The sequence below is a fragment of the Triticum aestivum genome, chromosome 2A (genome assembly GCF_018294505.1).
Source record: "Triticum aestivum cultivar Chinese Spring chromosome 2A, IWGSC CS RefSeq v2.1, whole genome shotgun sequence".
NCBI lineage: Eukaryota > Viridiplantae > Streptophyta > Magnoliopsida > Poales > Poaceae > Triticum > Triticum aestivum.
In genome coordinates this window covers 714,362,564-714,423,511 of record NC_057797.1, presented here as the reverse complement: position 1 = coordinate 714,423,511, position 60,948 = coordinate 714,362,564, and the positions used below count along the sequence as shown (strand labels likewise).

General features: G+C 46.9%; 2 pseudogenes; both read right to left on the bottom strand.

Moving 5' to 3' along the window:
- Positions 1-12,719: 12,719 nt before the first annotated feature.
- LOC123191896 (putative disease resistance protein RGA4) lies at positions 12,720-20,065 on the bottom strand (annotated as a pseudogene).
- Positions 20,066-52,852: 32,787 nt separating this feature from the next.
- On the bottom strand, positions 52,853-59,167 carry LOC123191895 (transmembrane protein 45A-like; annotated as a pseudogene).
- Positions 59,168-60,948: the final 1,781 nt, after the last annotated feature.

Here is a 60,948-nt window from a genome sequence, read left to right as displayed (position 1 = left end):
GGAGGATGTGCGGGTAGTCAGAAGGCACCGTCTGAGAGCATGGTGTTTTTTGACATCCTGCAATGGCCCCAATTTTGCATCACCAATTCAAGGCATGATCCCAGGTTGTTTGGGTTCTCGGCGTATCTTGCATTATCTGGAGTTTTCCCGGTGAGAAAACACCGATAAATGGCCTGACATGTCGCAACGTGTAAACTGTGCCCGAATAAACCTGACATGTACGCCTACCATGGGCATGTCCACCTACTTGAAAAGGTTGAGGTCATTTTAAGGATGTCGAAAATATACCATGTTGAACGGATGGTGTTCGGATAGGCAAAAAGGCTCCGTGTGAGAACACATTTTTTCTCAACATCCTTGAAATCACCTCAATTTTTGTACATGGCCTTCTATGACCAATTCAAGGCACCATACCCAGATATTTGGGTTTTCAAGAAGTTTTGTCTTTTCTGAAGTTTTCCCGGTGAAAAAAGGCTGATACATGGTCGAACGTGTCGCCACGTGCATAAGGTCTCGAAAGTCATTCAAATCAGGCATGTATGCCTAACATGTGCTGGCCCACCTACTTGCAAATATTGTGGTCAGTTATGAGATTTCCGAAAAAATTCATGTTCAACGAGAGGAGGAAGGCTTCGCCCTAGCCGCCTTGCGAGAAGGGAAAGAAAGAGTCGGTCTCACTGGTGAGTTGTTGCTTGTTCTTTTTTGTGATTTGTTGTGCCTTCTCAGAGAAGAAAAGATGAAAAATTATGAATTCTATATTTATATGTTTTTGCTAGTGCTCTTGTTCTTTTCATTTTCCCTGATTCTTTTCTGCATAATATATGCCATTGTAATACACACATGATTTTATTTGCATATTACTGGTACAATCATTGTGTCGGGAAATTAGAAAAAAAAATAATGGGTGGTTTTCTTGCCCGTGTGCCATGGAAGTCATGTTTTTATAAAGTAGGTTGCACTACAAAATGGAGGTTTTTGGTGACAGCCCACTTGCGTCACATAAAATCAATGTTCTCGATTTCTGGATGTCAGCCCACCAAAGCGCGGTCACAAAAAAAAATCTTGATAGTGCCATTTTTTCCGTCACATAAGATATAGTTAACGAACCCAATATCACTATTGTACCCTATGATAGATCTGGCCTGTCCATTTTCCAAAAGCTGGATCAGATTTTTTTTAATCAAATTTTGGTGATTTCAGTTGGTGCAAGTTCAACCCAGATTTACAGTTAAATGGACCAGTGCGAGCAGGGACCTCCTATCTGACGACAACTGGTACGCCAAATAGGGAAGAAACGCACACACGCTCCCATGCACACGTTTTAGACTGGCCCATGTGCGGGGTGGGACGCCTCTGTTTTTTTCATTTGTTTTTATTGGATTTTTTATGTTTTATAATAATTCTATATTTCAAACAAGTTACCAGTTTAAGAAAAATACAGAAAATAGTTTTAAGAAATCATAATATTCGTAAATTTAAAAAATAGTCCCTAAAATGAAAAAAATGTACGTCTACTCAAATTTTTTTGCCGATTAAAAAAATGTTCATGATTTTTAGAAAAATTAATTTGTTTCTAAATAATGTTCGTAATTTCGAAGAAAGTTAACGAATTTATAAAATATGTTGAATATTTATGAAAATATTCGTGAATTTCTAGAAAATGTTCGCAAACTAAAAGATGTTCACAATTTCATAAATTTTCAGGATTTAAATAAAGTATGAATTTAAAAAATATTCATGATCTCACAATTTTTTTTCATGAATTTGAATCATGTTCGCAAAATTCAGAAGAGAAAAACATGAAGAAATAAATATAAAGAATATGAAGAAGAAGAAGAAGAAGAAGAAGAAGAAAAGAAAAGAAAAAAGACCATTAAAAATAAAAATTCGAAAATAATGAATTCTTTAAAAAAGAATAGAAATAGAAAAAAAATAAACAACAAAAGAAAGAATAACCAGGAGAAAAAACAGAGAATAAGGAAAAACTGGAGTGAGAAAAACCAGACTGGGCCAGCCCATATGCTGGACAAGCGCGTGAGGATGAAGGCATGTTCTTCTGTTCTTGACTGCTTCGTTCCTTCCTCTGCTTCCTACCAAAAAACGGATGCACTTTCGTTCGTACTGAAAAACCTGATGACAAACCCATCGATTAAAAGGCACAAGAAAATCTGAACCTCCGTTATCAGCCCTTAAGTAATCACAGTGTAATTGCCCAAATTCCACTCACATGAACATATACCAAACACAAGCAGATTACAAGCGGAAGCAAAAGAAACATCAAATTCGCAGATACAGACACAACTGACGACACAAAGCAAACGCCCCAGCCCTTGCTGCAACAGTAATAACTAGTATAATATGACGACAGCAAACGAAACGAGCGAGAAACACGTCGAGAAATGGGATCAGCTATTTCACGTTCAGGATGACCAACCATCCGAGCGCAGCCACGGTGACCAGGGGCACGATCGACACCCACATGATCGTCTTCCCGACGGCACGCCGTCCGACCACGTCGCCGGACACCCAGAAGCCGGCCGACGCCTCGAAGAGCCCGAAGATGACCACGGCGACGAGGATGCCGTAGTACAGGTAGTGGGGCGCCTTGCCATGGTGGAGAAACAGACCTCTGGGCGGGCTGGAGATGATCAGGCAGAGTGCAGCCGCCGCTTCGACGACGCCGCACGAGATGAGAGCACCCGGCAGCTTCTCCGCCTCCTGGCACGCGTCGGAGATCATGGCACCGAGCTCGGTGACGCTGGCCATGGAATCCACCATTGTGTTGGTTCGTCGTCTGCACTGAGGTTTAAGCATCGAAATGTCTTGGAGGATTTATAGGGGATCCGTGCGGCCGTGCGGTGCGGCCGTCCCGCCGTGCGGCTACACACGACAAAGTGGAGTGACCGAGAGAAGCAAAATCATTTGTGAAACCCAATGTGGTACTAGTATACTAGTAGTACGAGGAGGCAGGTCCAGTGTAGAAACAGGGCTCGGTGCCACTCGAGCTTTTGTAGCATTCCTAGGGCTGCAGGTCCACTATGACGTGAAGGAGAAAAGGAAGGCGAAGTGGTTCAACATCTTGATGGCAGCAACCGACGGGAAGATGAACCTAGCTCGAAGAGAAGAAAACCAAGGTCGACGAGAGGAAGGTTCAGCTCGCGACCGCTTCGAAGGATACCAAGATGTTTCCCATGAGGATGGACGAGCTGGATGCCGATGCGCCGATGATCGTCCTCATGGTCCATGTTAGGATGTTAAAGCGCTTGGCGATCGTGTTAGGATTTTGACCATGCGCGCTCCAGAAGTTTTTTAAAAAAGATGGGTGTTCTACCATTTTTATTTTCAGCATTTATTTTATGTTCCTAGTCTCCTTCGTTCGCAGTGCAACGACGAGGGAGTTCCGTGCTTTTTGCATCAGATTAGCACAATCGCGCCTTCCACGTAAGTTGTACCAAAAAAGTGTTTGCGCGTTAACGTTCAACTCTTGCGTTCACGGCACATGCTTAGGGCATGTACAATGGTTGATAAAATAGTTTTATCTTAGGGCATGTACAATGGTTCTATCTTAGCAATGACACGTAGGATAAACGATGAGGTGGAGGAGAGAGAAATCATAAGAAAAGGCTTGTCTTCTCTTATTTAAGAGAAGACAAGAGATGATCTCTTAGCACAATTTGTCTCACCATGTTTCTAGGAATAGCTAGTTATTGAAGATAAGGCTTAGAGATGACCCATTGTACACACAATTTTTTGTCATTTCTAAATTACATGCAAGACTTAAGATAAGATTATCTTATCAACCATTGTACATGCCCTTAAGTTTTGCATGTAAATTAGATATGACAAAAAAACATGTCTACAATGGATCATCTCTTAGCCTTATCTTCAATAATTAGTTGTTCCTAAAAATATGGTGAGACAAATTGTGCTAAGAGATCATCCCTTGTCTCCTCTTAAATAAGATAAGACAAGCCTTCTCTTATGATTTCTCTCTCCTCCACCTCATCATTTATCTTATATGGCACTCTTAAGATAAAACCATTGTACATGCCCTTATATCCTTTATTCTGTCCGAACGAAACGCGTGTTTTGCCCTATATAAACGACGTGAAGAACGTCTGTCCTGCTATCTTGGGAAACAAATCCGGTCGATCGTCGGAGAACCAAAAACAGACGGGGAAATCTGACCCAAAACCTAGATACACTAGAAGAACGCCCGTGCGTTGCAACGGGGCCACATTAACTTTAAGAGTTCAATATTAATCATGTTAACAATACGTTTAATATTCTCATACATATCAAGTGACACTGGCGATCTTTTTTGTCAATTTAGCAACGGGCTCAGTTGCAACGGGCTCTTTATACATATCAGACAACTCGCTACTACTTAAACTACAACTATGACTACCAATATTTTTTTTTCAATTTAGCTCAGAAGACAGAAAGAACCAACTCAACATGTCAGAAGATTAACAGAAATTTTATTTGTATGGCATGAACATATAGCAGGAGCACCAACACATAGATCAGCAGAGAGCAGAGCACAGCATGCACACACTCGGGCCATCTATATCATACACACACAGCAACGCACACACACATCACGCTGGCATACACATACAAAAAAGTAGGCACACACGCATCATGCGCATTGGCCGGTGCGACGCACGCAGAGCAAGTACGTACGCACGGAGAGCAAGCTAGCAAGCACGCACGCGTCCAACCCCGCTGCTGCATGCGCTGGCAGAAGGTGAGACAGCAAGGGAGACTGCACATTGAAGCTGTCCATGCAAGGCTGGAGGTGCTGGGCCGGCGACGGCGGTGTCAGGACGGCGCTTGATTCGTTCCCGGTGGCGTGGAGCTTGGGACGGCAACGCGGCGATAGCTAGTGCTCGGGGATGGGGGTTTGGGGCGGGGGCAGTCGACCCGATGGCTGGCGAAGTTAACGGGCTCGGGCGGCTGGAAATTCGGCGGGTGGCGGCGGCACAGCGCGAGGATGGGACAGGCGGAAAACCTAGCGGGCGTTCAACTACCAATACCCACGCCTTTTTTTAGGGGAATTGTTTGTGAAAATAACGTGCAACGACGACTTAGCGAGTGGATCCCCTTAAAAAAGACATAGCGAGCAGATTCCCTTGAAACTGGTAGGAATGGATACGATTGATGACGTTGATAAATAGTGGTGAATGTTGGCCTAATTTACTATCATCATGCATGGAAACGAATCATTAAGAAAAAGAATACTTCATATTACTACACTCATAGAAAGCTTCCTAATCTCTGCTACCAAACAGTTTCTGTCCAAACAAGGAAGGAAAGTTATGGACGTGATTCGGAAGGAAACAAACGTTATGAAGATTAATTAATTTAGATTTGATCTTTAGAGATTGATTGTGATTGATTCTTTTACATAAAGACATTACTAAATAATTTGCGTCAGTATGAAAAGTTTTGATCCGTTCAGTTTTTTTCGTTGTGTGAGAGGGTGAAGTGAAAATAAACCGATAAAGTGGGGGAGGCAACGAAAAAAATCTACGACGGTTAACCTACGAAAAAAACCGAACAAAAGTGGTAGGCGAAAAAAAATCTGAAAGCGAGACTACCAACTGCTCTATTAGAAATAGAGATGTGATAGTAGTAGTGGTATCTTTTTAATGGAGCCGGATCCCCTGACGTACGGCCACCTGACGTTGGGCCACTGACGTGTGTGTCCGGATCCACACGTCAGCGAGTGCGTCGTACGTCAGAGGGGCTGCGTCCCTTTTTAATCGTTCCCGAAACCGTAACCGTGACCGGAGTACCGAACCCAAACACATTGGTTTCCCGACGAGATTAACAGTTCTCCCCGTCGTCATCATCCTTCGTTAGCATACGCATTCTTTGGCGGGCGAAAAACTGAGCGGCAACGACAACGACAAAGTGCAGTCAAGTTTCTTAGTAGAACTAAAGTCTTTTTCTTTTGGATTCACTATTTTTCGGTCGCTTGATTTCTCAGTCCATGCCAGGTGTACAGTTATTATAAAAGTAAGCTGGTGCAACCTCATCTTGAAAACTAACGTTGCACATTTCTTTTATTCATTCTTTTGGATTTAATTTCAGTTTTTTAAATGTGCTACAAGCTAACTAATATTTAGATATAAAAATCAATTCTGATCTCCAATGTAACAATAAATATTAGAGTAAATTGTAATTTAGGCCAGGTAAAGTGGCAGTTTTACAGTTTGATCCAGTTATTGTCATTCACTACAACATCGTGACCGGCTGGTTGATAGTTTCAAAATTCATCCATTTTACCCCATGTAACCAAACATGTGACATGTTTTACACCATTCTTATTTTTGGTCGTTCCTGAATGCAACCAGATCCTAAAACACATTCTTTTCTCCAACGTGATTGTGCAAAAACTCAACTCGCTGCGCCGTCATCATCCTTCGTCAACACATGCACCCATTGGCAGAAGAAAAACACTGTGACAACAACAACAACAACAACAACGATAAACTGCAGTCAATTTCTTTAGATTTCCTTTTTGGCTTCACTATTTTTGAGTTGGTTGGTTTCTGAGTTGGACATGTTGTACAACATCAAGCCTACAATTATGAAAAAGGGCTTTGCTGCAACCTCATCTCGAAATGTGTATTGTTGCACACCGTTTTCAAAATTTGCTACAAGCTAACTAATAGTTAGATATAAAAATCAACCTTGATCTCCAATTTAGTAATAAATATTATAAACTGCAATTTAGACCTGGTAAAGTGGCAGTTGTTGCACTTTGCACCAGTTATTGTCATTTGTTGCACATTGCGACTAGCCGGTCCACAACCATTTCGCTTTTTTGACATGGTTCTGAACGGTTTGAAAGAAAGCTATCTTGTTTAGAAGAAAAATCCTAACCGAATCATCCCCATAGTTCATGTGAAGTGGTCATGCAGCGACCTATATGAGCGGACACCCCACATGTTGCACGCAAGAGGTCATGGAGGTTGTCTATTCACACTACTCGGGGGCTTCGTCCTTCTTAGGAAGAGCCATAATAGACTGCTCAGCACGGTTTGGGAGCCAAGCCATTCCACACGGGCTTAGGTCAACACTTATATATTTGCAAGTTGATAATAGGAAGCGGATAATATGATGATAAAATGTGGATGCTCCACGTGTTGCGCACATGAGGCTGTCGAAGTTGTCAATTCACACAACTCACAACGCTGGACTACCTCTTACACCTATGCATCGACTTCACCTCCCTCACCTTGACACTACTCTCTCACCTATCAGCGGAATAAGCCATCATCATGTAGCTGCTCATCGTCTCGCCTCTCTGCTTTGGAGGTGGGCTTTCAGACCAGAGGATGTTCAGGTCAGAGAGCATCTTCAAGGACATAATCGACAACACCGTAACGGGGTCGAAAATCCCAACCCTATTGCTAGAATAGAGGACTACAATATCCGACAAAAGGTTATCTACACCCATGTAGGGTGTTGCGTGTGTATGTATTAGACTATTAATCAAATTGAAGTAATTTAGTAAACCCACCAGCCAATTGATCCTAGGACGGAATGAATTGAATGTCTAATTTACAGTGAGCTACCCTTTCCTCGTTAAGTTAAAATTCACCTCAATATGGTGTCCTTGTCTCACAACCAACCAAATACATGACAGTGCCTAAATTAGGAAGAAGGATCAAAGATGTCAACCAGAGGGAGGGGCAGGGGTTGAATAGGCGACTGAAAATTTAACCTTTTCTTAGTTGATTTTAGGGATATTGGAATTAAGTTTCTCCATGTTGCTAAGTGGAACAACATATATGATAAAATAGATAGCAACTTGTTTATCCCGAAGTTCATACCCTTGGGGTGGGAGGTGTAGGGTTGCTAAACCCCATGGACAGGAGGAAGCCAACCTATGCACTCAATGACAACAAACGTCTCGCCTTGTTCTTTGAGTCTCGACCAACAAATGCCCTTGCTCCCTTCACTAAAGAGGATGCCTTGCTTGAAGCTTAGATTAATCTCTTATTTTTTTCCTTTTCTTTGATATTTAGTTAGTTTTCTTTCCTCATTTCCGTTATTTCTATTATGTTTTCATATATTTTTTTTGCCTCTTCAATTTAAAATTTCACATTATATTTTTATTTTCTATTTTTAGTGTTATGGGACATGAGATTTTTTCTATTAATTGGCTTATTTTATTATTTATTTCCTTTTTTAACTATTATTTCATCATAAATGTGTCGACTTTAATTTTCACACATATGGACATTTTGATCTGAAATATTTAAGCAACTTTTTAAGATATTTACATATTTGAAATGCATGAATATTTACAAATCAGAAGGAAAACGTTATTTCACTTACAATATGGGTTTTCGAACACGTTTTTTTACAATTCTAAGATTTATTTCTAATAATGTGAATATTTAATTTAATATACATGAATAAGTTTCACAAAGCCGTATGAACAAAATTAAATACGAGATGAAGCATTTTATTAACCTGTTAAATTATTCACTAATATGTTGTTTATTAAAGTGACTACTGAATATATTTTACTATGCATACTTTTTTGGAAAATATAAAAATATATGTGCTAATGGCCTGTGCCAATGTCCGGCCCATTTAGTTAGTTTGTCTTCTTCAGGCTTGCCCTCCCACGCCACGCGCCGACAGTTGCAAGACGCCGCCGCCCGGGATGCCCGACGTTCCTGCCAGCGGGGGCTGGCCCGCCGTGATGGCAGTGCGCTCAGGGAATGCCTCCCCCCGCCGATGCGGAGGCGGTGTGGCCAGATCCAACCGCATCCTACCAATCTCTGGTGGGCAGTGGCTCCTCATCATCCAGCGGTACTGACGAGCTCCCGGTTTATTCTCCATGAACTGAAGTTCTTGCATTGCAAAGGAGCTTGTTTTAACAGTATGATTTGAGTTAAGAGAGCATCTTACTTGAACAGTGTGATTTGAATGAGTACTTTGAGTTGTTTCTGAGATGTGCAGGTTGCCTTGGATTCAGTTAACTTGTCCTGTCATTTACTTGTGCATATCATTGATAAGAAAATTTGTTCTCTTAGCACATTCACAGGCCAGCCAGCTCAGGAAGTCTGAAAACGATGAGCATAGTGGACAACAACTTGAGCACAACAGAAAAGATTTACTACGCCATCAGGTATAATGTACATTTTCTAATCTTTTATTAATGCACACATGAAAGCAAGCTACCACTTGATGTAAGCGCTCCAGATCAGGAGCAAAATTATTCATGCACAATTCGAAGCACAACATGACTTGTCCAGCATCACAAACAGACTAAAAAGAGTTTTCTTCTGATCAAGAAAATTCAGATACATACAAATATCCGAAGCAAAGACATGAATAGTTTTCTTATTGATAACGAAAAAATATATCACGCAAAAGAGGAGAGCTCCTCCGATACAGCGCTACACATGCGAGGATGGCAATGATGAAACTGGAGCAGGCCGTACCAGCTCTTTTTTCTTATAGGAGGCCATATCAGCTACGTTTCCCCGACGTTACTGTTGGGCTTTGGCCTTATGACCAAACCCTCAGCATTCTCGTTCCATTTTCAGTTCAATTTTGGAACTATACTCCACACTGGAGAAAGGAGCTCGTGCAGTCAACAAGAAATAAGGAGCTTTATTGTGCCTCACTTTGATGAGAATTTTTTTCGTGCCTCACAGGCTCCAGCAAGCTTGCGGACAGGAGCGTAGCTACGTACAGCTAGCCGGTGTCATTGGCACCGGGTCCAATTTGCACTTGCTTAATATAATCCGTTGATTTAGTGTGTAGGTCATTGATTGTTTGACATGTAGGCATGTGTTCTTCTATATGAACACCGGGTAATTTTCAGTCTGGGTCCGCCCCTGCTTGCAGATCAGCTTGAAAAAACAGAGACCAACAACCACAAGTCCACAAAGCAAACAACCACCGACAGAATGACTCCAGAACAGTAGCAAAATTCTGTGAAGATCCAACAACGGTACCGAGATAGAATAGTACAGGCACACTGCATCGCAAAGATAGTTTGAAGCATCACAAAGATAAAAGAAAATGGGAAGAGATGAGCTCATTAGGATGTACCAAGATAGCATAGTAGTTTAGTTATACACACAATACCTCGCTGATATCACAACAGGAAACTAGTAATCAGCGACGGCACACCAGGTTGCAGGCTTGCAGACTTCCGAGTCTGGCTGATCAACACATGAATTTAATCAAGAGTAACCGCACATATCCTTCCTGTGTCAGACACTCAGACCAGGTCTCCGAAGTGCATTGCTGTAGCATTTTGTTTCTTTTGAAAAGGTGCACTGTTGAATGGAAATTCGGACAACTCGTGTGTAACAAACAACATAACGCATCTTCAGGTTTATCTCGTGTGTTCTCTCTGTAGAAATTATAGGATGGATAATATTTGTATTGTTGTATTGATCTGATCTTCGTAGGGGTATATATAGTTGTACAATATGAGGGAGAGAGACTTGGAATAGAGGGCAAGTTGTACACAATTTAACCCTATTCTATCTCTAACTCCTAATCTCTAACTTAAACATAATTATACTTCTAACATTCCCCCTCAGTCGTAGCGGGAGTGAAGCGGACGATTACGACTGAATTTGGAGTCTTGCGCTTCCGTCGTCTTCTCCGCTGCATCATCATCAACTACGTCTCTGATGCGTTGGCACCTAGGGCGGTGACTACGTCCCCTTCTGGTGCCTCCTTTGACTCTCCTCTATTCCCTTCGGCAGTCACAGCGGGAGTGACGTGGACGCTGGTGACGACGTGGACGCCGTTGACTGGAGTTGTTGCTGATGTGTTGTTGTAGACCAAGCCATTAATGTCGATGTCGAGGTAGCCGATCATGGTGATGTAGCCGTGGTCGATGTAGTCGTGGTCGATGGTGTAGTCGTCGTCGATGATGAAGCCGCACAAAGCCGGAGGCGCAAAAAAAATGCGCAATGACGGAGCTGCAGACGTGGACAATGCACCTTGCGTATGTCAGAGGGTGCCATCGTCGATGAGTCCACCGGTTTTGCCAAGACCGGAGGAAACCCATCGTGCACACATCGGTTTTGCCAGAACCATGTGGCCGTGTAGGGTTGTCACTGTAGTGACAACGTGTCGATGCAGTCGTGCCGTCGTGGATGACGCGAACGATGCCATCGTCGTGGTCGCGTCTTGCAGAAAAGTCTGTCAGAGGACGCTAGGTGTCCATTTTGTGGACAAGACAGCGGCGGTGTGTTGACGAAGATGTTGTTGAAGACCACGTTGAAGAAAACCTTGGTGATGAAGTATCGGCGATGGCGTCGCAGCGGCGTGTCGACGGTAATGTGTCGCTTGAAGGCGTCCCTCGCGGCGACGAAGTATCGATGCCGTGTCGTGCCGAAGAAGTCGATGAAGATTGCATCTCGTTCCACACCGGCCTGGCGTGTGAATGATGCGGATGTCGCTTCTTGTGTATCTCGACGATGATCTTGACTCGTAGTCAGCTTGGTGTCGTGGTTCGGCCTGGTGCATTGCAGATCGTTGTTGGTGTAGTCTCAAAACAGAAGAAGTCGATGTAGAGTAGAGACCATCCATGTACGATGGGCCGGAGGCACGGCCGAGATCGGAGATCCGATCAATCGAAGCCGCCGGTGCTCCCAAATTCGTGGCTTCGTGCGTCTGTAGACGGTACCAAAGTTTCATCTGAGTGCATGCACATACCAGGGCTGCTGGTTGCTTCGAGTTTCGCCGCATGGATGCTGATGGAGCCGGGAGTTGTGGTTGGTTCGGTGCGTATCAGCCGGGCAGAGATCGGGTTGGATCCGGCCACCGCTCTGAACGTGCCGTGCAGCCACGTGTTTGCTCTCGACGTACATCCGATCGCAGGGAGCCGAGTATCACCCTCCCGTGATCAGGGCGCACGCGTCTTTGTTGGAGAAGATGGCTATGGCTGATCGGAGTGCCGCCGGCCGGCCGTGTGTCGATGTAGATCCGCTAGAGGCGCACGACGATGGATCTCGCATTGATTATCACCGGATTTGAAGATCGTTGGGTTTATTTGGTGGCTAAGAAAAATCAATCTACTACGAAATTTGGAAATTAAAAAATATCGAATCTATGGAACCGATTCAATCTTTGATCGATCAGGTGCCGCGCCTCCGGGGAAAGGAGATTAATCTCCCCGGGGGCGGCGTGCTGCGGAAGTGGTGGAAGGTCCTAGGATCGGTATCGTTGGACAAACCGCTCTAATACCATGTAGAAATTATAGGATGGATAATATTTGTGTTGTTGTATTGATCTGATCTTCGTAGGGGTATATATAGTTGTACAATATGAGGGAGAGAGACTTGGAGTAGAGGGCAAGTCGTACACAATTTAACCCTATTCTATCTCTAACTCCTAATTTCTAACTTAAACATAATTATACTTCTAACACTCTGCAGTCAAGGAAATGAAAATTAATTATGTTGTTCAGTTGACAAGACAAGATGAATAACAAACAGCGAAACATGCTGCTTTACCTGTTGCATGATAGTATATGTTGAGCAGCCTAATTGAATGCCTGTAGAGACAGCTCGTCCTGGAATGAGCACACTGCACATTTATGAGGGTATGTCAACTTTGAGGGTATATGGCAGCAGATTTCCTCAAAAGCAGCCAGTGATATTTGTTTTATGCGTACAAACATGTGCTTAACATGGTGGTCAGTAATCAATTGGAGGACATCAAGTAATTTTGACTTTTCGCTTGCTTGTTTCAAGCAGACTGCATTGATCAGCTAGTTCCTTGCTGCAATGATTGATTTCCAGTTCTTCCAGCGAAAATGGGAGGCCTGCTTCCGGCAGCCTTGAGATGCCCGGACAATCCCATATGTGTAACCTCTTGAGGGAAGGAATGGTGTGCAGCCCAGCAGGAAGATCTATGAGATCAAAACAATAATAAATCTCGAGCTTTTGCAGTGACTTGAGGAGCACAAGCTCTCGCTCTTGCTCATCTGTTAGTCTCATCACTTTCTCCAAACTATAAAATTGTAGGTGTTCCAGGGAGGTGAGGTGCTTGCAGAATGACATGGTAAGGACAGATGGGTCATCGATCTTGAGCGTTTCCAGCCGAGGGCACAGCGTTGAAAAGCTCTCCAAACATGGTGGCGAGCCAGGACAGTCTGATACATTAAAACGCCTGAGGCTGCCAAGGGGTTGCATGCCCTCTAGTGCAGTGATGGTCAGCGATCCACAGCCAGAAATTACCAATTCTTCCAGTGCCGTGCATGAGTGCAGCTGTAGAGATTGAAAACCTGGGCTGTCATTAACATTTAACTTTTTAAGGCTGGTGATATCTCTAGGGAAGCAGAGCTGCAGGTTTTCTTGGGAATATTCAACGATCTCAAGTTCCTGAAGTGAATTCGGGAGGAGCCATCTTCCGCTCGCCTGGTCATCTGTTCCGTTTTTATGTACCAATGACGAGAACAGGTCGGGGCAGTCCGAAATGATTAGCTTCTCAAGGGAGGTAAATCCAGAGAAGCATTCTTTGGCCCCGTTAAATGTTAGCCGAGGGCAGTGCTGAATAGTTATCTTCTTCAGAGAGGAGACAACATTTGATGGAATGTGCAAGAGTCCATCTCGAGCTAACCCTGTCAAGGCGACATCTTGATTTCCTGATTGTAAGTCCTCCCTTGCTGAAATAAGATTTGATCGACTGTTTGCTTCCTCTTCCGTCGGTAGCAGTACTGTTGTTATATGTTCGCAATATCTTAAATTCAATTTGTCTAGGCATGGTGCATGTTGCAGCATCAGGGATAGCCACTTCCCAGCTATTCCACATTCGTGAATACAGAGACTTTCAAGAGAGGGGAATGCGTAGCACTTTTCATCTGGCACGTCATCATGGGTATGCTCTGGCATCTCATATGAGGAGAAAAGATTTCCACATTTTCTTATTTCCAAGCTTGTTAAAGAGACGAGATAACTAAAACCTTTGAATGAAATAGAACTTAAATTACGGCAAGCACATATCATCATCGATTTGAGATTGCTCAGATTATGGAACATCAAAATTTTGTCATCGAGTATCCTCAACCCATCGGCAGATTCATCAAAACCATTGTATACAACCTCATCAAGATACCCAATACATAACTTTTCACTAGATGATCCCTCCATATATGGAAGTGTTGGAACTCCACTAATGCGTAACTTAGAAAAGATGGTTGAGGGTGGAAGAGGCTTCAACACTTTAAAATGAGGGAAATAATGCAGAATTAAATTCCTAATACCTGGCAGCCATGACCCCTGCATGATTTCAAAATTATCATCATTCTCAAACAGATCAAACGCCTTCAATGCTTGACACTTCTCGATCTGCAGTACCCTTAAGCTAGAGCTCAGACCATCCACAGAAGTGCTTGAGCACTTCACTAACTTCGGCATCTTAATTAAAACTAGCTCCTCCAGTGAAGGAACCAATATTTCTATTACTTCCCACATGCTGCTCAACTTCAACTTTGCAAGAAATGGAAGACTTCCCAGAGATGGAAGTATTCTCCATCCCCCACAATCATCAAGATGAAGTGTCTGCAAGGAGGTAATGGAGATATTGTTGCCAAGCCAACTTGGTGAAGTAGTACCATTATACCCAGATATATGTAGATGCTTTAAGTTCATATGAGGTTCAAGCCCCTCAAGCACCTTTCTTGCTGTATCCACAGAAGGGTCAGAACTTAGGCCACCATCATCCATTGGAGAGAAGTCCTTTTCTCTTTCTACCATGTCCACAGAAGGCTCAGAACATGAGCGAATATCATCCATTGGTGAGAGCTCCTCACTTTTGTCTGCAGAAGATTCAGAACTAGTGTCGTATTCCTCATCTGATAAGGTATCCTTCCAGGACAAGTGCAGAGTTTTCAAGTATTCTTTGTTTCTCAGTCCTGCTCCATAAGCCTCCGCCTGAGTTTTAACAGTATCAAGTCGAGACACCCCAAGTTGTACAAGCTCGTTCATGGATTGGAGCTGTGATATGTCAAAGTCGCTAGAACAAAATTGAACTTTAAAATCATGTAGCTCTTGAAGTGATGTCATGCTACCAATGCCAGCAATGGAGTATACTCCATTTTCTGGAACAAGATGCCGCAGGCTAACTAGATTATTATTACCATCAAGTATAGGACCAGTGTATAAGCCAACATCTAATATTTGAAGATGGTACAACTTGCTCAAAATTTGAGGGAAAACCTCATCCACCTCATCAGGCTGACATTTTAGATAGCGAAGATGTGCAGGATTTACCAAACGGCACACAAGGGAATTAAAATCAGCACATGTTGTAGAAATTTGCAGAAGACGCAAGTTCTGTCCCTTTTGGAATATATCAAGGAACAATTTAAAGAAGAAAGAGTCATAGTGCCCAAGTAAAACTAATGTCCTTAGTTTCCTCACTGATGCAATTGTATTTCTCAGATTTTCTTCAAACTTGATATTGCGAGGTATGGTTCCATGTTGATCTTTGCTATATGCAGAATTGGTCACAATTGACAAATGACGTATAGTTGGTAGCATATTATTACACTGTAGACCATCCATGGTTGCACACTCGGTCCTTGAAACCATCCTTGCAAAATCGTGCATGATACCAGACATAGAATACCAAATTTTATTGCCTAAAAAAGTTTCTTCTTCCTCTTCCTCTTCCTCATCCTCATCCTCGTCCTCGTCCTTTTCCTCTTCAACATGCTGAAAGAATCCCAGGTTCACCAAATCATTTAGACATTCCCATCCTATCTCTTCTAATCTCTGACTTGAATGGGTGTGATTCAAAAATCCCTGAGAAATCCAAATATAGACCACATCCTTCCCAAGAAACCTATATTTTTTTTTTCAGGAAATATAGAACAATATGAGACACATTGTTGTAAATGGTACGGCAGCTCATCATAGCTAAGCTTCAAAGCAGACATGATGCCCCCACTGAGTCCCAGCGATTTCCACTTCTCATTCTTGAGAATGTTACTCCAATGATCAATGCTAAGATTAACTCTTAACAGTGCCCCTGCAGTTACTGCTGCTAACGGGTTGCCCTTTAACTTCTCTGCTATTTGTCTTCCAATAATGCTTAGATTTTCCGTACCTTCATAGTTCCCAAAACCAAATGCACATGACTTGAGTAATAACCACATATCATCGTTTTCTAAAGCACCTAACTTGATCGGTTCAAGTGTGCTTAACCTTTGTGCAACAGACAAATTTCTGGTCGTGACTAAAATTATATTCTTCGCTTGACTTGATAGAAAAGGGTTCAACAATTTGTTCCATTTATGATAATCCATACTGTCCGAGACATCATCTAAAACAAGCAGAAAACTCTTTGATTGGTACTCAACATGTTCTTTCAAGATCTCTTGAAGCTTCGCGAAGTTGCTAATTCCTTCATGCCTTTCTCGAGGAAAAAAGTCTAACAGCTCCTTTGTGAGCTTCACTTCATCAAAGTTGTGGGACACACAAACCCATATTCTGTGGTGAAATTGACATTTCACGTCTGGATCATTATACACAAATTGAGCGAGAGTTGTCTTTCCAACACCTGCAATGCCTACAATAGGCAGAACATTTACACCACCAGACTGGTTTTCAGTTATTGACTTTTCGATCTTGTTCTTTTCTGCAACTCTGCCATAAACTTCCTTTGGAACAAGACTTGATGATGTTGGGTGCTGATCCGTTGCTGTACTCAGGTGGTGATGATTTGAATTTGAAGCTGAGCTAGATTCATGTGGCTCCAGAACTTTACGCAAAGCCCCTAGGATGCCCTGTTGTAACAGTAACTGGTCAGTAATTTTATTTATTCTATTAGATAACTCAGCCTTGTCCCATCGGGTGTGTTCCATGGTTTGTGCTGGCTCCTCATTCGTTCTCTTTCCTTTTCTGTTGGACGAACTGCCAACTTCAACCGGCATCTCATTTCCAGTAGCATCACCGGTGCTGCAGTAAGAAAATGGAAAAGGATGGTGGGTTGGTTATAAGAAGAAATTTAGAATACGGGTCAAAAAAAAAAGAAATTTAGAATAATAATGGGCCATCAATGGCTAGCTGGACCACATATATTTGACGAACTTTTTAATGAATGGGATGGAAGGGTCGAGCCCATGGAAGTCTACTCGCGTGGGCAAATTTTAACATGCTCCCTCTGACCCTTGCCCATGGCCTAGGGAGGGCGCCGTGCAGAACCGCGCCCACCATTGCAAAATGGCACGGAAGTTCAACCTCTTCACCAATGGAGATGCAGTCCACATGGCAAAAGATTATGCACATCCACGCAAACACCCTCCAAATCGAGCAGAGGAAGCCGCCCGAGAGGGAAGAAGGAACAGGGAGCGTGCCAATATGCGTGTACTTCGGTACACCGTCTAGTACGTGACCAATGCTGCTCGATCTTGGCCATCTCCTCATCCATCTTCCGCTGAGCCGCCTTCTCCGAGGAGGGCGGACTTCCGCCCCCAGCGACGCCCGCCCACGCCTGCTTATCCTCATCCTGTGGCGAATGACCGCCATCCTTGCGAAGACTACCCGCGTCATGCAGGAGTACCCGCCACGTCTCAGGGCTAAGGCACAAGAAGCTTTCCCGCTCCGGCTTCCCATGATCAAGCGCGGGCGCGGTGGAGAAACGTGCCGCCCACACCCATGCCGGCGGTGGTGCTCTAGATCGAACGCTATCCCGATCCTATCAAGCTATTTTGTCTCAGCTTCATGTTTTTGGCGTCGATGCGAGTATCACAAATGGGAAATACACTTTGGTTCCTGTTGTATATACACCCTATATAGGGATTTTTTTAATAATTAAACAAAAAGTCAAAATAGTTCAAAAGTCTTTTTAAGATTAAATTTAACTTCATTTTGCACTAGGATATAAATTTTCATGAAAAAGAACTAACATTGACATCAGGGCAAAAAAGACAAAATTTATTTGCTATTATAGGTCATTATTCACACTATTTTGTCCGAAATTTGTCTTTTTTGAAAAGAAGTCAAAGGCTGATTTTATTTTTGTGAAATTTTTCTCACAAGTACAATAAAAGGCCAAGTTTATTTCAAAAATATTTTCATATTTTTTTGACGTTTTATTGAATTGCTAATTTATTTCTCCATATAGGATGTATATACACCCAGAAACCAAACGTTCCCGTCCTATCACAAATGCGCTGATGCAAGGTATAAATTCGTTTATATAGATAGTAGTAGTAGTACCGTGAAGGGTTTGGAGCAAGCGCTCCAGGAGGTTTCATCTTATCGGGATGCTCCATCCTCAAATGTTTTTTCATAGATGATGGAGAGAATTCCTTATTTAACACCGTGCTTAAATATTATGCCTTATTTGACATCGACAAATGATTTCTTCCCTATCTAGCAAGAAGTCTAAATTTTATGCCTTTTATAACACTTCTATCCATTTTTAGCCTAAATGGCGTCTAAAAAGACCATTTTGCCCCTCATGTAATATGTTTGCGCGTGAGCGGGTGCGTGCTGCCGTGCGCGTGCGCACATCTGTGCTACTGATGATGCGCGTGTGCGTGCATGTGTTGCTGCGTGTTTGTGGGTGCATGCGTGTGTGCACGCGCGTGCGTACGTGTGTGCTGCTGTGTGCGCGCGCGCGTGTGCGCTGTTGCGTGTGTTGCTCGGTGTGTGCTGCCACGTACATGTGTGCTGCTGTGTGTGCTGCGTGCGTGCATCTGCCTGCGGTGGTCACTCAGCGGCTCGCCGGACGGCCGGAGGTGGTCGTGCCTCACATCTCACGGCCAGATCAGAGGCCAGATTGGAGATCGCCAGCGCTGGCCAAAGGATGGGAATACGCTGCGGTGCGGCGGTTGTACCCGGCCATTGGAGAGGCATGTAGGAGATCACGTGATTTAGGCCTTCTTCTTACTGTATGGCCCTGTGGCCCAACTAATTGCAAGCAGAATAGCAGATGATGCATGAGCATGTGTAGTCAAATTCCAATTTTCGTTTGTTCACTAGCGTGGTATGCGGGAACGACGTACCAAAATCCTGTGTAGTCAAGCCACTACACGTATAACGTGGCTTCTCCACTGTGTGCTGTTGTGTGTGCGCGCATGCGTGTGTGTTGTTGTGCGTGTATGTGCTGCTACGTGTGTGTGCGCAATACTGCCCCGTATTGATGTTGTGTTTGCTACTGTCCTGCACACGCACATATTACATGAGGGGCAAAAGGGTCTTTTCAAGTGTCTTTTATGCTCAAAATAGACGAAAGTGTTATAAAGGGCATTAAATTTAGACTCGTTGTTATATAGGGAAGAAAAATGTTTTCAGTGTCAAATAAGGAAATGAAATTTAAAGTAGTGTTAAATAAGGAATTCTTTCTAGATGATGTGCCGTTGGTCTTCGTATCGCACTTGAACTCATTGCCACAGTGTCTACATGCTGCTTTGACGGGCTTTCCGTCAACCTTTTGTGTGATCGTAAAGTTTCCCCAGACCACGGACCGTAATTTGCCAACACTGCTCTGCGGTGTATCAGCATCGCCCCTTGATATCTCATCGACTCGTTCAGCTACACGCACACCTTCATGCTCGCTCCTTGTAACTGTGCCTGAAGAAAACGTGGACCAGAAAAGGATGGCCATCCTCGATCAGATAATATCAAACCCTGTTTTCAAGCAAGATAAAATCAAACTACTGTATTAATTAGTACACATAGATTGGATATACAGTAGTGGGATTGTGCTTACCTCCTTCGACTTGCTGTTGGAGCCTGTAGTAGTCCAGTTCGTCCACCACGTCGTCGGCGTCGTAGAGAAGTTCCTTGAGACGAGCGAGAGCCCTGTTCCCGGCCGCCCTACCCTTCACAGCGGCCACCACCATCTCGACTCTCTCCACCTCGCGCTGGAGCCTCTCGACGTCATCGGCAAGCCCGACTTGTTGAATCCAGGCTTCCATCTTGTCCATCAGGAGAGTCGCAAAGATGGTCTGCACCAGCCATGCAATCGCGGCCTCCAGGGAAGAGTCTCCGGCCGGCTCCATCATCAGATCCGGCAGGAGCAGGTCTCGAGATCGAGTCAACGAAGGAAGGAAGGGGAGTTCGGCGTGTGGAAAGGGGAGCAGCCCAACGGGGAAGAGCACCAGCCGCATTTAACTCCATGGACGAGTACTAGCATTATGGGAGAGTCAAGCACTAGCATGAAGGAATTAGCAACTAGCATGCACGCAAAGTGGAATAATAGTAAACGATGTTAGACTTTTTTCCTCAAAGTGGAATAAGGAAAGACATACCAGGCTACGGGAGAGTCAAGCACTAGCATGCACGCAAAGTGGAATAATAGTAAACGATGGACACACAAAACTTTCATCATCTTTTTTCGCTCTCTATCACAAAACCGAAAACCGAAGCCGAAGCAGACCCGGACCTAAGCGACAGCCGGAGCCGAATGCATCGCTTTCACGACGTGGTTGTGCTAGAAAGACTCTGCTCGATCCAGTTGTAGACCCCTTTCGTGGTCGTGCCACCACCTGGACCAATCAAGGTTGAGAGGCATAACGGAGTGCAGATTAGTACTAGCGTTCTTGACAGATAAAGGAGAAGTCTGAAGTTATTAGGCTCGTTTGGATCCACGGCAAAAGCTAAACTAGCCTTGCTAGGTAAGGCTTTTTTTTTGGAGGTGTAGCTAGGTAAGGCTAGGCATTTGGTTTGGACAAGTAAATCTGGCTTTTGATGGCAATTTAGCCCATAACTGCCGCTAAATCCTTGCCCACAAAGGAGAGCCAATTTCTGATTTTTTTTATTAATAATAATTAGTAATGACGTAATTATGATAGTGGTAAAGGATTAGCTGAAATCTGAAAAATAGGAAGGACGCGAGGGAAAACAGCGTCCACGGCTGGACGCTATTGTGCAGAACGTCCAGGTTTGGACACCAATACAAACAACGTCCAGCAAATGGTTTGGCCTGCACTCTAAATAGATTAAACCGAGTCGCTTTCCTCTAATAGACAGAACGGGGCTGTTTGGTTCTAGGACTAGCATTGCCACACTTTGCCATACATTTTTGCCAAGCTTGCCTAAGGTTAGTTCATCAAAATGAAAGCCACAAGTTGGCAAGCCTATGGGAATCTTGCCACACTTTTTGTGAGTATGCCTGTGGGGTCTAAGTGTGGTTTGCCAAAGGTGTGGCTTGAACCAAACACTCACCTAAGTTGGTCAAACTTGCCTAAGCTTAGGTGTGACAATCTTTGGCAAAGTTAGTCTCAAACCAAACAGCCCCGTTATGTCGTCGGTAAACCCTAGTACGCATGGATTCGTCGCTCCTCAACCTCACCATGTGCTAACCAGCCTCCAACACTCGACATCTCTAATCATCACGGCATCCCTATCTCTCTTGTTCCCCGCTCACGGTTAAGACCCTCCAATCTATCTCGTGGTTGGCGCATGTGATTTGGGGTAAGGTCGTCTTGCATCTCTGTTGGTTTCAATCTTTGTCCAATTGATTCAATGACTTGTAAGTAAACAATGTGTAGACGACTTGGTTTCTATTCATGTGGTGGTACGGTTGCAAATTCGTGTATTCTAACTTGTATCAGGAAGGTACAAGGGAAGGATGCCGATGGCTTGTGGATATGATGCTAATAACCAGCTAATACCTCTTGCATTTGGCATTGTGGAGAAAGAGGATGCAACAAACTAGGGTTGGTTCATGAGATGGCTTCGGAGGGAGGTAATTGGTGTTGGAAAGTTCATGTGTGTCATTTCAGATCGCCACAAATCAATCAAATGGGTGTTTAAGCAGCCACACATTGGTTGGAATGAGAATGCTGGTGAGTGTGTTCATCGATTTTGCTCTCAACATGTCGCAGAGAACCTAAACAAATCTTATCGGGATGATAACATTTTGAAAATATTCAAGTGGACAGTGAAGAAAAAGAAACCTCGTAAGTTTGAGGGGGGCATGTCATCTATTGTGCATACTTGTCCTGACGCAATAGCATATCTTTGAAAGGTCGGTAAGTATTTGCAGGAAGACAAAAACGAGCAAGAAAAATCTGAAAAAGTATTTCAGTGCATGGATGGTGGGTACCGTTGGGGGATCATGACAAGCAATGGGCCTGAGTCCTTAAATAATGTGTTTAGGCTTTCCCGAAGGTTTCCGGTGGTAGCGATTGTGGAGGAAACATTTTCAAAGTGTCTAGAGTGGTTTGTAGAAAGAAGGCGAAGTGCTCTTTAGTTGGTTGATGGAGGAAAGCAATGGTCCGAACGGGTGGACAAACTATTGGTAAAAAGGGCAGACAAGGGAGGACACATGCATGATGTTTCATATGGTGATGAAGTTGGAATATTTGAGGTGAAGGTTGATAATGAGAGGGTCCCATTATGCCATGGAGATCATGTTGTTTTTATTCATAGAGACTTCAAGTATAAGGTCACTTTGCAACCAAATTCTGACCATTGTGCATCAGCTTTGCCAACAAGTGGTTTACTATGGATAGGCAACCCCCACAAATAGTTGACATCTTGCAACGTAATAGTCATTTCTCCTACATGTAGGTTAAAACTATTTGTCTCGAGCCGCCAACGCTCCACCAATGCCGATATCAAGTATTTGTCGACATTAATTTTCCTCATCTTAGCAATCTGATAAAAACCAAGATTCTCTAAAACTGATGTACATAGAGGATCAAATGGGATGCCAACACGGTGACACCGTACATTCAAGCAAATGTTAGGCTGCATCAATACACACAACAATTAGTCTTTATTTAACTACTAAGTCTAACAAACGACACGCGAAATCACTCACATTTTCCCAGTTTTGGATATTTTGTGTTGGTTGTGAGGCACCCATAGCAAATCACTGAAACATCCGTCTCTATCCATTTCAAAACCCTGTTACAGCATAAAAGGAGCAAGTAAAATGTTGAGGTTAAATATCAAAGCAATCATTTGAATTTATTCTTCACAATACTACACTGATAAATAAAGGTCAAACAATCTAATGTTTTCAGCTATGGCTAGGCAGCCAAGGAAATCAATAAAGCTACAGCAAGATGCAATCAATGGTTGGGGCGATGTACAGAGAAGCAGTGGAGAGAAGAGAGAGGGACGACCACCTCCAACCGACTTGCGGATGTAGCCGCGGTGGCGTCCTCAGCCCACCACTTTTGGCCGTGAGGAGGTTGGGGGCAGCCGTGAGGGTGTGGTCGTCGGGGATGAGCCGGAGGTTGGGGCGGTCGTGAGGATGTCGGCAGCGACGCCGAGTTCGAGGCGGTCCATGGGAAGGTGGGCGGTGGGGATGAGTCGGAGGCCAAGGCCGGCCATGGTAGGCGGGGAGATGGAGGTGGGAGATGGGGACGAGATGGGTGCGGTGGCCGCCAGCCAAACCAGATAATGGCTGCTTTTTTATTTTCTTTTTGAACGGAGATAATGGATGCTAGCAAAAACAGCGTTCACCCTGGGACATTATTAGCAGCTGCGTCCAGGTCGGGACGCTCTTGTCCGCCATGTCCTTACTATTTTTAAAATTTGCATGTATCCTTTATTACTTTCGTAATTATGGAAATATTAATTACTATCAATAAAAAAAGGGCCAATTTGGCTCGTTCACCCGGCAAATGAACAAGCACACAAAAAAAAACATTCTGAATCGTGCGTGCACCTGTAGCTAACTTCCATGTCATGGGTCATGGTTCACGATGCACCGGTCCCATGTTCTCTTTGATATGGTCTCGGGCGAGTTTTTTTTTTTGGAACGAAGACACACGTAGTGTCTGGCTTTAAATTAATAAAGCCCCATGGCAGCATCCACATAAGGTTTTCAACTTTACAAACCGATAAAACATAAGTTTCGCAGGCTCGACGTCCCGGCAAAGCTAAGTAACAAGAAGTTTAAGGATCACAAAAGCGAAGCGAAACAGAAGGCTCAACACAAAAGACTCAAGTTGGTTGTCCTCCTTGTCGCGACTTCATCATGCACAGCTTGATCTGCTCCATAACCTCGGTCATGTGGTCCTCATCATGCGTCTTCCCCAAAGGCGCCCAAGCCTGTAAGACAATGTGGCATTTGAAGAGAATATCAGCTAGGTGGGCAAGGAACTTGTGTTCTATGGTTATTTTGTTCCGCATCGACCAAAGCAGCGCTGAGGGAGTCCTGAATTAGGGGGTCTTCGGACAGCCGGACTATATCCTTTGGCCGGATTGTTGTACTATGAAGATACAAAATTGAAGACTTCGTCCTGTGTCCGGATGGGGCTCTCCTTGGCGTGAAAGGCAAGCCTGGCAATACGGGTATGTAGATCTCCTTCCTTGTAACCGACTCTATGTAACCCTAGCCTCCTCCGGTGTCTATATAAACCGGAGGGTTTAGTCCATAGGACGACGACAATCATACCATAGGCTAGCTTCTAGGGTTTAGCCTCTATGATCTCGTGGTAGATCAACTCTTGTAATACTCATATCATCAAGATCAATCAAGCAGGAAGTAGGGTGTTACCTCCATCGAGAGAGCCCGAACCTGGGTAAACATCGTGTCCTCCGCCTCCTGTTACCATCCTCCTTAGACGCACAGTTTGGGACCCCCTTCCCGAGATCCGCCGATTTTGACACCGACATTGGTGCTTAATTTCATTGAGAGTTCCACTGTGCCATCACTGTAAGGCTTGATGGCTCCTTCAATCATCGGTAACGATGCGGTCCAGGGTGAGGTTTTCCTCCCCGAACAGATCTTCGTATTCGGCGGCTTCACACTGCGGGCCAACTCGCTTGGCCATCTGGAGCAGATCGAGAGCTACGCCCCTGGCCATCAGGTCAGGTTTGGAAACTTAAACTACACTGCCGATATCCGCGGAGACTTGATCTTCGACGGATTCGAGCCCATGTCAGGTGCGCTGCACAATCACGACGAGCATGACGTAACTCTGCCGTCGAACAGTGTTCGGGACATCACACCTGCAACTACTCCGGCCCTTAATCCGGAGCAAATCACGCCATCCGAAGACGGGGGATAGACCCCGCCATGGAGGCCGCACTCTCAGTGGCGATGGATCCGGATACTGACTTCACCCCTCACAAGAGCCGTGTTGCCGAACCACTGGATTCGCGTCCGGCCACGGACTCCGAGCCGCCTGCGTCCATGCCTATCGAATCCGATTGGGCGCCAATCATGGAGTTCACCTCCGCAGATATCTTTTAGCACTCACCTTTCGGCGACGTGCTAAATTCATTAAGGTCTCTCTCCTTGTCAGGAGATCCTTGGTCGAACTATGTCCGGCTAGAATGGGATGCGGACGACGAAGAAATTCGATGCCCACCCACCACCCACTTAGTAGCCTCTGTCGATGATTTAACCGACATGCTTGATTTCGACTCCGAAGACATCGACGGCATGGATGACGATGTAGGAGAGGAACAGGAACCAGTGCCCACAGGGTGCCGGACAGCCACTTCACCACATGACATATACATGGTGGATACACCCAAAGAAAACAATGACGAAGAACGACAGGATGCAGCAAAGAATAGCTCCCTCGAGAAGCAAGCAAAGCGTCGGCATAGGCGCCGCTCAAAATCCCGCCTTGGCAAAAACAGCGATAACAACGCAAGAGAAAATAACACTCCAGTCGACTCCAGAGGAAACGACGACCACATTGACCCAGCGGCAGAGCACGATGAAACTACAAACGGCGAACATAGTACGGATCCGATGTCCGAACACGGCGACGCCGAGGATAAACCTCATCAACCCCCCTCTGGGGAGGAAAACAGTCCGGACGAAGATGCACACATCCTCCCGGAAAGGCACTTGGAACAAGAGAACCTCCGCAGAAGGCTTATTGCCACAGCGAGGAGTCTGAAGAAGCAGAAGCAAAGGCTTAAAGCCGCACAAAATACACTCAACAGCAGGTGGAACAAAGTGCTCGACAACGAAGAAAAGTATGGTGGAAGTTACCACACAAAGAGCTATCCAAAGCGCAAGCTATTACCTGAATTCGACGATGAGGCCGTAGAGCCCACACAGCCGAAAAATAAAACGGCCAACCGGCCGGATCAACCACCTTGTGGCCGCGATAGAGCGGCTAACAAGGCCGCACATAAGTCAACACACGATCTATGTGAGGACTTGTGCCAAAAATCCAGTATGACCAGATCCATCTATAGATTTAGGAAGCGCGCTCCGGCACAAAATCAAAACCGAATACTACAACCGTCCGAACGCCATGATACATCCAAATACAGGGGTGCCACACACCCCCTATGTTTCACCGATGAGGTGCTGGATCACGAATTTCCAGAAGGATTCAAACCAGTGAACATAGAGGCGTACAACGGGACCACAGACCCTGGGGTCTGGATTGAGGACTTTATCCTCCATATCCATATGGCTCGCGGAGACGATCTCCAAGCCACCAAGTACTTACCCCTCAAGCTTAAAGGACCAGCTCGGCACTGGCTGAAAAGCCTCCCCGAAAACTCAATTAGAAGTTGGGAGGAGCTCGAGGATGCTTTTTAGGCTAATTTTCAAGGGACCTATGTCCGACATCCGGATGCAGACGATTTAAGTCATATAATTCAACAGCCCGGAGAGTTAGCCCGAAAGCTTTGGAACAGGTTTCTCACTAAGAAGAACCAAATCGTCGACTGCCCGGACGTCGAAGCCTTAGCAGCTTTCAAGCACAGCGTCCGAGACGAATGGCTCACCAGACACCTCGGCCAAGAAAAATCAAGAACAATGGCAGCCCTGACAAGCCTCATGACCCGCTTTTGCGCGGGCGAAGATAGCTGGTTAGCCCGCAGTAGCACCAGCGACCCAAGCACATCAGAAGTCAGGGATGGCAATGGAAAACCACGACGCAGTAAAAGCAAGCATCGAAATAAAGAAGATAGCCTGGATAATACGGTGGTAAACGCCGGATTCAGGGGCTCTCAACCAGGTCAACGAAAAAAAGCCTTTCAAAGGTAGCAGAGTTGGACCGTCCAGCCTAAACAAGATTCTATACAAACTATGTCAGATTCATGGCACCCCCGATAAACCTGCAAATCACACCCACAGAGAATGTTGGGTCTTCAAGAAGGCCGGTAAGCTAAACGCTGAACACAAGGGGAGGGAGACACCAAGCAAAGACAAGGACGAACCTCGCCAGCAAAGCACTGGAGGACAAAAAAAATTCCCACCAGAGGTTAAAACAGTAAACATGATCCACGCGATGAAGAGGAGAAGCAAACATGCACTCCGAGACATACGCGCCGTAGAGCCCGTCACCCCTAAGTTCAACCCTTGGTTGGCCCGCCCGATCACTTTTGATCGCAGGGATCACCCGACAAGCATCCGGCATGAAGGATTGGCTGCCTTGGTGTTAGACCCAATAATAAACGGATACCATCTCACACGAGTCCTTATGGACGGTGGCAGTGGTCTAAATCTGATATATCAGGACACAGTCCGCAAAATGGGGATAGACCCGACAAAAATCAGCCACAGTAATACTACCTTCAAGGGAGTAATACCAAGCCCAGAGGCCCGCTCCACGGGCTCTCTAATACTAGAGGTTGTATTCGGTTCATCCGACAACTACCGAAGTGAGAAGTTAGACTTCGACATTGCTCCATTCCGAAGCGGCTATAAAGCACTACTCAGAAGAACAGCTTTCGCTCGTTTTAATGCGGTACCACATTACGCTTCTCTTAAGCTTAAGATGCCTAGTCCACGTGGCACCATCACAGTTAGTGGAAATATTGAGTGTTCTCTACGCGCGGATGAATGTGCGACGGCTTTAACAGTCGAGCACTAGACGGCCTCATCAACCAGAATAAATGATAGGTCTCAAGACCGCGGACACAGTTAGATGAGTCTGACGCATCACTAGATATACCCGAGATTGGTTTGATGGTTAAACCCTCATAGACGGTACCAGAGGCTCCCCGCGTGTAATTAGGGCTAGGTCGGCTCAACTTGACTTATCTTGAATTTTAATGGTTTATCGAGAATAACCAATTTTTTTGGCACGACAACTTTCACCTAAGTTCTTTTCTTTTACAAATGACAATCATGCTACACCCGTTCAGGACACGGCACAACGAAGACACAGGCGCAAACGTGCAGCAGGGACCCGCTCAAAGGTTTCTTTTCAGATTAAGACCCTGCGTAAATTTTTTTTACTGTCTCTTGTTGTTCACATCCTCCGGATACGCAATACCACCGAGAAGGATGCTAGAGTTATTGGCATTCCGCCACGTCAGAATATTGCACGTACCTGAACACTCGGGGTTTATTATTAAGGGCATTGTTCAGCCCGGAATATGTTATAAAGATCGAATACCTTAGGGAGTGTTCGGCGTCGCGAGTTTGGCGTTATATGCATCAGCTCCGAATCATGTCTTTGGTCAAATGTTGGGTTTGCCCGGATCTCGTGTTTTGCTACCTTACGTTCCGCTCTATCGGCTAAGGCGGCACCGGGAGAACTACTGCGATTGTGCCCTGGTTCATCCGGATGAGCACCTCAGTAGAGAAAGCCAAAAACTGACTGTCATGATAAAGCACGAGACTGGTCAACCACTCGATGACTTAGCAGAATCTTCGGGATTCCTCACGAAGGGCCGTTTCCCGGTCATGTACGTATGCACATCGTATTCGGACGAACGCGGAGGTACCAGAGGCTATATAGTAGTCCCACCATCAAACTCCTATGGCTAAGTGAAAGTGTTAAAGCAATATAGTCTGATTGCCTCGTTCGCTGCGCCACCACCTCCTTAATGGACCAAGACGTTGGATCAAGTGTGAATACGTGTTTTTTGCGAACACCCCCGCATTATGTGCGTGGGGGCTGAAGCCGATGACTGCAAACTTTCAGGTTATATACATATATACATAAACGGCCACACAAGAGGCATCATAATACTTTTAGAAAAAAGTATAAACTCAGCCTTTATAATTCAATAAAACATTGTTTTTACAATGGGAATACATGTCACTAGAACATAATATTCTTCGAGCACTGAGCCTCTATTAAACGAGCGCCTACAAGGACTTCTTCAAAGTAGTGCTCGGCAGATACTCGGCCTATGGCCGAACTCTGGGTTGCCATAGCGGTGGCCTTCATCTCTGCCCAGTATGTCTTGACACGGGCAAGTGTCATACGCGCGCCCTCTATGCACGCTGACCTCTTCATAGCGTCGATGTGCGGCACAACACCAAGGAACTGTTGCACTAAACTAAAATAACTATTCGGCCTTGGCCCTTCCGGTCACAGATGATCCACAACAGACCTGATGGCAAGCCCGGACAACCTATGGAGCTCGGCCCACTCGGCCATTCGCTCATTCAACAACAGCGGACGCACTGGAACATGGAACTGCGACCACAATAGCCTTTCCACTTCATGATCTTTTTAATCCTTGAAGTACTCTACCGCATCAGCAGCACTGGCTGCCAAATCCACGTATGCGTCTATAGAACTCCATAGTTGATCAAGAGGGGCATACTTCGAATCTCCAAACTTCGTCCACAACAAAAAGGGCTTCCCAGCCGCGATATCTTCTGCTTGACGCAACTCCTCCTTTGCCGCTCTGATTTTAGAGCGGGCTTCCTTGGCTGCTACCATGGCCTTTTCCGGGTCCGCCGCCTTCGCCCGGCTTTCTTTTGCAAGAAGCTGGTAACGGTCGGCTGCATATTTCAACTCAACGACCATCTTGGCTATTTTTTCCTTGCTTTGGCAATGCGCAGCCTATTCGGCCCTCAGCTCTTCGACCGCCTTTAGAGCGGCCGTATCACTATTCCTGGCTTGTTCCTTGGCTCGGGCAAGTTCCGCCCGAAGGGTCTCCACGACGGCAGCTCCATATGCAGTCACAACATATTAAAGATACTAGCATCATGCTCCTCTTACTATGTGTTGATCACCGGAGAAATCACATACCCCGTGCCTCGTCGAGCCGCTTGTTGACAAGCACGATGTCGGCATCTGCCGCTTCAGCTCGGCAAACTCACCAGTCCGACTAGCCACCGGACCTTCAGCCACCTGCACATGAAGGTGGCCTGATTATTACCTCGGACTATGATCCTATGTTTACCGCCGTTCTCGACGGCAACCAGAGTCTCTGGGGCTACTATCTGCATAGGGCACACCTAGGCCCTGTTTGGTTCGACTGTGGATTTCTAAAAGCAGCTGTGAAAAATCTGCTATGGAAAAACAGTTGTGTAAAATCTGATGTGAAAAAGATGTAGGTCATTTGGCAAACCAGCTGATACAACTTTTTCAGATTTTGGCCCACAGCGGAATTAGATTTTGGAAAGCACGTCCTGAGCTACTTCAGCTTTTCGTTCGGATTTTGGCAGCGGATTTCTGGAATCAGATTCTACTGGATTCGCCCTTTGGTTCAGATTCTGCTACGCAGCAGCGGAATCCGTCGATAAAAGTTGAACCAAACAGGACCCTAATGTGTGCGGTATTGTCAAAAACATACACTATTTCACGTACCTCAAAGCCTTTCAGCAGACTCATAAAAGCTTCATGCAACCCACTTTCGGCGGATGAAATCCTCTCAATCACCGTACCCATTAGCGTACGATGCGCTTCTGAGATGGCTGCTTGCTCCAGAAGATCCTTCAGTGCGTCCGATCGCACACCGGATGGTTCTGGACTCTTTCTGTTGCTCTCTTTAGGAGCCGAATACTGAGGACTTCGGGTGGCCGAAGGATTACCCTCTGGCCTTGGCGGATCAGGAGAAACCCTCCGCGATGATACTTCAAGGTCGCCCGCCTCATGAGGCGGCGTGGCATGGGGAGGTGTTTCGCTCTCCATCATCTCCGGAAGAAGATCCCCCGAAGACGAACTCTGTCGAGAAGGGCTACGATCCGAACTATGAGATACATGCTTCGGTTATTGTCTTCAGAAGTAATGTAGGATATTTTTACTATTAAGTACTTTAGTTTACTTACAGCTCGGTAGAGGGCTGATCCCCTTGCGGGCACTGTGCGGCAAGAGTACCCTCCGAGGCAGGACCCTCTCGCGAAGATTTCTTCCCCCATTTGGAAACCTTTGTTTCCGGGTCTTCAGAAGTGGTCCTCTTCCTTCCTTGGGGAGAGGGAATTTCAGATTCTTCTTCCTGGTTATCCTCCTTCGCGGAGGCGCTAATTCCCCCTGTTTGGATGAATAATGAGTGAGGCCTGCTTTCAGCCTCTTTATTCCCCCCTTTATCTTCCCCTGAGGGCGCCTAATAAGGCGCCGGCTCGAGCATTCTGGCCAGTACTGGATCTGCTGAGCCTTCGGGAAGGGGGCCGAACACCTGATCATCTTCGCCTTTGTTACCCAGTCCTGGTCAAAGAGCGACCTTTTAGAATGATGTTGTGATAAATAAAAACAACGCGTTCGTCCACGAGATTACTTACTTGGGTATCTGGACGTTTGCAGCTCAGACGTGCATCCTCGGTGGTGTCCGAACACCTTATTTGTGGTCCAAAGAACAATTTGTACATCTCTTCGAGCATCATCCCGAGGAAGTGCTGAATAGTTTACGGTCCTTCCGGGTTGAACTCCCACATACGGAGGAGTCGACATTTGCAAGGCGGGACTTGACGAACTAGCATGACTTGCATTACCGTGGCCAGGCTGACATCTCTCTCTCTCTCTCTAGGAGATCTCGGATGCGACTCTCCAATATCGGCACATCATTTACTGGCCCCCAGTCCAGCCCCTTGTTGATCCATGACGTCAGTTGTGGTGGGGGGCCCGAGCGAAAGGCAGGGCGGCTACCCACTTGGTACCCCGGGGAGCTGTGATGTAAAACCACTCCCGTTGCCATAAACTGGACACCTCTGGGAAGGAACCCTCTGGCCATGGAACATCAGCGCCTTTTCTTATTGCAGCACCTCCGCACTCTGCATGTCGCCCCTCGATCATCTTCGGTTTCACATTGAAAGTCTTGAGCCACAGGCCGAAGTGTGGGGTAATGCGGAGGAAGGCCTCACACACGACGATGAACAACGAGATGTGAAGGAGGAAATCCGGGGCCAGATCATGGAAATCCAGCCCATAATAGAACATGAGCCCCCTAACAAAGGGATCCAGAGCAAGGCCTAGCCCTCGGGGGAAGTGAGAGATGAATACAACGCTCTCGCCGGGTTCGGGAGTGGGAATGACCTGCCCTCGAGCAGGCAGCCTGTGCGAGATTTCGTCGGTCAAATACCTGGCCTCTCTTAGCTTCTTGATGTCTTCCTCTGTGATAGAGGAAGGCATCCACCAACCTTGAAGGTTGGACCCGAACATGGTTGAAGGTCCGAAGCGCCTGACCTGAGCCTTGGGTGTTGGAACTCGAGGCGGGGAAGGATTCGATTGAGTATGAGAGGGAAAAAAGGACAGGCCTTGGCCTCTTTATAAAGAGGGTGAATATCAAGCGTCCTCCTCGTGGCCGTTTGGGACTTGCCTAAAATCGAGGAGTCATACCAACGGGCACGATTGGGTTACCCATGTCCATATTGATGAGAATCCCGTAATAAGGGGGACACGATCTCTGCTTCGACAAGATGTGTCAAGAAAACTGCCTCGTGATATGTGCAGTGTTGGTTGAGAAAAACTGTTCAAATAATGACCTGGCCATGGCAACATGTCATGTTGCTAAACGTGTCAGCAGATTAGATTTGTGGAGATATTATTCTCTCTATGGTGGTATGTGGAACTTGTTTTGCAGAGCCGGACACTATCCTTGTGTTCAGAATCTTCTATGGAGTATTCGGAGGAAGAACCTACCTTGCAATGCCGAAGACAAATCTGCGCGCCAGACTCATCGTCGTTGAAGCCTGGTTCAGGGGATACTGAGGGAGTCCTGGATTAAGGGGTCTCCGGACAGCCGGACTATATCCTTTGGTCGGACTGTTGGACTATGAATATACAAGATTGAAGACTTCGTCCCGTGTCCGGATGGGACTCTCCTTGGCGTGGAAGGCAAGCTTGGCAATATGGATATGTAGATCTCCTTCCTTGTAACCGACTCTGTGTAACCCTAGCCCTCTCCAGTGTCTATATAAACCGAAGGGTTTAGTCTGTAGGACGACAACAATCATACCATAGGCTAGCTTCTCGGGTTTAGCCTCTACGATCTCGTGGTAGATCAACTCTTGTAATACTCATATCATCAAGATCAATCAAGCAGGAAGTAGGGTATTACCTCCATCGAGAGGGCCCGAACCTGGGTAAACATCGTGTCCCCCGCGTCCTGTTACCATCCGCCTTAGACGCATAGTTCGGGACCCCTACCCGAGATCCGCCAGTTTTGACACCGACAAGCACCCCTATGCAACGCCAAACAACCCTTGCATTCTCTGTGCCGACAGCAAGGTCAACAAGTCATCGCTAGATTGCAGGTTCCAATTCTGCTTGAAAGCATCCCTAACCGCACTCCACGCAAATCTAGCTAAACAATAATCGAAGAACACGTGGTTTGCATTTTCCCCTAGTTCGCAAATGGCACATGTTCCGTCCGCCGGCTCGTTTCATTTGGCCGCGTTATCCAAAGTTGGAAGGCAGTTGCGGAACATTTGCCACATAAAAATCTTGATCTTAAGGGGAATGCCAGCCTTCCATAGCCCCCTAGCCATGTCTAGCGCGTTCCCTTCTGTCAACTTATCGTATAGAGATTTCACCGAGAATTTCCGGGAGGAAGTACTTCCATGAAATTGAGTCATTCTCATGGCTAAGGTTCCTCCCCTCCAGGTCAGCCATGAGCACGACCCAGGTAGCAGCCTCCCCTGCCTCTAGAGCCCTAAAGAAGGTGATCGCCGGAGGATGCACTCGCAGGGCGTTGGCTACCAGAATGTTAGTGTCAATGGCGAGTTGGTATAACTCCGGATGGGATTGCCACAACGGTGCTTGACCCCACCAACAGTTGAGCCAAAACCGCGTGGACATGCCATTGTTAACACAGAACTGGGCACCAACCAAGAAGGCCGGTCCCACCGCTTGGATCCCGTTCCAAAATGCCGAGCCATTGGATTTGGCCTTGAAAAGATTTCTATCCGGGAAATATTTCGCCCGAAGGATATCCGCCCATAGTCCCGACTCGTTTTGGGCGAGGTGCCACCACCACTTGGTGAGCAAGGCAACATTCATGAGTTTAGAATTCGTAATTCCCAAACCACCAAACTTTTTTAGTCTGCACACCGCGGTCCATTTCACCAAATGGTATTTGCGTTTAGTCGCGGTTCCTTCCCAAAAGAACCGGGAGCGCGGAGTGTCAAGCTTGGCATGGACGCCATCCGCATGGAGGAACATCCCCATTGTGAATAGAGGGAGCGAGGACAGACTCGAGTTGTTCAGGATCAATCTAGCTGTCGAAGACATAAACCTCCCTCTCCACGGGCTTACTCGGTTGGCCACTTTGCCATAGAGTGGCTCCCATTCAGCAATGGTGAGTTTCTTGTGCGAGATCGGAAGGCCAAGGTATTTGATCGGGAAGCTCCCAAGCTTGCAATTGAGCAAATTGGCAATCTGCATGCTTTCTTGATCCTCCATCCCAATGGTGATCACTTCGCTCTTTAGGAAATTGATCTTAAGCCCTGACGAGATCTCAAAAGCGAGAAGCAGTAACTTGATCGAGGCGATACTATGTTCGTCAGGTTCGAAAAGAAGCATCATATCGTCTGCGTATTGTAAGTGAGTAACACCGCTGGGGATGAGGTGGGGTATAAGCTCTTTAATGTGTCCCGCAGCTCTGGCTTTGTTAATCATGGCCGCCAGTGCATCCGCAACAAAATTGAAGATAAGTGGCAAGCTTGGGTCTCCCTGTCGAAGGCCACGTTTGTTGCGGAAGAATATGCCCATTACACCATTGATGGTAACCGCCGTGTGCCCACTACACACGAGGTGCATGATGCGGTGCACGAATCCCGCCTCAAAGCCCTTTTTGAGGAGGACCTCTCGCACGAACTCCACGCGGTCATAGGCTTTCTCGAAATCTAACTTGAGAAACATGCCTTGTGTCTTGGTGTGTTTTAGCTCATGGATAATTTCTTGAAGCACAATGGGTCCTTCTAGGATGTTACGATGTTTAAGGAAACCGGTCTGACTAGAGCTAATCATGCGTTGTGCCACTGGAGCCAAGCGCGAGGCATAGGCTTTCGCGTAGATTTTGAAAGGTACGTTGATCAAAGTGATCTGTCTAAAGAGCTTGATGTTATCGGCACCTTTCACTTTAGGGATCAAACTAATAGCCCCGTAGTTAAGGCGCGACAAGTCTACCGTACACAAAGCGAAGCCGTTCACAATCTCATAGAAAAGGTGCTTGAGGCACGGCCAAAACTTCTTGAAAAACTCTACTGGCCACCCGTCCGGCCCGGGTGCTGTGTCCATTTTCATGTCGTCCAAGGCTTTGTCGATTTCTTCCGGCAGGAACGAGAGAGCAAGCCCTTCGTTCTCTTCCTGTGACACCCGTTTCGTTGGATCCCATAGGTCCTCCCGAAGGCAAAGAGTTTTTTCCTCAGCCGTCCCCAAAAGGCCAATGAAAAACTTGTAAATGTGGGCCACTATTTGCTCTTGGGTTAAAAGGAGACCGCTGTCTGATTAAAGGCGCAAAATAGTACACTTTCGTTTCCTTCCATTAGCATAAACATGGAAGTAACTAGTGTTTGCGTCTCCTTTAGTAACCCACTTGACTCTGCCCCTACGTCGCCAGTATTCTTCCTCCACTCCCAAGATTGCGATGACTTGGTTTTCTAGGGCATATCTATGAGCCCATTCTCCCTCTGAGAAGGGTCGGCGATCTGCCTTCGCATCCAGCAATGCGATTTCATCGACAATCCTAGCACATTCCCTTTTGGATTCACTGCCGTGGTTAGCACCCCACCCACGTAGGAACGCCCGGAGCTTGCCCACTGTCGCGTTCCAGCACTCTGCCGGTTCGTGTTGCGGCCCAAGTTGGGCGCGGATCGTTAGCCAGCGATCGACGACCATTTGCGCAAACCCCTGGATTTGAACCACGCCGTTTCGAAGTAGAATCTAGGGCTACGTCTTATGTAATCCTCCCCTGAGGAGAAAATCAACGGAACATGATCCGAACCAATTCGCGTTTCAGCGACAAGCGTGCACAGGGGGAAAAGAACCTCCCACTCGTATGTGAAAAAAACCCGGTCTAGTATGCTCCGCACCGGATGCATCTGCTTGTTACTCCAAGTGAATCTGGCCCCGGTCCTAGCAGCCTCATGCAATGCCGCCGCCGCAATGGTATTATTGAACAACGACACCTAGTCTAGTAAATGTTAGCGTTGTTCTTGTCCGCCCCCGAACGGATCAAGTTAAAGTCTCCACCTACCATCAACGGCATGTTGATAGCCCTTTTAGCCCCGACCAAATTGGTAAGTTCAAGCAGGAAATCCGTCGATCGAGAGTGATCAGCAGGCCCGTAGACGCACACTACAACCCATGACTAACCCGAGGTACGGTGTTTAATGGTAGCCACAAGCGAAAATACACCAACCTCCCAGCTCATTACATCACATACATCACGATTACAACCCATCAGAATACCGCCCGAGTGACCCACAAAGGGCACCCAATGCCAATCGAAATGCTGCAGAGGATCGAAAGCAAGTAGTTCGTGAAACGAGAAATCCGTTTTAATCGTTTCCTGGAGCGCTACAACATCAATCCTCTCTTTGGCCATGTACTCCTTGAGCTGAGTATGACGCCCTCCGTCGCCACAACCACGGATGTTCCAAAACATGTAACGCATCTAAATAATCCTATTACGCAGGCGAACTCCTCTGGAGGTCACCGCTTTCGCCACTCTCTTCCGAGCCGGAATCCGGCTGGAAGAAGGAAGATTAGAAGCATCCCTAGATTCTGTCTCCTCAGCGGGCCCAGCATTGCCACCAGCCTCTACTGGTACAACGGCTAATTGGTTCCTATCAGCACAGCGGGCAGCCGCTGCAGCAAGCGCGGCCTGCGCTCCCCCCCCCCCCCCCCGTGCACAAGCAAGATAATATCGACATTAAGGAGACTGATCGCCACGCCACTACCGTCTAAAATACTAGCGAGATGTTCATCCGAGAAGGCGTTCAAAATACAGTACGTGGGTAATGGATTACCTGAGGATTCTAGATTCTTGTCTGCGAGTCGAAGCTTGGCACTCTCCATGGAGGACAGCTCCTCCAGCTTGGCCTTGGCCCGCACGTTGGGTGCCAGCTGCTCCACCGTCGTCGCTTTGGAGCGCCTGGCCTTGCTGCCCACTCCGGGCGCCCCAGAGCCACCCCCAAATCACCACCGAGTGTCACCGTCGCTGCCGAATTGGACGTTGCTTGCTTGTTGGCCGGCTTCCTGCCTGCCGTCTTCTTGGCCTGACTACTAGAGCTGTTGGAGTCGTGCCTGGGCGCAGGTGTCATGTCGCAGCCCTCGTCCACCATGCACCCTGAGTCCGTCGAGAGGAGAGGACGGAAGGTGAGCAGTGGTGGGGGCCCCTACCACCTTGTGTAGTCTGGCCATCTCCGGGATCTGGGCCGTGATGTTGGACCCATACTCGTCAAAGGACAGCAGGAGGGAGACATCGGCCAACAGGGCACCCAACTTGTCCCAAGTCTCTTTGTGGATAGAAGTATCTTGAAGGATGTCCTCTTGGTCCTCTCCCATGTCTTGCATCTTGCAATCCAGATCAGCAGCAGCACTAGGAGCCCTGCCATCTCCCTGTTGAGTGTTGCCAATGTTGGGGAACGTAGCAGAAATTCAAAAAATTTCCTACGAATCACCAAGATCTATCTATGGAGAGACCAGCAACGAGTAGAAAGAGAGTGCATCTACATACCCTTGTAGATCGCTAAGCAGAAGCGTTCAAGTGAACGGGGTTGATGGAGTCGTACTCGTCGTGATTCAGATCATCGATGATCCTAGTGCCGAACGGACGGCACCTCCGCGTTCAACACACGTACAGCTCGACGATGTCTCCCACGCCTTGATCCAGCAAGGAGAGAGGGAGAGGTTGAGGAAGACTCCATCCAGCAGCAGCACAACGGCGTGGTGAAGATGGAGGAGCGTGGCAATCCTGCAGGGCTTCGCCAAGCACCTACGGGAGAGGAGGAGGTGTCACGGGAGGGAGGGAGGCGCCAAGGGCTCAGGTATGGATGCCCTCCCTCCCCTCCACTATATATAGGGGCAGGGGAGAAGGGGGAGGCGCAGCCTTGCCCCCTACTCCAAGAAAGGGGTGCGGCTAAGGAGGGGGGGAGGAGTCCATCCTCCCCAAGGCACCTCGGAGGTGCCTTCCCCCTTTAGGACTCTCCCCTTTTCCTTTATCTTGGCGCATGGGCCTCTTGGGGCTGGTGCCCTTGGCCCATGTAGGCCAAGGCGCACCCCCTACAGCCCATGTGGCCCCCCGGGGCAGGTGGCCCCACCCGGTGGGCCCCCGGGACCCTTCCGGTGGTCCCGGTACAATACCGATGACCCCGAAACTTGTCCCGATGGCCGAAACAGGACTTCCTATATATAAATCTTTACCTCCGGACCATTCCGGAACTCCTCGTGACGTCCGGGATCTCATCCGGGACTCCGAACAACATTCGGTAACCACATACAAACTTCCTTTATAACCCTAGCGTCATCGAACCTTAAGTGTGTAGACCCTACGGGTTCGGGAGACATGTAGTCATGACCGAGATGTTCTCCGGTCAATAACCAACAGCGGGATCTGGATACCCATGTTGGCTCCCACATGTTCCACGATGATCTCATCGGATGAACCACGATGTCAAGGACTCAATCAATCCCGTATACAATTCCCTTTGTCTAGCGGTATGGTACTTGCCCGAGATTCGATCGTCGGTATACCGATACCTTGTTCAATCTCGTTACCGGCAAGTCTCTTTACTCGTTCCGTAACACATCATCCCGTGATCAACCCCTTGGTCACATTGTGCACATTATGATGATGTCCTACCGAGTGGGCCCAGAGATACCTCTCCGTTTACACGGAGTGACAAAATCCCAATCTCGATTCATGCCAACCCAACAGACACTTTCAGAGATACCCGTAGTGTACCTTTATAGCCACCCAGTTACGTTGTGACGTTTGGCACACCCAAAGTACTCCTACGGTATCCGGGAGTTGCACAATCTCATGGTCTAAGGAAATGATACTTGACATTAGAAAAGCTTTAGCATACGAACTACATGATCTTGTGCTAGGCTTAGGATTGGGTCTTGTCCATCACATCATTCTCCTAATGATGTGATCCCGTTATCAACGACATCCAATGTCCATGGTCAGGAAACCGTAACCATCTATTGATTAACGAGCTAGTCAACTAGAGGCTTACTAGGGACATGGTGTTGTCTATGTATCCACACATGTATCTGAGTTTCCTATCAATACAATTCTAGCATGGATAATAAACGATTATCATGAACAAGGAAATATAATAATAATCAATTTATTATTGCCTCTAGGGCATATTTCCAACAGTCTCCCACTTGCACTAGAGTCAATAATCTAGTTCACATCGATATGTGATTAACACTCAAGGTCACATCCCCATGTGACTAACACCCAAAGAGTTTACTGGAGTCAATAATCTAGTTCACATTTACCATGTGATTAACACTCGAGGAGTTCTGGGTTTGATCATGTTATGCTTGTGAGAGAGGTTATAGTCAACGGGTCTGAACCTTTCAGATCCGTGTGTGCTTTACAAATCTCTATGTCATCTCCTAGATGCAGCTACCACGTTCTATTTGGAGCTATTCCAAATAACTGTTCTACTTGGAGCTATTCTAAATTGTTGCTCCATTATACGTATCCGGTACCTCTACTCAGAGCTATCCGGATAGGTGTTAATCTTGCATCGACGTAACCCTTTACGACGAACTCTTTTACCACCTCCATAATTGAGAAAATTCCTTAGTTCACTAGTTACTAAGGATAACTTTGACCGCTGTCCTGTGATCCATTCTTGGATCACTCTTGTACCCCTTGACTGACTCATGGTAAAGCACACAGGTGCGGTACACAACATAGCATACTGTAGAGCCTATGTCTTAAGCATAGGGGACGACCTTCGTTCCTTTCTCTCTATTCTGCCATGGTCGAGCTTTAAGTCTTAACTTCATACCTTACAACTCAGGCAAGAACTCCTTCTTTGACTGATCCATCTTGAACACCTTCAAGATCACGTCAAGGCATGTGCTCATTTGAAAGTACCATTAAGCGTTTTAATCTATCCTTATAGATCTTGATGCTCAATGTTCAAGTAGCTTAATCTAGGTTTTCCATTGAAAAATACTTTCCAAATAACCCTTTATGCTTTCCAGAAATTCTACGTCATTTCTGATCATTAATATGTCAACAACATATACTCATCAGAAATTCTATAGTGCTCCCACTCACTTCTTTGGAAATACAAGTTTCTCATAAACTTTGTATACACCCAAAATCTTTGATCATCATCAAAGCATACATTCCAACTCCGAGATGCTCACTCCAGTCCTCAGAAGGATTGCTGGAGCTTTGCATACTTATTAGCATATTTCAGGATAGACAAAACCTTTTGGTTGTATCACATACAACCTTTCCTCAAGAATCGTCGAGGAAACAATGTTTTGACATCCTATCTGCAAGATTTCATAAATAATGCAGTAATTGCTAATATAATTCCAACAGACTCTTAGCATTGCTACGAGTGAGAAAGTCTCATCGTAGTCAACTCCTTGAACTTGTCGGAAAACATCTTAACGACAAGTCGAGCTTTCTTAACGGTGACATTTACCATCATTGTCCGTCTTCCTTTTGAAATCCATATGTACCTAACAGCCTTACGACCATCAAGTAGTTCTTCCAAAGTCTACACTTTGTTTTCATACATGGATCCTCTCTCGGATTACATGGCCTTGAGCCATTTATCGGAATCCGGGCCCACCATCGCTTCTCCATAGCTCGTAGGTTCATTGTTGTCTAGCAACATGACTTCCAAGACAGGATTACTGTACCACTCTGAAGTAGTACGTATCCTTGTCACCCTACGAGGTTCGGTAGTGACTTGATCCGAAACTTCATGATCACTATCATAAGCTTCCACTTCAATTGGTGTACGTGCCACAGGAACAACTTCCTGTGCCCTGCTACACACTAGTTGAAGAGACGGTTCAATAACCTCATCAAGTCTCCACCATCCTCCCACTCAATTCTTTCGAGAGAAACTTTTCCTCGAGAAAGGACCCGATTCAAGAAACAATCCATATTGCTTTCGGATCTGAATTAGGAGGTATACCCAACTGTTTTGGGTGTCCTATGAAGATGCATTTTATCCGCTTTGGGTTCGAGCTTATCATGATGAAACCTTTTTCACACAAGCGTCGCAGCCCCAAACTTTTAAGAAACGACAACTTAGATTTCTCCAAACGGTGTCGTCTCAACGGAATTATGTGGTGCCCTATTTAAAGTGAATGTGGTTGTCTCTAATGCCTAACCCATGAACGATAGTGGTAATTCGATAAGAGACATCATGGTATGCACCATATCCAATAGGGTGCAACTATGACGTTCGGACACACCATCACACTATGGTGTTCCAGGCTGTATCAGTTGTGAAACAATTTCCACAATGTCTTAATTCTGTGCCAAACTCGTGATTCAGATATTCATCTCTATGATCATATCATAGATATTTTATCCTCTTGTCACGACGATCTTTCAACTTCACACTGAAATTACTTGAACCTTTCAATAATTCAGACTCGTGATTCATCAAGTAAATATACTCAACATCTACTCGAATCTTCTGTGAAGTAAGAACATAACGATATTCACTGCATGCCTCAGCACTCATTGGACTACACACATCAAAATGTGTTACTTCCAACAAGTTGCTATCTTGTTCCATCTTACTGAAAACGAGGCTTTTCAGTCATCTTGCCCATGTGGTATGATTTGCATGTCCCAAGTAATTCAAAATTAAGTGAGTCAAACCGGTCCATTTGCATGGAGTTTCTTCATGCATATACACCAATAGACATGGTTCGCATGTCTCAAACTTTTCAAAAACGAGTGAGCCCAAAGATCCATCAATATGGAGCTTCTTCATGCGTTTTATACCGATATGACTTACGTGGCAGTGCCACAAGTAGGTGGTACTATCATTACTATCTTTTGGCATGAACATGTGTATCACTACGATCGAGATTTAATAAACCATTCATTTTAGGTGTAAGACCATTGAAGGTATTATTCAAATAAACAGAGTAACCATTATTCTCCTTAAATGAATAATCGTATTGCGATAGACGTAATCCAATCATGTCTATGCTCAACGCAAACACCAATCTCTTTGGTAGAGGGAGCGTGCGATGCTTGATCATATCAAGCTTGGAAAAACATTCAACACATATCGTCAGCTCACCTTTAGCTAGTCTCCGTTTATTCCGTAGCTTTTATTTCGAGTTACTAACACTTAGCAACCGAACCGGTATCCAATACCCTGGTGCTACTAGGAGTACTAGTAAAGTACACATTAACATAATGTATATCCAATATACTTCTATCGACCTTGCCAGCCTTCTCATCTACCAAGTATCTAGGGTAATTCTGCTCTAGTGGTTGTTCCCCTTATTACAGAAGCACTTAGTCTCGGGTTTGGGTTTTACCTTGGGTTTCTTCACTAGAGCAGCAGCTGATTTGCCGTTTCATGAAGTATCCCTTCTTGCCCTTGCCCTTCTTGAAACTAGTGGTTTCACCAACCATCAACAATTGATGCTCCTTCTTGATTTCTACTTTCGCGGTGTCAAACATCGCGAATACCTCAAGGATCATCATATCTATCCCTGATATGTTATAGTTCATCACGAAGCTCTAACAGCTTGGTGGCAATGACTTTGGAGAACCATCACTGTCTTATCTGGAAGATCAACTCCCACTCGATTCATATGATTGTTGTACTCAGACAATCTGAGCACAAGCTCAACAATTGAGCTTTTCTCCTTAGTTTGCAGGTTAAGAAAGTCATCGGAGGTCTTATACCTCTTGACATGGGCACGAGCCTGAAATCCCAATTTCAGCCCTCAAAACATCTCATATGTTTCGCGATGTTTCAAAAACGTCTTTGGTGCCTCAACTCTAAACCGTTTAACTGAACTATCACGTAGTTATCAAAACGTGTATGTCCGATGTTCGCAACATCCGCAGACGATGTTTGGGGTTCAGCACACTGAGCGGTGCATTAAGGACATAAGCTTTCTACTGTCATAATCGCTACTATCAACTTTCAACTAATTTTTTCTCTAGGAACATATCTAAACAGTAGAACTATAGCGTGAGCTACGACATAATTTGCAAAAACCTTTTGACTATGTTCAGGATAATTAAGTTCATCTTATGAACTCCCACTCAGATAGACATCCCTCTAGTCATCTAAGTGATTACATGATCCGAGTCAAACTAGGCCGTGTCCGATCATCACGTGAGACGGACTAGTCATCATCGGTGAACATCTTCATGTTGATCGTATCTTCTATATGACTCATGTTCGACCTTTCGGTCTCCGTGTTCCGAGGCCATGTCTGTACATGCTAGGCTCGTCAAGTTAACCCTAAGTGTTTTGCATGTGTTCCGAGGCCATGTCTGTACATGCTAGGCTCGTCAACACCCGTTGTATTTGAACGTCTGAATAAAACACCCGATCATCACGTGATGTTTTGAAACAGCGAACTGTCGCAACGGTGCACAGTTAGGGGAGAACACTTCTTGAAATTGTTGTAAGGGATCATCTTATTTACTACCGTCGTTCTAAGCAAATAAGATGTATAAACATGATAAACATCACATGCAATCAAATAGTGACATGATATGGCCATCATCACTTTGCTCCTTTTGATCTCCATCTTCGGGGCTCCATGATCATCATCGTCACCGGCATGACACCATGATCTCCATCATCATGATCTCCATCATCGTGTCTTCATGAAGTTGCCTCGCCAACTATTACTTCTACTACTATGGCTAACGGTTAGCAATAAAGTAAAGTAATTACATGACATTTAAGTTGACACGCAGGTCACAAATAAATAAAGACAACTCCTATGGCTCCTGCCGGTTGTCATACTCATCGACATGCAAGTCGTGAATCCTATTACAAGAACATGATCAATCTCATACATCGCATATCATTCATCACATTCTTGTTGGCCATATCACATCACATAGCATACCCTGCAAAAACAAGTTAGACGTCCTCTAATTGTTGTTTGCATGTTTTACGTGGCTGCTATGGGTTTCTAGCAAGAACGTTTCTTACCTACGCATGAACCACAACGTGATATGCCAATTGCTATTTACCCTTCATAAGGACCCTTTTCATCGAGTCCGATCCGACTAAAGTGGGAGAGACAGACACCCGCCAGCCACCTTATGCAACTAGTGCATGTTTGTCGGTGGAACCGGTCTCACGTAAGCGTACGTGTAAGGTTGGTCCGGGCCGCTTCATCCCACGATGCCGCCGAATCAAGATAAGACTAGTAACGGCAAGCATATTGAACAATATCGACGCCCACAACTACTTTGTGTTCTACTCGTGCAAAGAATCTACGCAATAGACCTAGCTCATGATGCCACTGTTGGGGAACGTAGCAGAAATTCAAAAATTTTCCTACGAATCACCAAGATCTATCTATGGAGAGACCAGCAACGAGTAGAAAGAGAGTGCATCTACATACCCTTGTAGATCGCTAAGCGGAAGCGTTCAAGTGAACGGGGTTGATGGAGTCGTACTCGTCGTGATTCAGATCACCGATGATCCTAGTGCCGAACGGACGGCACCTCCGCGTTCAACACACGTACAGCTCAACGATGTCTCCCACGCCTTGATCCAGCAAGGAGAGAGGGAGAGGTTGAGGAAGACTCCATCCAGCAGTAGCACAACGGCGTGGTGATGATGGAGGAGCGTGGCAATCCTGCAGGGCTTCGCCAAGCACCTACGGGAGAGGAGGAGGTGTCACGGGAGGGAGGGAGGCGCCAAGGGCTCAGGTATGGATGCCCTCCCTCCCCTCCACTATATATAGGGGCAGGGGAGAAGGGGGAGGCGCAGCCTTGCCCCCTACTCCAAGAAAGGGGTGCGGCTAAGGAGGGGGGGAGGAGTCCATCCTCCCCAAGGCACCTCGGAGGTGCCTTCCCCCTTTAGGACTCTCCCCTTTTCCTTTATCTTGGCGCATGGGCCTCTTGGGGCTGGTGCCCTTGGCCCATGTAGGCCAAGGCGCACCCCCTACAGCCCATGTGGCCCCCCGGGGCAGGTGGCCCCACCCGGTGGGCCCCCGGGACCCTTCCGGTGGTCCCGGTACAATACCGATGACCCCGAAACTTGTCCCGATGGCCGAAACAGGACTTCCTATATATAAATCTTTACCTCCGGACCATTCCGGAACTCCTCGTGACGTCCGGGATCTCATCCGGGACTCCGAACAACATTCGGTAACCACATACAAACTTCCTTTATAACCCTAGCGTCATCGAACCTTAAGTGTGTAGACCCTACGGGTTCGGGAGACATGTAGTCATGACCGAGATGTTCTCCGGTCAATAACCAACAGCGGGATCTGGATACCCATGTTGGCTCCCACATGTTCCACGATGATCTCATCGGATGAACCACGATGTCAAGGACTCAATCAATCCCGTATACAATTCCCTTTGTCTAGCGGTATGGTACTTGCCCGAGATTCGATCGTCGGTATACCGATACCTTGTTCAATCTTGTTACCGGCAAGTCTCTTTACTCGTTCCGTAACACATCATCCCGTGATCAACCCCTTGGTCACATTGTGCACATTATGATGATGTCCTACCGAGTGGGCCCAGAGATACCTCTCCGTTTACACGGAGTGACAAAATCCCAATCTCGATTCATGCCAACCCAACAGACACTTTCAGAGATACCCGTAGTGTACCTTTATAGCCACCCAGTTACGTTGTGACGTTTGGCACACCCAAAGTACTCCTACGGTATCCGGGAGTTGCACAATCTCATGGTCTAAGGAAATGATACTTGACATTAGAAAAGCTTTAGCATACGAACTACATGATCTTGTGCTAGGCTTAGGATTGGGTCTTGTCCATCACATCATTCTCCTAATGATGTGATCCCGTTATCAACAACATCCAATGTCCATGGTCAGGAAACCGTAACCATCTATTGATTAACGAGCTAGTCAACTAGAGGCTTACTAGGGACATGGTGTTGTCTATGTATCCACACATGTATCTGAGTTTCATATCAATACAATTCTAGCATGGATAATAAACGATTATCATGAACAAGGAAATATAATAATAATCAATTTATTATTGCCTCTAGGGCATATTTCCAACAGCCAAGACCAGCACCGCCAGGCCTAGAGCTGCCTGGTGGACGTGCTCCCCCCGCCCAAGTCAGAATCCTTGGGCGGAGGGTTGGAAGGCCCAGCTCCGAGCACCACCCGCTCGCCACCGCGCTTGGGGAGCACCTCACGCTCGACCTTGATCTGGAAACTCTCGTGATTGAACCACACTTCCACAAACCCGTTAAGCTTCTCCGGTGCCTTGCACGCTATCTTCATCCTCACCGGCCCCAACCTGATGAGGGACAGCTCGTCCACCATAATTGGTCGACCTAGCATCCGGAACCCTTCCTTGATGCAGTCCTTGCACCTGTGCTTCTTAGGGATGTCGTGCAGCCTCACCCACGTCTCGGGCATGGCCATCGGCTGCACCTCCTCGTTTAGCATGTCCCGCACCATTGCAGTGATATCATTGATGGACAAGAACAGCTTCCCACTAGACTTAGCCATATGCAGCAGATTAGCAGACGGGAAAACCACCAAGAAATCATTATCACCTACCTGAGTCACTTGCCAATCCCAGTCCCCGGTCACCATGTGTTGCAGCTCTTTCTTGAGGATGCGGAGGTTGAGCTTCCCAGGCTCCGCGGCTAGGATAGCCGCATTCTCGATTCTAGCATCCACGGGTGTGTAGGCCTCGGCATCCTCCTCGATCTCAAGGCAGAAAAAAACCTCCCTCGAGATGGCACTGCCCATGATCTGCAAGTGCAGTTGGCGGCCTCGCGACGGGAAGTGAGCGGAAGCATGTCCCTCTTTCTTACAGAGCATGCAGAGTGGCTTGAACTTGCACTTGGATTGAAAGTGACCCAAGCGCCCACACTTGAAGCACTCGACGTCGGGGGCCTCCTCCATCGGAATGGGCCCCTCCGCCGTGCCCTTGGACGATGAGGGGAGCGCCATCGCTAGAGGCTCCGTGAGCTCCCGAGGCTTCTTGGCCAGCGGGTCACTATGGCCCCCGCCACAGTGAGGGTTTTCCATCGGCTTCCTTTCGAGCTCCCGATGCCGTTGACTGGCCTTCTTCTTCCTTTTGCGTTCTTGAAGTTGGATCCACCAAGGGGAGGAGGACGCCAATCCCCCTCGCGCCCGCCCTGGTCATGGATCCCGTCGCGCTCCTCCCGGGTTTCGCGGCCGCCCGAGCGCTCGTGCATCGACCACTTCGCCTTGTCACGCAGCTCGCGGTCCCTGCGCCGGTCCGCCTCGTGGTCCGAGATCTCCATTGGTCGCTTGTCTGCTCGCCGGTCACCCATCACCGTCGCCGCAAAAGACTTGAGAAGTGGAGGAGGGGGAGGAGAGATCTGGAGGGTGCGGGCGGAGTGAGCGAGGCGCCGCACCTCTTTGGAGGTAGCTGGAAACCCTAAATGGGGATCCAGGAAGCCCCGCCGCAGCCATATGTAGCCAGTTACGGGCCTTGGCGCATGCCGAGGCATCATGGGCCTCGCAGGCCCAGTGGGGGCCGAGACGAGAGCCGCGCTCTGTCCCACCCCATCTGGTGCAACCGTCACGGGCCTCTGGGGGCGCACATGCCCATGCCCAATAATAGCGCCCGGCCCAACCGGGTCAACCCTAGGCACCAGATGGGACAACGGTGCATCCCGAACGCGCCCCGCCGCCGCCGCAGGGGAAGGTGGAGCAGGCAGGCATGGCCAGTTCTCCCTACGCAGCTCTGCCTCGCTCGCGACCACCAGGCTCGCCGCCGTCTTGGACCTGATTTTCCTAGCCACCCCCGACGCATCTCCCGAGCTCGAGCCCGAGCGCACCACCGCTGACGGTTGCCAGATGCGAGAGGCCATGGCTCTTGAGCCACGGCCGCCCGGCACGAAACGTTGGTCGCGCCCCGCATGCAGACTGCGCGCCTCTGCCCCAAACACCACGAAATCACCGACTGGTGGTCCTTCCGGCACCATGCGCAGCAGCTGCTCCTCCTCCGCTCCCATGTCATCGTGCTCTCAGTCCTCCGCCTCCAAAGCCCAGAAGCGGTTGCGCCAAGCCCCTGCCCCCGCCACCACCGAGCCAATGCGGGCAGCCCAGAATGAGCTCACCAGGGGGACCCCGCGCCCAGAATGAGCTCACCGGGGGGACCCCACGCGGCGGCGGACCAGAGTCCACTCCGCCGGCGAGGAGTCACCCAGCGCCCGCACCACTGCGGGCTCGATCTCTGTCGTCATCCCGTACACCCACGGCTTGCTCATTTCGAAACCAGATCTAGCACACCTTCTTTTGGTCGTGTCGGTCCCGGACGAGTTGCAAGCTGCAACCAAACACCCAGCTTTGCTCCCATGAGACCTTGCTTGAATCGGCTAGTAAAATCTAGCCTAGCTAAGCAAGGCTAACTAATGTTACATATCCTCATGCTGCTTGCTTGGTTTCTTGGTTGATTATTATCCCATGTTAACAGGACCACAGTGGAAAGTGTGAATGAGGATTTTGGTGACCCGAACGGAATTGAGTTATCTCTTTAGTCTGGAAAAATTAATCGAGGTGTATTTTCAAGTTTCCATGGAAATTCCATGTGTAAATATGGGCACATGTTCTTTTTTTATGGGCAGCGGCAGGAGCTCCGCCATTTTCGTTAAAGCAAGGGGAATACTAGAGGGAAAAGAACCTGAACACACTACATGGAGATACTCACATATGGACATTTCTAACTGATCCCCTAAAAATAGTGGGTTATCGGATGGAGTAAACCTTTAGTGGGGTATAATTTTTTTGAGGGATTTAGTGGGGTATATTTACTCCACTAAGTTTTGGTCGGACATAACTGGTCCCTTATATTTAAGGGAGTAAATTCTTGTTTTTTCTAAACTTTGCAATTCTGGTATAAATTGTAATTACTCCCTCCGTTCTTAAATATTTGTCTTTTTTAGAGATTTCAACAAGTGACTACATACGGAGCAAAATGAGTGAATCTATACTCTAAAATATGTCTATATACATCCATATGTGGTAGTCCATTTGAAATCTCTAAAAAGACAAATATTTAGGAACGGAGGGACTGCATATTAACACACATATGGAAACTAAACATAAATTTGAATGTTCAGCCAAATCGCGAATATAGTTTACAAACCGAATTATTCAAATTTAAACACGCCAAATAGTTCAAATGTAGCAAATAACATGTGACAGAACAATCAGGACTCGCTAAGACGTTGCCAGTGATGCTCAACAAGATCTTGTTGGAGCTGAGCATGAATTTGACGGTTCTCGATCTTGCAATGCTTCTCAAGGAATGTCAAGATCATGTCTCTGGCTCAACCGGAGTCCCGTTGGTGATGTACCGAAAGTTCTCGGGCATATCCCTCTCGTCTCCAATGATCATGTTATGCAATATGATGCAACAAGTCAGGGTCAGCCATAGAACCTTGGAGGTCTAGTACTCGACATGGCCACGAACAATTGCAAAACACTTATGAAACACACCGAAGGCTCTCTCAACATCTTTCCTAGCAACTTCTTGACATCGGGCAAAGTGAATGTTTTGGTTACCTTTTGGACGTGAAATTGCTTTGACCAAGGTGGCCCATGGTGGATAGATGCCATCCGCAAGGTAGTAACCCATCGAGTTGTTGTGCGTGTTGACCGAGTAGTTGCAAGCAGGGGCTTCACCTTTAATAAGCCTAGAAAACAGCGGTGATCTCGACAACACGTTCAAGTCATTGTGAGAGCCAGGCAAACCAAAGAATGAATGCCATATCCAAAGATCCTTCGGTGCAACTGCCTCAAGAATGATCGTTGGATCGTTGCAGTGGCCTTTGTACTAACCCTTCCACCCTGCAGGACAATTCTTCCATGTCCAGTGCATACAGTCAAGTGATCCAAGCATCTCTGGCCATCCTCTTGCTCCACCTCAGTCATCAGCCTCTGGTTGTCTTCTTCGGTTGGTGCCCTCAAGTACTCTGGGCCAAAGACAGCGATCGCTGCTTTAGTGAACCTTGGAACAACCTCTAAGATTGTGTCTTCACGAATGCGGACATAGTCATCGGTTGCATTGGCCGAACACCCATATGCCAAGACTCGAACGGCTGCAATGCACTTCATCAGAGGGCTTGCACTTATCTCTCCAGATGCATTTTATCCGAAGCCTGAACCAATCATCAGATCTCTGAACGGCTTTTGCAATGCTCAGAAAAAGACTTGTGTGCATCCAAAAGCAACGGCGAATGTACTTCTCCGGATAGGTTGGCTTTGGGTCAAAGTAGTCTCTCATTATTTTGGCATGACCCTCCGCTCTATCAAAGCTGATGTTTATGCAGACAAATTGAGACCCACCCCTCGGCCGCCGAACAGCATCATTGAAAATCATGCCTAAAACGGTGTCAAAGTCATCACTGTCTTCTTCCTCTTCGGATGATGACGAGTCCTCCAAGGCCATCTCCCTCAAGCTCTTCATCTACAATTCAAACGACTAGGTTCAATCCAAATGACTCAGTTCACAAAGAAATGATAAAAAACTCACCTGCGCAAATCATCGAACACTTGCGATGCGGTGGTGGTGCACCGGTCGGCCGGTGTCGTTCTGACCAAACATGATGGTGGCGAGAGAGGGAATGGCCTGAAGTGGTGTGCAATCAAGGTGAGATGCGGCGGCCGACAAAAAAAGAAGAAGCAACCAAGCAATCCGACGAGTCAACAATGGAGACGGCTGTGGCGTTTCACCTTGATTTCGACGACGGCAATGGGGGACGAATGTGCTCGATAGTGGGCAGAAGGGCTGGGGGGGGGGGGGGGCAGGGGAAGCAACAAGGTAGCGGTGGCGCCGGTGGGCGGTCGTCGGGAGTCACGCCAGCGAATTTGTAGGGGCTAGGGGAGACGCGAGAGAGGCGTGACTTTTACTCAGCCGCCACGTGGTGGAGTAAATTGGGCAAGAGTAAAAACCATACTCCCTTACGGCGGGCAAGGGATTGGCTAGGTGCCGGTTAGAGAGTAAAGTAGAAATTTTACTCCTCTAACCGGTTATAAGGGATCAGTTAGAAATGCCCTAAAATTGGACCTACAACCAGCAGGTCATATGGCATCGTATGGTAGGAGTGAGTCCAGAACTACAGTATGGCTAGGCTCAGGTCCGGATTTCTTGTTGGAACTTTGTAACAGAGACCGAGATGGTCTGGTTTGAGTAACACAAATTATTCCCCCGCAAAAAAAAACTATGCTAATGTGATATAGATTCAATATTCAGAAAGTACCAATCTCATCTGTACAGATGTATGCCAGATTGGGTTTATAAAAAGCTTGATAGCAATTTGTACAGGAGCAGGGGCGGAATTGGGCCTAGGGCAACTGGAGCTATAACCCCAGGCGTGGCCCAACTAATGCCTTATACTCAGTAGTATTTTTTCTGTATTTTACACTTGTAGAAAGCCCAGCCCCAGGCGCGCAAGTGCAGCCCAGCCCCACGCTCTGGCCCAATGAGTCACGTACGACCTCCCCTGGGGTCAAAAAAGGGGAAAAGAAATCACATCTTCGTAGATTCCTTGTGCCTTCGTGGAACCTCGTCAATTGCCAGGGGCGGAACGGATCTGCGCGGCTGCGCCAGGCGGCTCAGGATGAGATCATCTCACCGGAGAGCAGCCCCCTCCCCTACTGCACTACTCCCCCTACTGCGGATTGACAATCTGTTTGATCGCCTCCGCGGGTAAATAATCTCTACTCATATCATCCGACCCCCGCCCCCTAGTTTCTGAATCAGCCAAAATCAACTAGTTGGTGATTTTTAATTGTACAGGATAACTTGAGTCAATTTGATTTTACTGTTAACAGGAAATTAAATATCCAAGATGAAGAGTGTGATGTATTTGCTATGAAACATCACACATTTTATGGTAATAATATATAATATTCTTATTTCTAAAATTTATGAAAATTTAACTTATCCTATGTCAAGTGTCTTGCTTTTGAAAACTGATTTTTATCTTTAAGCTTTAGATCTTTCTACAACTGCCGATGAGGAAACAATGGGCTCAAATGAATAAATCTTCGTAAATTTGGTACCCACTTTTGAAATGAGGTATTTTTATCGAATTGTTTACATCCTTTTGTCGATTTTTCTCTTGTGGTAATAATGATGCTGGTTTTTCCTTCGAATTGTGAATATGTGGTGTAGATCTGACACGCATTGATACTTGTGGTATACTAGTTTTAGACGTTTTGTTTAGCCGCTTAATTTTAGCCCCAGGCTTCGAGAAATGCTGGCTCCGCCTCTGTACAGGAGGCCACTTAATTACCATCTGCCATGACTTGCATATCTGCCGATACGATTGGAGAGCATGTATCACATACAGTATACACATGAAAAGAGCAGTAGCTGTATGGATGAAACACCTGAACAGTAGCTAGAACATCAGGAGAGGGAGGCACTGACTTGTAGGATGAAGCATCAGCAAAGGTGACAAAACTTTCGATCCAGCTTTTCTCACTTCGCAAAGTTTCATTTCAAACGTCGCTCACAATTGAAACAGCACTACTAACAACAACACATCACATCATAATGTTTTGCACTTGCTACTGAGTATACTGAGGCAAGAACAGAGCTACAGATATGCACTAACGCCACTAGACCACACACTCCTCGGCGCGGGCGCCACCGCCGCCGCGGCACTCCAGAGCGGCGACATGCTCGTCATGCATGGCCGCCAGGTCAGGGTGCCCGTACAATGCCGCGGCGACGGCATAGCACCCAAGCACGTAGACGAAGGCGAGGAACACAGCCCCGAACAGCTGGAAGTTAGCCAGCTGCTCGGCGCGCTCCGCTGCGGCGCGGCTGTGGCAGTCGACTTGGTGGCCGCTGGCATCTCGGTCGCACCCGGCCGGGAGCATGGGGCCGTACAGCGTGAGCGCCGTCTGGTAGAACCACAGCCCCTGCAGCGCCATGAGCATGCCGGCAGCGACGTCGACGGGGAAGCTCGCCGGCAAGAGCGCGCCAAGGACGGTGGCGAGGATGCAGAGGCCGATGAGGATGACGAGGAGGTGGTGGTAGTACCCCTCCAGCCCTGTGTGGGTGGCCGAGTGGTAGGAGAAGAGCAGGAATTCCAACGTGAACGCTGCCGCCGCCACCAGGCACAGCTCGCCGTCGGTCAGGGGCAGGTACCTGCGGTGTTCGCCAATGCAGTGAGCTTATGACATAAAGTAAAATCTACTATCTGAGATGGTCATCAAAACTGGCTGATAATGTTACTGAAATTGACAACAAATAAAACGTGTCTGAGTCTGAGATCACGATCGCAATTGCTTAAACCGGGTGTTATCTGAAGGCAAAATGTGACCTTTAACAAAAGATTATTATGCAACGAAATCAAACATTGTTACCAAATTTATGTCTCGGTTGGACTTTTGGTGCTACGAATTTCACAAAATTCTGCTACCAATTTTGAGCTATCTGAACAACGCCATTGCAATTTACACCAACTCAAGAACAGAGTTGACAGATCCACGGAGAACGGAGAAGGACGGCAACACACCTGCTGCGCTTCTGGGAGAGGAGGGCGAGCGCGCCGAAGAGGAAGAACATGAGGAGCATGCCGGCGTGCTCGAGGTAGATGAGGCTGGACTCCGGGGCGACCCCAGCGCGGCGGCCGGCGAGGACGCCGCCGCCGAGCTCCAGGTGTAGAAAATATGATGGAAGCATTCTACCCTCTCGAGAGAGGGCTGCGGGTATTTATTGATAAAGATGAGGCTTATCTCATGAGCGCATACATAACTTGGAGTACAAGAGAGAATAGATAGAGATAAGAGTTTAAACTAGATACTAGTATATCTCTAACTAACCCTATAACAGAAGTATATGCGCCGGCCCATAGGCCTACATGAGATATTTCAACACACCCCCTTAATCACAACTTGATCAAGTTGAGATTACGTCTAAAATTCTCAAAACTCCTTGTAGGCAACGCCTTGGTAAAACCATCTGCAATCTGATCTCCAGAATGAATAAACCGAACGTCCAACTCCTTGTTGGCAACATGTTCTCTGACAAAGTAAAAATCTATCTCGATATGTTTCGTTCTGGTATGAAACACTGGATTAGCAGAAAGATAAGTGGCGCCAAGATTATCACACCATAAACAAGGAGTTTGCACTTGTATCACTCCAAGTTCCTTTAGCAAAGACTGAAGCCAGATAATTTCTGTAGTGGCATTAGCCAGTGCTTTATACTCAGCTTCTGTACTAGACCTAGAGACAGTGGCCTATTTCTTTGCACACCATGATATCAAATTTGGACCAAGAAAAACTGCAAAACCACCTGTGGACCGTCTATCATCAACACTGCCAGCCCAGTCAGCATCAGTAAATGCACTGACAAGTGTGGATTGAGACTTGCTGAATAATAGTCCAACATTTACTGTATACTTCACATATCTCAAAATACGCTTAGCTGCAGTCTAGTGCAAGGTGGTAGGTGCATGCAGAAACTGACATACCTTATTTACGGCAAAAGATAAATCTGGTCTAGTAAGCGTTAAGTATTGAAGTGCATCAATCATACTTCTGTACTGAGTGCTATCTTCCGGACTTAGGATCTCTCCTTCATACAAGGACAGTTTCTCTGAACTGGATAATGGAGTTGGCGAAGGCTTGCAATCCTGCATTCCAACCCTTTTCAAGAGATCATTAGCATATTTTTCTTGAGACAAGACAATACCATCTTTGTTCCTTTTTACTTCAATGCCGAGAAAGAAGTTCAAATCTCCCAAGTCTTTCAAGGCAAACTCAGAGCCCAGGTCCTTTAGGAGTGCTATCATTGCTTCATCAGATGAGCTTGCAATGATAATATCGTCAACATATATGAGCATGCACATTGTTATTTTGGACTTGTTGAAAATAAACAATGAAATATCAGACTTGGAAGGAACAAAACCAATAGCTTGCAACTTCATACTCAAGCGATGATACCATGCTCTTGGGGCCTGTTTCAGACCATAAAGGGCCTTATCAAGTTTACACACGTGAAAGGGTGCATTCTTGTTTTCAAACCCAGGTGCTTGTTTCATGTAAACCTCCTCTTCCAGAACACCATGCAAAAACGCATTCTGCACGTCCAACTGTCGTAGGCTCCATCCCCTAGACACAGCAACAAATAAAACCAATCTGATAGTAGCAGCTTTGACAACCGAACTAAAGGTATCCTCGTAATCTATTACATACCTCTGTTTAAAACCTTTTGCCACTAGTCTGGCCTTGTATCTATCAACCATGCCATCTGCTTTCCTTTTAATTTTATAAACCCACTTACAGTCTATCAAATTCTTACCTTGACTACGTGGAACCAAGTGCAACGTCTCATTTTTCCTCAAGGCCATATATTCTTCTTCCATAGTCTTCTTCCATTTTGGATTTGTCAACGCTTCATCAACCGAACGTGGTTCCCCTGTTGTACAGGTTAAACCAAATTTCAAAATATTTTTGTAATTTACAGGCTGAATTTTTCCTGTTTGAAGTCCCGTGCTGGTGCGTGTAGCGCCCCCTGGTCCGGGCGCAGAAGATCCCACACCCGATCGTGCAGTCCTGCGTGGTGGCGATCCCGATGAGGATCCTGCATCTGGCGAACCAGAGGGAGATCCCCGACCGGACTGGACGGGCGAGGCAGCGACCGCATCGCCGTCTGACGCAGCCTCGTCTGCACGCGCGTCGGGACCCACCTCAGGCGCGTGAGTGGGGGACAGCCGTGGACCCGCAGCACGCGTAGCGGGTAGAGAGCGGCCCGCTTCAGCCCCGCATGAGCCGTTGCCGCCCGTGCGTCCCGAGGCAGAATCATGCCGCGCTGGCGGCGGCATATCTGCATGGGATCGCTCGCCTGCGGATCCCGAGGCATGCACAGGCACAGGCGAATCATCCTCGTGTCGCGTGCATTCGTCTTCTTCCGGAGCATGAAATATGGGCTGATATGCACTGTTTTCAGCGCCATTTTCTGCACGAAAAATTTCTGTACTTTCTGCACCATCAATAGGATTAGTAGCATGAGAATTATTCATGTGATCAGTAGTATTGTTGCCCCCTTGATCTAAGCCGGAAAGATGAGCAGGAAGAAGGAGAATCTCTTTTTGTAAGAGAGCGCCGGCGTTTGGATGGAGATCTCTCAACGGAAAGACTGTCTCATCAAAAACGACATCATGGGAGATATACACCCGACCGGTGGAAACATCAAGGCACTTGACGCCTTTATGTTGGGGGCTATACCCAATGAACACACACTGTTTTGACCGAAAAGAAAGCTTTCTCGAATTATATGGCCGTAGGTTTGGCCAACACGCACACCCAAAAACGCGGAGAGAAGCATAGTTTGGTGTACTGTGTAGGAGACGTTCGGTGGGTGTTTCAAAGTTGATAACTCGACTAGGTAGAATGTTTATAAGATGAGTGGCAGTGAGAAAAGCTTCATCCCAGAACTTGAGGGGCATAGATGCATTAGCAAGTAGGGACAGACCAATCTCAATGATGTGTCTGTGCTTACGTTCTGCCGAGCCGTTCTGTTGATGAGCATGAGGGCAAGAAACATGGTGAGAAATCCCTAATTTTTGGAAGAAAGGGTTCAATTTTTCGTACTCACCACCCCAGTCTGACTGAACTGAGATAATCTTACTATTGAATTTTCGTTCAACGAGTGCTTGCAAATTTTGGAAGACTTGAAACACATCAGATTTATTCTTGATAAGATAGATCCAAGTATACTTGCTATAGTCATCAATAAAGCTTACATAATATTTGTATCTGCCAACAGAAAGAGGTGCTTGCCCCCATACATTAGAAAAAATGAGTTCTAATGGTTTGGAAGAGACACTAGTTGACACGGGATAAGGAAGCTGATGACTTTTTCCTTTCTGACATGAATCACAAACTGTTTCATTGCTAGGCTCACCAACAAACGGGAGCTTATTTTTCCTACGCACACGATGAACAATAGTAAAAGAAGGATGCCCTAGACGATTATGCCACCTTGCCGAAGATAATGTGGTGACACCAAGACCTTGTTTATTGGAACTCCTAACATGCGGAATCAACGGATAGAGCCCACCAATGCATCTACCTCTATAGAGAATTCTCCTCGTTGTTTGGTCCTTAATCAAGAAGAAAAAAGGATGAAACTCAAGAAAAACATGATTGTCCAAAGCAATACGATGAACAGAGAGGAGATTTGTTCTAGCATGAGGTGAATAAAGAATATTTTTTAAGATGAATGGGTCGACTAGAGGTATGTAATACTGACTGACCAACATGATCTATTCTCATACCTGTTCCGTTTGCACCATGGATCTGATCTTGCCCGCGATACTTGTCACGGACAGTTAGCTTCTCCAGCTCTCCTGTGAGGTGGTCGGTCGCCCCACTGTCGACATACCACTTCGTATCCACCCCGTGTTGGGCAGCAGCAACAACTTTTTCTTCCAGTGCATCATCATTGAACCTGTACCAGCAATCTTTGGCACTATGGCCAAGCTTACCACATATCTGGCACTAGATGGGATCATTCCCCCTTGCATTGTTGTTGCCAGGTGCCGAGCCGCCGGGGCCTCCTGGACCTCCGAGACCACCTGGTGCACCACCTGATCGGGCGCCCTTGTTGTCGTTGTAGAAAGGACGCCCGCCGCCGCCCTGCTTTTTCTTGTTGTAGCCACCGTAGCCGCCGCCGTACCCGCCACCGTTTGGCTTCTGCTGCTGCTTGCCTCGAGGAGGCGGCGGTCCACCACGACGTGCGGCGGTGTTAGCAGAGGACTTGAATCCTCCGCCACCGGCGCCGCCCGTGAAGAGCTCCACTCGCTGATCAAAGTTGCAGATCTGCGAGTAGAGGAGGTCGACGGTGACTGGTTCGGTGCGGGCGTCCAGGGCTGAGACCACATAGTTGTAGTCGAGGTCCAGCCCCGCGACAATGAAGGAGACAAGTTCATCTTCCTCCAGTGGCTTCCCGGCTGCAGCAAGTTCATCTGCGAAGCCTCGCATCCGGGAGAAGTACGCCGCAGTAGATTGGGTACCTTTCTGAGCATTGGCGAGGGAGATGCGAAGGTTATTGATGCGTGAACGAGACTGTGAAGCAAACATGTTACCGAGGCTTGTCCAGAGTGCGTGAGCAGTCCGGATGGAGGCGACGGAGACGAGCACATCTCTTGTCAGGTTGTTCAGGATGTGCCCGAGGACCTGCTGGTCCTGCCTGATCCATGTGTCATACGCTGGGTTTTGGATCGTCTGATCCTTGCCGTCCTTGTTCTTGACGACAGCGAGCTTCTCTGGCTTGGTGATGGAGCCGTCGAGGTAGCCATAGAGCCCTGCGCCGAGGAAGTGGGGGAGGATCTGTGCCCTCCACAGGAGATAGTTCTCCCTGGTCAGCTTCTCCGGGACCTGAGAACCAAGGCCGGAACCAGCTGGGGTTGATGATGAAGACGCCATCGGGTTTTTGGTGTAGATGGGATTTGTTTCTAGGGTTCAGAACGTGGAGGAAGAGGATGCTCTGATTACCATGTAGAAAATATGATGGAAGCGTTCTACCCTCTCAAGAGAGGGCCACGGGTATTTATTGATAACGATGGGGCTTATCCCATGAGCGCATACATAACTTGGAGTACAAGAGAGAATAGATAGAGATGAGAGTTTAAACTAGATACTAGTATATCTCTAACTAACCCTATAACAGAAGTATATGTGCCGGCCCATAGGCCTACATGAGATATTTCAACACTAGGCACATGTCGAGGAACATGCCGCCGACCACCACGTAGAGCTCCAGGAGGCGGGCGCCCCGGCGAGGTCGAGGGGGCACCATGCGCGGACGCGGAACGCCGGCGGGTCGGCCGCGAAGCGCGCGACGGCCGACCAAACCCGCCACAGGCCCACCGCCAGGAACAGCGTCCCTGGCAGCACGTGGCCGGTAAACGACCCCATTTAGCCTCGGCTCGCGGCGGCGGCAAGCTGGGGCACGGCAATAGTCTAGTCCAGTCCAGTAGCTTCGTCGTCTGACAGTGTTGTGCTGCGCCTGCACCTGCACTGCACATCCATTTCCGCGACAAGTAATTTGGAAGGGAGGGGGTACATAGCAGTTGGTGAAAGACTTTAGTCCAAAAGCAAGCCAAGAAATCCATCATAACATAACAAATACAATAACCAGGTCGCGGCATGTCTTGATCAAGCGAGATGCAATGCAAGATGATAAACCTACTTAGTTAGGCTATAGCCTAATACTTGATAGCTCGACGGGGTTGTCTACTTGATTAAATCCTTACACGTCATGACTCTTGCGCTCTTGTGCCTCTCTGAAGAAAGCAACATGTGCAAATACCTCATGCTCGCGCGCTTGACTCTGCCTTCTCAACACATATAGCTTGTTCTCAAGACTGTTTCTTCTGTCCGAGAGATTATGAGCCACCACCTCAATATTCTTGGGAGCCTTTGACTTGTCCACAACACGAGTAGGAGGAAAGGCATTATGAAGCTGATCTGAGAAAGATGTCATGTACTTCCTCCGGTCCTTTTTAGTTCGCATATAAGATTTGTCTGAAGTTAAGTCTCGTAAAATTTGACCAACTTTATAGAAAAAAGTACCAACATTCACGACGTGAAATCTATACTAGTAGATGCGTCATGACTTAAAGTTCCATATTGTATAACTTTAGCATGGTAGATGTTGATATTTGATCATATAAATATGGTCAAACTTTACGAAGTTTGACTTCAGACAATTCTTATATGCAGAGTAAATAGGACCGGAGGGAGTATCTTACAACATACAAGTATCTTTTTGGCAGGCTCATACATCTCCAACGCATCTATAATTTATAAAGTATTTATGCCATGTTTATAACAATTTTATATGATTTTGGTATGATTTGCATGAAACTAACCCGGACTGACATTGTTTTCAGCAGAACTACCGTGGTGTTATTTTTTGTGCATAAATAGAAGTTCTCCAAATGCAACGAAACTTTTTGACAATTTTTTTAAACAAAAGAGGCACTAGAAACTTCGTGGGAGGACCAAAAGGTGAAGGAGGTGAGCACATGACAAGTGGGCGTGCCAGGAGGTCCAAGCGCGCCCAGGTGGGTTGTGCCCTCTCGAGGCCCATCTTCGCGTGATTCCAACGCTGAAAAGTCCTATAAATAGAGAAACCATCAGAAATAACCCTAGATTAGAAGTTACGCCGCCGCAAGCCTTTGTAGCCACGGAAAACCAATCTAGACCCCGTTCTGCCACTCCGCCGGAGAAGGAAATCATCACGGGTGGCCATCTTCATCATCCCGGCAGCCACCATGATGAGAAGGGTGTAGTCCACCCTCGGGGCTGAGGGTTTGAACCAGTAGCTATGTGTTTAATCTCTCTCTCTCTCTTTCTCTCTCTCGTGTTCCTGAGATGTCACGGTCTTGATGTATCGCGGGCTTTGTTAATATAGTTGGATCATATGGTGTTTTCCCCTCTCTATCTTGTTGTGAATTGAGTTTTCCCTTTGAGATTTCATTTTATCGAATAGAATATTTTTATGGATTTGAAAGCACTTGATGTATGTCTTGCTATGAATACCGTGGTGACAATGGTGTATCATATTGATTCACTTGATATGTGTTTTGGCACTCAACTCGTGGATTCCAGAGGTGACATTGGGGTAATCTATGCATAGGGGTTGATGCACGTTCCTGTCTTTGTTTCTCCGGTAGAAATCTTGGGGCACTGTT